Here is a 61,675-nt window from a genome sequence, read left to right as displayed (position 1 = left end):
TTCTCTCACATCGATGTTTCTATCTGTCGTTCCTTCTTCCACTCTCTCTGAAAATCAATGGAAAAATATCCTCGGGTGGAGGATTTAAAAAAAAACAATAGTGGAAAGGAGTTGGGTCTCTAAGAACGTGTCAGCCGCAAAGCCCCGTGGTCCGAGGTTTAGCGTCCAGGGGAACTCAGGAGGAGGTTTTCCCAGGGGCCCCAGGGAAGCTGTCTGGGGGCCCTGTCCCCAGTTGTCTGCAGCCCCCGGCAGGGCAGGGGCTCCGGGGTGAGGCTGTCGGTCATAGAGGGCTGGGGGCATGGGGACGGATGCCTACCACCCACGGTGCACCCTGACTGGACAGGGGCCGGCCTTGGCCTTGCTGTTCCTGGCAGCGGCCATGACCTCCAGGCGGGACTGTCCCGGAAGCTGAGGGTGGCGACAGGGGGAGGGTCCCCCAACGGTGGCTGCCCTTCCAGGTGCCATGGCCAGGTGCCCCACATCAAGGTCCAGAGCACAGGAGACTCTTCGGACCCGTGTGACTCTGGCCAAGCACTGCACCAGCCAGCATGGCGGGGAAACTGCTCTGCTAGCAGACGGGGCGGCACCACAGGGCGGCAGGACCCCTCGTCCAAGCAGAGCAGTGGCGTCTGTGTGTGTGCGCCTGTGCGTGTGAGTGTCCCAGGGCAGGGTCTGTGGGCACAGCCCAGGCGCCCTCCACCCCGCACGGCTGCAGCAAAACTGAAGGGCTGTCCGCCTGCCGCCTGCCCGCCTGCCCGCCTTCCCGCCCCAGGGTCCCAGGCACCCGACGCAGGGGCGAGTGTGCACAGGGCCCTGCAGCTGCCTCGCCCCTGCCCTTCTGGCTGGAGATGTGGGTGGGCAGGTTCTCCCAGCCTCGGTTTCCCCATCTGCACTGCGAGGCCTGAGGGTGCATCCCCGGGAAAGGGGGCGGGGCTGGGAGGGAGGCTGCCTTTCCTCTCCTTACTGAGGACCAGGCTGCCACCTGGTGGCCACCCCAGGCCCTGCAGGGCCTACCTGCCCAGCCTCCTGCAGACTCTGAGTAGGGGAGGGTCAGAGAGGGGCAGGATAGATGGTCTGGGTGGGCCTGTCTCTGTCTGTCTCTGTGCCCCCTCACCTGGCCAGGTGTGACCCCAAGTCTCACCTGTGCTCCCAACCCTGCCCCAGCTCAGGTGGTACCATGGGCACCTGTCTGGCAAGGATGCTGAGAAGCTGCTGATGGAAAAGAAATGCCGGGCCCTAGCTGGTGTGGCTCAGTGGATAGAGCGCCGGCCTGCACACTGAAGGGTCCCAGGTTCGATTCTAGTCAAGGGCACATGCCCAGGTTGTGGGCTCGGTCCCCAGTGTGGGGTGTGCAGGAGGCAGCCGATCAATGATTCTCTCTCATCACTGATGTTTCTATCTCTCCCTCTCCCTTCCTCTCTGAAATCAATAAAAATATATTAATATAATAATAATAATAAAATGCACAATTCCATTGTTTACAAAATAAAAAAAGGGGGATGTCGGGATACCTCCTGGTGCGGGAGAGTCAGAGCAAGCCGGGGTTTTGCTGTCCGCGCTCACACAGCCGCCGGACAAGGTGGACTGCGGCTACCTGTCACCCGCATTCTCATCTGCTCCCGGTAGGAGGCAGCGGCCAGGTGGGGTGTGACTCCTGGGAGGCGGTGGTGGCCCCACAGCCTCGGGAAGTAGGATGTTGGAGACGGGGAGGCGGATTGAGAGCCACAGAAGAATCCTATGGTGAAGTTGGGGGCACGGTGCCCCCCGCCATGAAGCATGGGATCCAGAGTGGGCTGCTTCCCTGGGGGCCCACAGCCCTGCCCAGGAGAAAGGGTGCAGGGCAGCGGGCAGAGGGGCAGCGGGCGGAGGGGCAGCGGGCGGAGGGGCAGCGGGCGGAGGGGCAGCGGGCAGAGGGGCAGCGGGCAGAGGGGCAGGGTGTGGGCCAGGCAGCTGTCCTTGGGAGGCGCTGGGGACCCTGCTAAGCTTGGACAGGGGTCTCTCCCTGCCAGCCCTCGAGGGGTCAGCTCAGGCCACGAGGGTCAGCTCAGCCAGCACTGACAGCGTGTGCGGGAGCTCAAGGCCACGCACGCCGGCGAGAGGGCTTCTGGGAGGAGTTTGGGGTGCGGGTGCAGGGAGGGGACAGTGAGGGTGTTGCAGGGTGCTGTGGTCTGTGGAAAGGGGTCAGGGTGGTGGTGGGGTTGCAGGCTCTGGGGAAGGGTCAGCTGTGGCTGAAGCCCCCGTCTTGTCCTGCCTGGTGCTGCGGGGGCAGGAGGGCAGGCTCCTGTGTCCGAGGAAGGAGAAGTGGCCAGAGAACAAGCCCAAGGTTTGACTCAGGAACACCCTTCCCCGTGAGGGACCTCGGTGGGCCGTTTCCCACCACAGGGTGAGGCTCCCTCTTGCACACTCAGGGCCCCTTCCTCACCTGGAGGCCTGAGTGGCATCTTCCCTCCCAGTCGATACCACCTGTGTCTCCTGCAGTGTGGATGACAGTGCACCCGGGTGTGCATGAGGCAGCTGTGCCTGGCCAGCTGCATGTCCTAGGAAGAGCCAGGGCCCAGGTTGCAGACCTTGGCAGAACCAGAGACATTGGGGGAGGGGTGTGGCAGTCCCCAAGGGGTCCTCAGAGAGAGCTGGACGAGACATTGTCCGGAGCCCCGCCCCAGGTCGAGGCGGAAGGGACCTGTGAGCCACCTGGGCTGCTGGGCGTGCATTTGCATAGACTTGCATGTGTCCTGTCACTGGAAACAGCAGGCAACTGACCCACACCCCCTTCCAGAGTGACCCAGAGGAGAAACCAGGCAGGTGTACACTGCCACCAGGCCATCTGCAGCCCACGGTGCCGCCTCTGGGCCAGGTGCAGCAGGAGACACCTGTCAGTCAGGGCCCGTGCCCATGTGCTCACCGGGCTTGGGCGGGCAGCTGGCCCAGCCTTGCTTCTTCGGGCTTCAGGAAGCTCTGGGAGTGGGGAGGCCTCGAGAGCCCTGAACCCCATCTGGTCCTCCCAACCCCTCCTGCTCAGCCTTGGCCCTGCTGACCACTCCTTCTGGCCTTGGCTTTCTCCTCCCGGTTTATCCCCTGAGCCCCTCCGCCCCCCCCCCCCCGCCCCGCCCCGGGTCACAGCCGCACCTGCTCTGACCCTGCGGCCTGCCCCGTCCTGCCCAGGAGGGGCCACCACGCACAGTGAACCACTACTAGGTGCACGGGCTAACAATGCGGATTTTTTTCAATAGATGGAGTTACACGTATGTTGACATCTATGCGATTTAATATATGTGCTATTTTGTTGTATTGACAAGCTTCAAAACTTCATGTCAAATTTTCTGAAGGTGTTAACATCATAGATATTTTTACGCTAAAAAATGTTGAATTTTGTGCCAAAAAAAAAGAGCATTTGCGGGAAGTTTTAATTCATTACTTTATTTTGAAGAAAAGTGCTGCTGAATACCTCGGGAAATTTATAATGAACATGCTCCATCTTGAGATACTTGTGAACGCTGGTTTAAACGCTTTAAAAGTGATGATTTCGATGTGAAAGACAAAGAACGTCCAGGTCAACCGAAAACGTTTGAAGACCAACAATGACAAGCATTATTGGATGAAGATGCCTGTCAAACTCAAAAACAACTTGCAGAAAGATTAGACGTTGCTCAGCCAACAATTTCCGGTCTTTTACAAGCAATGGGAAAGATTTTAAAGGAAGGAAAATGGGTGCCACATCAACTGAACGAAAGACAAATGGAAAACCGAAAAGTCATCAATAAAATGTTGCTTTAACGGCATGAAAGTCTTTTTTGCATCGAATTGTGACTAGCGATGAAAGTGGATTTATTTTGAGAATCCCAAACGCACAAAATCATGGATTGATCCAGGTCAACCATCAACATGGACTGCAAGGCCAAATTGTTTGGGAAAGAAGACAATGCTCTGTGTTTGGTGGCATCAGGAAGGTGTGGTGTATTATGAGCTAAAACCAGGTGAAACCGTTAATACTGATCACTACCAACAACAAATAATCAATCTGAACCACGCTTTGATCGTGAAACGACCTGAATGTTCCAGAAGACACGACAAGTAATTTTGCTTCATGATAACGCACCATCACACACTTCAAGACCAGTTAAAGACACGTTAAAAGATCTTGCCTGGGAAGTATGAACCCACCCGCCGTGTTCACCAGACCTTGCTCCTTCAGATCACCACTTGTTCCGATCGATGGCACACGCACTTTCTGAGCAGCACTTCAAAACGGACGAAGTGGAAAATTGGGTCTCTGAATGGTTTGCCTCAAAACAAGAAAAGTTCTATTGGGACAGTACTCACAAATTACCTGAAAGATGGGGAAATGTGTAGCTAGCGATGGACATCACTTTGAAGAAAGCACTTTTGATGTTTCTCTTGAAATTATCGTGTTTTCTTTGGTTACAAAATCCGCATTTTTAACCGGTTAAAAGTTAATCCGCACTATTAACCGGTTGATGGTTAATCTGCATTATTAACCAGTTGATCATTAATCTGCATTATTAACCGGTTGATATTAATCCACATTATTAACCTGTTAATAGTTAATCTGCATCATTAACCAGTTGGTGGTTAATCCACATTATTAACTGGTTAGTAGTTAATCTGCACTATTAACCGGTTGATGATTAATCCGCATTTTTAACCGGTTAATGATGTGGATTTTGTAATCAAAGAAAACACGACAATTTCAAGAGAAACATCAAAAATGCTTTATTCAAAGTAATGTCCATCACTAGCTACACATTTCCCCCACCTTTCAGGTAATTTGTGGATACCGTCCCAATAGAACTTTTCTTGTTTTGAGGCAAACCATTCAGAGACCCAATTTTCCACTTCTTCGTACGTTTTGAAGTGCGGGCAGCAGCACCTTCGCGGGCATCGCCATGGTGAGCCGCGCCCCACCTCCCAGGGCAAACCCTCAGAAGAGCCTGACTATGGTCCAAGCGCCCGAGGCATGAGTGGAAGTGCCAGGGAGCAGGCCCAAGTCTGGGTCCCGTGGGGGGCAGGGCGGTGTCCCCGCCAGGAGGCCACAGGCACAACTAGGGCATGAGCACAAAAACCCACAGAACCGGGTCCCCGCCCACAGGACCCCGGAGACCTCTGGCAGCGGGTACGAGGGCCCACATGCCCGTGCCCCGGGGAGCTGAAGCCCCGTGAGGAGGACTGTGTTTGCCCCGTGGGTGAGGCTCAGGTGGTTGGGCTCGTCCCCTGCACCAAACGGCTGCCGTTGGATTCCCACTCAGGGCACAGGCCTGTGTTGTGGCTCCGTCACCGAGGGGGCGAGCAGGAGGCAGCCGATGGATGTTGGCTGTTTCACTCGCACATCGACGTTTCTCTGTCTCTGCCTCTCTGTTTCTCTTTCTCTCTCTCTAAAAAAATAAAAAAGAAGGACTGTGTGAGGACAGCACCCTGGAGCTTGTCCAGGAGCCTGCCCGTCAGACCTGGACCCTGGAAACGGGGAGGGCAGTTGGGAGATCCCGGTGTCCTGGCCCTTATGGGACTCCCGGGTGAGGGTGGGGGGCAGGGTTTCAGGGCTGTGGCTTGTCTCTCAGGGTGAGAGGCCACCAGTGACCACCTGCACAGCAGGGAGTGACCATGTGTGACCCTGTGCTCCACATGCTTGAGTGTCAGCCTGCATGTGTGACACACGTGACCAGTGAGCTGGTGGCCAGTTGTGCTTGTGCCGGCTCCCCTGTACCTTCCATGCACACGACCCCGGCCTCCTGCACACGACCCCTGCCTCCTGCACACGACCTCTGCCTCCAGAGCCTCCCCTCAGCCCTGCCCGCAGTGGTCTGAGCCCAGGCCATTACATTGCAGTCACACGTGGATAAATGCTTGTTGAATGTGTGAGATGCTCATGTGACCACATGTGCAACCTCACATGCCTGGCCCTGCCCGTGATGAGGGCGAGGCTCCGTGTATGTGGCTGACTGGTGTGTGTGCGTGCTGACTGGGTGCAGTGTCACTGTCATGCGGTCCGTGGTCACGGGCACCACCCCATCCCCAACGGTCTGTGGCTCCGTGTGTTCCCAGTAAAACGCCTGTTCCCGTGCTGTGATTGCTGGGGCCAGGGAAAGGTGGTGTTCTGGCCCCCACGAGGCCCATCTTCTCTGGGGTCCCCACCCCCCAGAGGCTCAGCTGGGTGCAGCAGGAAGTCCAGGGCTTTGGGGTGAGGGGTGAGCAGGCTGAGCCAGAACCGGCCGGGCCTCTCTTGGCCATGCCAACCTGGTGGTGCAGGGTTCCGGGCCTCTCCCCTTTGCCCAGGGTGGGGGGGGGGGGGGGAGGATGGCAGGGCTTGGCCCCGTTACCAGCCAGGCCCGGGAGGGGGACTGTGGTATGTGGACTGTTGGACATACATCAGCAACTCTGCTTCTGTGCCCCCATGACCCTCGGTTCCTGGGGTTCAGGGGTTCTGCAGCACCCCAGTCAGGCTTCCCGCAGGATTGTAGGACCCTGACTTCTTGGGGTTCAATCCAGTATGACGACGGCTGAGGAGGAGGGGGCTCTGGACCAGGCCAGGCCTCCCCCGTCCCAGGTGCTCTGGGTCCTCCCACCTCCCTCTGGGAGCCTCAGGGTCCTGGGGGGCAGCCAAGTCCCAAACTGCCCCAGCCCCTCCTCAGCAGAGACAGGAGTTGCACCCGGAGGCTGGGACCCACCTGCCCTAGGGGCTGCTGGGAGTTGGACCCAGTGGGGCAGCCTCTGGATTGAGGCTCTCTGGGGAGGGGTGGACCGTGGGCTTTTCTGGAGGGGGGGGGTCAGTGGTACAGGGAGGAGGGCGCACAGGCAAGGACCCTTCCCAAATGTGCATACAAAATAATTTATTTAAAAACGTACAGTTCAGGAGGGTTGGATGGGCCCTGTTCAGGGAGCAGGGTCAGCACCCCGACCCCACGGAGGGGCCGGCCCTGCCTGGGGAAGGAGCCGGGTGTGAAGTGCGCCTCCCTTCTCACAGGGGCTGCCCCTGTGGGCGATGCACAGTGCGAACAGGGGGCCTGGCCAGGTGGTCTGCCGGGGCCTCGGTCTCCATGACTGGGAGTTAGGGGTGGTCTCTGGGGCTCATAGGACCCTATTATTCTTGGAGGCTTTGGGGAGCCATCAGGACCCAGCCCCGCAGAGTGGGGTCAGGTGAGCCAAATGGGGTCCCCAGAGATGTTAGGGCTCTTGTGGGGTCCTGGGACTGATTCCCAACAGCCGCCGCACCCCTCACTCCCGCTGTGGGCTGGGGACCCAGCATGGAGCATGGACCACCTAGTCGTCTGCCAGGGGCCCGAGAGGGAAGGTGGCTGGGTAGGTGGCTGGGTAGGTGACGGTAGTTGGCACGGCAATGGCAGGCGGCCGGGTCAGGCAGTGCAGGCTGCCGGTCCTGAGCGCACACTGCACAGGCCAGAGCACCACGCAGAAGAGCGCCAGCAGCAGGGCCGTGACGAGCGCCATGCGCTTCCAGTCCCCGCAGCGGGCCCAGCAGCGGGCCAGGCGGCCCCGGTGGTGGCCGGTGGGGCTGGGGCTGGGGGTGGGCACAGCGGGCTCGGGGGGCTTGCTCAGGCCCACGTCCACACACACAAAGCCGGGTGTCGCCAGGCCAGGCACAGAGGGGGGGAGACAGCAGCACAGCTTGGTGCCCTCTAGCCACACGGGCTCCTCCCGCCGCAGGTGCGCCGGCATCTTGGCCTGCAGCTGGCGGCTGGTGCGCAGTGCGGGGGCCCCGTCGGCGGGCACGGCGGTGGGCTGCCGGCAGAACGGGCAGGGCACAGCCTCACTGCCGGGCCGGCCAGTTGGTTGGGCAGCCGCCAGCCGTGCCAGGCACTCCAAGCAGAAGACATGGGTGCAGGACAGCTCCTTGGGCGTCTTGAAGATGTTGTCGTAGCCAGAGAAGCAGATGGAGCACTCCAGCGGGGAGGCCACCTTCTCCGAGCCGGGGGTTGCGGGGGACCTGGGGCCGCTGACCGAGCCGGGGGACCTGGGGCCGCTGACCGAGCCGGGGGACCTGGGGCCGCTGACCGATCCGGGGGACCTGGGGCTGCTGACCGAGCCGGGGGTTGCGGGGGACCTGGGGCCGCTGACCGAGCCGGGGGACCTGGGGCCGCTGACCGATCCGGGGGACCTGGGGCCGCTGACCGAGCCGGGGGACCTGGGGCCGCTGACCGAGCCGGGGGACCTGGGCACGGGGGCTGTGGGGCTGCTCAGGCCGGGGGGCGGCGTGGCTGTATGCCACACCTGCTGGCATGATGACATGGCTCTGAGCTGTGGGACAAACAGAGATGACTGTGAGTGACCCCAGGCTGCCCCTTCCTGCGAGGTCAGCCTGTCCCTCTCCCCTTTGCCCAGGAAGGACACTGACCACCTGTGGGTGCCACCTGCACCCTGTCCTACCCCCTCCTGCGCCTCACGCTGAGGCTGGGGCAGCGCAGCCCGGATGGGTCTGCGGACGGACGCCATGTGCACAGGGTGTCGTGCTGAGTGCCAGGGGGACGCCTCAGGCTGGCCCTGCCCTGGCTGTGCCCCCGGCAGAGGTGAAGTGACCATCAATGGCCCACGACAGTTACTATTCCCATCTGGGCTCGGCCGGGCTGGGCCAGGTCCTGGGACATCACAGCCATGAGCAGAAAAGGCAGCTTGGAGGGTGGGGGACTCAGCCAGGCCACCTGGCAGCGGGCCTGGGCTCTGGGTCAGGTGAAGTGGGTTTGAACACGGATCCCAGTGTAGGCACCTGGCTGGGTGCCAGGCCTGGCTGGGGAGGTCAGGACTGGGTCTAGGGCTGAGCCAAGCCGGTCTATGGGAGATGGAGAGGCCTGAGGAGGGCGGAGGCTGGTGGCCTGAGGAAGGTTTGTGTCCCAGCCGTGCCCCGAACCCAAAGGGCCAGCCTGTCTGCTAGTGGCAAGGTCCTGAGTCAGCCCTCGGCCCTTGAGGAGAGGGGGTACACGGGCCTCTGTCCTCGGCCCGGCACACAGCTGCCTCCTCCTGTCCCATCCCATTCCCCTGGGGACCCTGTCTCTGTCTCCCTGGCTGGGCTCAGATGGCCAGTCTGCTGACCAGGAGCCTGCCCAGCGCTGCCCCTGCCCCTCCACTGGGCCTAGGTCTCCACCACAGGCAGCCACCTGGTGGACAGAGGAGGCCAGGGCCTTGGGAAGACCCTGTCCCTGGCCCCGTGGAGCTCAGGAGGCCCCCAAGGCGGCCCGACCTGACTTGCTGGCCTGTCGGGGGATGACTCCAGGATGACACGCCACGAAGGCTCCCCATCGCTGCCCGTGACCAATAGCCTGAGTCGTGGTGCGTCACTGTGATGTCACCAGTGCCCGCATCCCAACACGGAGGTCGCCGTGCCCTGGGGACAGGGTGGCTGCGGGTCAGGCCGCAGCGTGGCCAGGTCTGGGGGACGGGCTGTCCCCCGCTCCAGCCGGCGTGCCCACATAACCGGTTCCTTGGCACGGAGGCCCCACCCCGAGGAGCGGCCCCACCCTGAGCCGGTCCAGGTGAGAGGTGAGAGCGGCTGCGTGGGCCTTACCTGGCGGCCGGGGGTCAGCGGGGCCGGGGCATGGTGCTCCTGGCCGGCCAGGGCCAGGCTCCGCGGCTCCTCGTCCTCCTGCTCAGGCAGCAGTGCTCTCCGGGCCAGGCCCAGCCTGGGCTCCACGGGCAGGTGTCCCTCCGCGGGCTGGTCGCCAGCTGTCTCGGCGGCCTGGCTGGCAGGTGCGCCTCTGCGTGTTCCTGGCAGGTGGAGGGCAGGGGTTGCGTGTCCCAGGTGTGCGTGCTGACAGGTGTGAGTCCTTGGGCTGGTCCCGGCAGGTGTATTTATGGACTCAGGTCATGCCGGCCGGGGGCGTGGCCTCGGCCTCGGGATTGGCTGGCCTCCCGTCCTCTCCCTGGCGAGCTGGGCGCAGAGGGTGGGGTGCAGCGGCGGTCATTGAGGCCTCCACAGCCTGGGCAGGTCTGGGGGTGGTGTCTGGAGCAACTCCTGAGGCCTCCCAGCCCCCCACTCTGCACCTCAGCCCAGGTCCTTACACCCTGTGATCTCACTGATGTCCCCTCCACAGCCCTCCTTCCTGCCCCCCCCACCTCATGTACACGACCCGCTGACATGTGTGTCCACACGTGTGTCACCCCAATGTTCACACGCATGGCTGTCCAGACCTGGGATTCTGCTGCCCCCGTTCCCGCCCCCACAGCCTTTGGGTCCAGGGACTGGGTGAGAGGTCAGGGCTGGGAGCACCCCCAAGGAGTGGGGTCAAAGGTAAGGGTGCCTCAGGGACCAGGAGGGTCACAGGACTCGTTTGGGGTGACTGCTGGGGGCACCCTGGGTTACACACGTGGGACCCTGGAGCCCAAGGAAGCCCCCGACCCCACCAGGGGGTCTGGAAGTCTTCCCGGGGGTGGGAGCGGTTTCAGCCGGTCGGCATGGGGCCCTGAAGACCTCGGGGCCGGCGGGGGCCTGGGGGCTGGGCTGAGGGGCCAGGGTTTACCCAGTGGCACAGACTGCACCCCTCACCCGACCCGTGCCCCCGACGCCCCCATACCTGACACCGCCCCCAGCCCCTGCGGTCATGGCAGGTTGCCCCTCGGCCGAGAACAGCACCTCTGAACAGTGCACGCCTGGGCTGGACTCAGGGCGTGGGCCCCCGCTGCTGACACGAGACCCCAACCTTGAGCCTGGTGGGGGGTGCTGAGCATGGTGAGGCTCGGAGTGGTGTCCATCCTGGCAGGATGGCCTGCCTTACACCCACTCAGCTGGTGGCCTGGGACCCCCCGAGACTGCCCAGCTCCAAGCACTAGAAGAGCTGAGACCACAGGGGTCAGAGGTCAGCATGAGGACCACCAGCCCAAGGCGGTAGGTGCATAGAGCAGGCTGCCTGGGCAGGGGACCCCAGAAGGGGCAGCCACAGGGAAGGGAGAGATGGGTGCCGAGGGTGAGGTAACTGTGGAGGGGGGGCAGCACCTGTCCCTGCAGAAGGGGGACCTGGCCTCAGGGGGGGGGGGGTCCCAGTGAGATGCCTGACGCGGAGGCGGGGCTCTGAGAGGAGTGTGGGGCCCCAAAAGGGGGTGGGAATTCCGCCAGAGGTGGGGGATCCCTCCTGTAGGGAGCCTGGGAGGGCCCGGCCTGGCCCGTGCCTGTGAGGCCCGGGTTCCCATGGGGACGGACTCGGTATCACAAGGCGCCTCCAGGAAGTGTCCTGGTCCCTCTGCTCCGAGAACCTGAGGCTCCTGGGAACATCCCAGCTCTGAGGTCACCGGGCTCCTCAGGGGACAGTCAGGGGCCAGAGACGAGGGGAGAGGAAGGCCCGAGGAATGTGCCGTGGGCGTGGCAGGAGGCAGGGCCAGACCTGGGGCTGGGGCACCTGCTCCCTCGCCAGCCGGTGAAGCAGCCGTGGCTGTAGGTGTGTAAGTGTGAGGCCCGCACGTGTCCTGTGTGGGGACGGGTGGGTGGGCATGCACACCCCAGCACGTTAGCCTGGCTGAGTGACAACGCGTTTCTGCGTGGGCAGGTGCGTGGACCTTTGTGAGGGGAGCATGGCTGCCGATGGGGGAGCCCTCGTGACCCCTATCTTGCTGTGGCGGGCTCCTTCTGGGCCCCTGGCTGGGCCCTCTGCTTTCACACCTCCTCCTCAGGCCCCACCGGGTCATGCCTTGAGCCCCGCCTCCAACCCTGCTGTAGGTTGGCCCTCCTGCTGACCTCTGACCTCTGTTGGCTCTCAGGGAGTCTCCTAGTTCTGGGTGAATGAATGAATGAGATGCAGCTGTGACTCCAGGGCGCACCCCCAACCATCTCACCTCCTGGGGCATCGGGGGAAGGGGGGGACACAGCCCCCCATGACGTGGGCATGGTGCCCAACCGCCTGCTTTGGCCTGAACTGTGACCCAGAAATCGCCCTCATTGTGGCCCATGTGAGGGCCTGGAGTCCAGGTGAGGGCTGGTGAGGGGCTCAGGATGGAGACGGGAGGGGCTGTGCAGGCCCCACTCAGACCACCTGCCCTGCCAGTGCCCCCACCCTCCCCTCTGGTGCCCAACCCCTGCTGTCTGGCCTGGGGCTCAGGGTCATGGGCTGGCAAGTCCAGCAATCCCACCCCTGCTAACTGGGGGCCAGGGGTGCCCATCCCCCCCCCCCGCCCCCCGGGCTCACAGGTCAGGGGAAAGGCGTCCCAGTGTGGGGCTGGGGCTGGAGGCAAATTCTGAGAGCTTTGAGGTGGGCTGGGGAGGGTGTGGAGAGGGCCGAGGTGACCCTGCGTTTCTGGGCGGGAAGAGATGGAGGGTGGGGGGCACTCAGGGATGCAGCGGCTGGGGAGGGCCTCCCTCTTCCTGGCCTCCAGGGCCTGACCGGCCAGACCTGCTGTCCTGGTCGAACATGGTGGTTTCCTGTTTTGTCCCCGTTACCAGCCTGGCCTGGTGCCAACATGGGAGCAGAGGGCATGTGCTGTCCTGGTGTGTCCCCCCCACCCCACCCCCAGCTGGCGGGCTCCTCCTCCTTCCCTATGGTCCCTGAGCTGCTGGGAACCCTGACCTGGTCTCCCCACCCCTCTCCCTGCCCTAGCCCGTGAAGTGGAGAAGTTGTCGGTGCTGCTGTGGGCAAAGGGGGTGACCAACACCTCCACGTGGCACCCCAGGACCCCCACACGGCACCCCGGGGTCACGGCTATGCCCGCCTTCCCTTCTCCACCAGGACTGGTACTGGGCCCCACCCGCCACTGGTTCAGTCTGGCCAGGCTCCCTCCCTCCTGGCAGCGGGCAGACCGCAGCTCAAGGACGGGGTGGCCCCTCCCTGCCAGGGCCTGGCTCTGGGGAGGCTGTTGGCCACGGGCGGGGCAGGCAGTTCCCGGGCACCGTCCCCAGAACAAAGGACAGAGCCCTGGGAGCCTCCCTGCATTCGCTGGCTGTGCACACCCCTCGCCCTCCCCAGCCCAGCAGACGTCCCCCCAAGAGCCATAAACCTCCGACGGGGTGTCCCGGGCACAGGTGAGCAGGTGTCCGCCAGCTCTGGGGTGAAGCCCTGACCCTCCGTGGCTAGCCACCTGCTACACACCGTCAATGTCCCCTGCTCACCAGCCCCTCCAGCTGGCACTGCCTCTTGGGCCCATGGGTGTCCTGTGCAGGGGCCCCTGGTCACCCCTGGTTTCCACGTTGCCCACCAGCTGCTCCTGCTACAGAAAAGCCCTCTAAGCAGCAGCCTCACGCGTGCCCATCGCAGCCGACGGGGGCACTGGGCGTCCTGCCTGCCTGCGGAGCTGGGAGCAGGCCCCTTCGCCCAGGAGGAACGCCCCGATGGTGGGGCTGTGCGGGAACTCGTCCGCCGGCCAGGGTGCAGGCTTTTGGGCAGGGGCCCTGGTCCTTGTGGAGGGCTCTCCCCTCCCCCTCCACCCCCGCGAGGGGCAGCAGCTGGACGGGCCTCAGCCTGTGCAGGACAGAGGGGCCTGCGGTGAGGACAGGACGTTTATTGGGCCAGGTCTACGCTGGCTCCCTGCTCTCGGCTGCTGGGCGGGAAGACAAGCTCGAATCTAGACGCTGGACGGGCATCGCCATACCGAGGGCTCGGGAGGCCGACCACGCAGGCCCTCCTCCGGCCCCTCAGAGTGGCACAGACACTGAAGAAGAAACTGGGGGCTGCGGCCGGCGCCGAGCCCAGCGTGGGAAGTGGCCACGACACTCCTTTCTCCACAGCAGCCGCTTTCCTCCGCCGGTCACGAGACCAGATGCCCACGCAGCATCCAGGCGAAGGGGGCCTTGGAGGACACATCCCTGGGGCCGGGCCCTGAGTCCAGCACTGCGGGCACGTGTGTCCTGGGGATGGAGCCCGAAGGCGTGGGCCCTGGGTGGGGAGCAGACTTTCCTACAAATGAGTTTCTGCTTAAAAAGAGACCGAAGTTGGCAGGAAACCAGGAAACACCTGCAGTTCCTGGAACCCAGGGGTCGTGGGCTGGGGGTCGGCCCAGGACAGGCCTGTAGGTGCTGCGGCCTCGGGACCGGTCCACGTCCCTGTCCCCACCCCATCCGACACCGGCTGGAACACCCAATGGCCCCGGCCTCACTGCCTTCGAAGGTGCTGACCACTGGGCTCCGAGGGCAGAGCGTCTGGCCGGCACTGCAGCAGGGAGCAGCCTGGCGGTCCCTCCGTCTCTCCTGAGGCCCAGACCTTCCCATCCCGGCTCCCAGCCAGTCTCGGGGACGCCTGCTGTGGTCAGTGACGCTGAGCGGCCATGGGCAGGACACAGCAGCGCAGGAAGCTGGCTGGAGGCCATGCCGCGCCTGCCGCTGGGGCTGAGAGCTGAGCCGGGCGAGTCCAGGCCTGTCGAGGCCCCACGGGCACAGCCTGACCTGGGGCGGCCCCTCCGTGGCGGTCGGGGTGCAGAGTGAAGTGAGCCTGTCAGACGTTGCTGACCCGGGCCTCCACCAAGGAGATGGCAGTGGGGCCCGCGTCCCTGTCCGAGGGCCGCTCCCGCCTGACGTAGCGCGGCTTCCGCACTGAAATGTGGAGACAGGTGGTCAGCGTGGGGCCTGGGGCGGGTGGGGTGTGGAGCAGACCCCACTGGCACCCCTGGGGCCGGCAGAGGCAGGACACGCCTGACCCAGCAGTGAAAGCCCCAGGCCTCAGGGGCAGAGCAGGGACTTGGCGAAGGGCCAACCCAGGGAGGCGGGGTGACCCCAGGCCCCATGCGGGGTTCCTCCTCCTCCCCTTCTCCTCCCCCCCTCCCCTCCCCACTTCTCCCCCTTCCCCGCCTTCCTCCTCCCCAACAGACTCCACGTCTCAGAAACCAAAGGGAAAGGGCACGGAAGCCCTGGCTGATAAGGGAGACCTGGCCGTCTGGAGCTGCCAGGGGTGGAGGCTGTGGGGCCTGAGGCCAATGAGTCAAGTCCCCCAGCCTCCCTGCTGTGGCCCTCAGGCAGCTGATCCACAGCGAGAGCTGACGTACCTGAGGACTGTGGCGGGGGGATCATCGCGGCCTTGAAAGGAGAGGACAGTGAGACTGGGGGTGCCGCACTGAGGGACAGACACGGGACAGACACGGGACAGACACAGGCACACACGGGAGGGCACTCGGCCCACCCAGGTGACTTACGGCTTCGCTGGGCTGCAGGGCGGGGGCTGTGGGAAGAGCACAGGTATCACCTGGGGGCCACGCAGCCACCTCAGCCTGGGGGGTCCCTCAGCCTGTGCCCCCTCCCCCAGGGGCTGTGGACCCTGCAGAGGTTCCCCCACATCTGTCAGCCGTGCCCTCATCTGGCGTTAAGGCCACATTTCCCACCTGCACTTGGGGGTGGTGGCCCCAGGCGAGCCCCACCTTCCCACCTTCAGCAGCCACACGCGCTCTATCCTGCATAGAGCGGGGTGATGGGGGGGGGTGTGGGGGGCCAGGGGTGTGGGGGGGGGGATACGAGGATGTACCTCTGTTCCTCCCGTAGCAGAGCCGGGGCAGTTTACTGCTGCGCTTGAGGTAGAAGAAACCGGCCACAGCGAGGATGAGGCCCGAGCTGACGAGGAAGGTCCCCAGGAAGAGAGAGGCTGCCACTCGAGGGCCCCCTGCAGGCAAGGCCCCCCTCAGCCCTTCCTTCCACACCTGGGCCTGGGGGGCGCCACAGGCAGGGCCTGGGGGAGGGGCCACAGGGAGGCCTGGGGGAGGGGGCACCTAAGTGGGCTGCCCGGGCCGCCAGCCTCGAGGCCAGGGCAGCGCACACCACTTCCTTCTGGTCCTGAGACGCTCAGGGAAGCCTCGCCCTCAGTCCAGGGCCCATGGCCCTCCTGTCCCTGCCTGACTGCAGTGGCCCAGCGGGCATCAGGTAAGAGGGGGGTCCTGTGCCCGCCCCGGGGCCCCGGAGCTGAGGGGCCCTTGTCTGGGTGCAGTGTCTGCACCCTCCGAGCCCCACGTCTTAGCAGAGCCAGGGGACAGCGCGGGACCTGGGTGTCCTCCGACCTCCAAGAACACACACGGACAAGGGACCTGGCGGGCTGGGCGTGAGGCAGAGGGTGGACGCGTGGCTCTCAGGGCTCCCCCTGCTGGGACCGTCAGGGTGCACGGGAGGCCCTGGCCGTGCCCGCAGCCCCAGTGGGGCTGCTCTCCATGCACAGAGCCCAGGGTGGTCTGGCCCTGGCCCTGACGTGGACACGGCCCTGCTTGGCCAGCACCATGGTCGGGTCGGCACTGGGACTGGGTCTGACGATGCCCCCTCCCCACGCCCTGTGGGGAGGCCCTGCTCGAGCCTGGGAGCCAGCACACTCACCGGGACTGGGCCGCCCAGGCGTCCCTGTGCTCCTGTTGGCGGGGGACTGCGTGCCCTGGCCAGCCACTGTGGGAGCACACCTGTCAGCGCGGGCCCCGCGGGGGGACCCGGGAGGACCCCCTGGAGCCAGGCACAGCCCACAGGGGTCGCGGGTGTGACCGGGGAGGCAGACAGCTCTCAGGCCACAGCTGTCGGGTGGGAGGGATGGGGAGAGGGGTCCGGGTGAGCTGAGGCCTCAGGGAGAGCGGGCCAGGTGGGCGTGGGGGAGGGGGCGGGGACGGGCGACCTACGGCCTCTGCACTCGGAGCTGCTGTGGGTCCCGTTCCTGCACCGCACGCAGCTGGCGCTCCCGTCCGCATTCCAGCGCCTGAAGCAGCCTGTGCGACAGAGGCAGTGAGGACGGCCCGGCCGGGCGAAACCATGGCAGCTCGCGCCTGCTGGCGTCTGCCAGTCGTTACCCGTCTGGACGTCGGGGTGGCAGCACAGGCCGGGACGGGTCTAAAGCAGGTAGTGCTGTGTGGCCTCCCTCTGGACGGGCCTCTGCCAGCACAGCCCTGACCGCCAGGCTCAGGCCACCCCACCAGGGCCTGGACGGCTGCACTCCTCTCGGCCAGGTGTGGCCTCCGCTGCCCCTGCCCCTCCGTCGGGTCCCACATAGTCCAGCGGCCAGCTCTGCCCAGCCAGTGGCCGGTGGACAGCCCGTCTTGCCAGCTGCACCCTTAAGGGCAGGGATTGTGTCCTTCACCCTGATTATTTCTTCACATCCTCAGCGCTTAGCACGGAGGCTGAGCAAACACATGCTCCACCGCCCCCGAGTGCAGTGCTGGCCACGGCCGAACCGGGATAAGCCATCGGCTAGGCCCCTCTCAATGACCTTCCCAGACGTCTCATCTACAGACGGGTCAGTGAGAGGGAGGCCTTGCTGCTCTGGCTCCCAGCGAGGGCAGGGCCCCAACAGGGACGTGGACGTGGGTGCAGCCGTGACCAGCGCCAGCTCCCACGCACCGTGCCGGGCCAGGTTCTTGTGAAAATGGTGAGCTCTGTTCCTTCCCCTGGCATTTCGGGGGAAGGGCCGTGGGGAGGCCACGGTATTCACTCTAGGGTCGGCTGCAGGAGGCTCGGGAGGGGTCTGGCGCCACCACGACGCTCCCAAGAGGCCCCGCTGTGCGATGGGTGCAGGGACAGCCCCGAGGGAGCCAGGACCGCGACCACACACTGAAGGAGCGAGGCCGACTCAGGAGCCAACAGGCCCTCTGAACACCACCTGGCCCTGCCTCGCTGGGTGGGAGGGGTGGCCAGTCCCATAGGGTCAGGCCCCTCCAGAGACCGGGACCTGCGGACAGAGGATTCACCCAGATCTACAGACACCGCCGGCGCAGTCGATGGCGAGTCCTTGGCTTTAAAAGTCCAACGGAGATGCTCTGTGAAAAGGTCCCGCCACACAGACTAACTAGAAGGCGCTCCCGTGGCATCGCAACTCTCGCTGAGCGCACGTGAGCAGCCAGCCGGCGAGCGAGTGGCGAGCGAGCCTGGTTCCCTCTGGAGCAGGGGCGATGCAGAAAGTGGTGCCTCAGGAGGAGCTGGCGCATGTGGCTGCGGCTCCGCCTGCTCATGGCTGAGGTGTGTGTGCCTGGAACTGGACTCATCGGATTCTCCTCGTCCACCCGTACCTGCCTACAGCCTCCACGCGGACGTTTCCAACTCTCTCCCACCTGACGAGGGATCACTAAGAACTACAACTGCCCTGGCGGGAGCCCCGGGAACGGAGCCGGACGCCCTGAAGTCCTGGACGGTCACGCGTGGACAGCCTTCCCGCCTGCTGCCGGGCGAGCCGCTCAGAAAGGCCACAGCCCCCAGCGCCCTCAGACATCCAGGCAGCTGCCAGGAGGCTCATCGATGGCGGCTCCGACCCCTCCATCCAAGGGGCTGGGAGCGCAGCCTCTGGGCCTTCTCTCAGCTGCCTGCTCTCTGGACACGAAGCTGGGCTTGCATTGGCTCCAACCATCGGCCTCCTTGTTCTGTCTCCACAGCAGTGCCTCCCCACCCCCCCGCTGCCCCCCTGCAGAGCCTCACTGGGGGGAGCCCACCCTCCACACTGCCCCCGATCCGGAGACCCTGTGCGCTGACTGAGGCGGCTCCTGCGCGTAGGACAGGGCGCGGGGAGCCGGGTCGGCTGCTGTCTGCTCGTGTCTACAGCTACCAACTCGGTGTGAGTATGCGAACGCCTGAAGGTACAACGTCCAATGGACGGAAGAAAGCCAGACTGCGTCAGCTTGGACATAAGTTACTTTTCGCTCAAGACGTAAAAACACAGCAGGGGCCCCTCCACTTCCTCGCAAGGCTCCGTGCCGAGCCCACAAGCACGCGGGCGTCGGGTGCCTCTCCGTTGGCCTCCCTCACTCAACCGCTCTCAGGCCCAGCCAGGCCCCCCTGAGAGCAGAGCCGGCCTCTCGCCACCCCACACCTCCCGCTGCTCAGCACCAGTCTCCCCATGGGCCCTGCCCACCAGCCAGGAGGAGGTGGCCAGGCCAGGAAGGAGGTTTGCATGGGGCCACCCCTCCCATCCCGTGCCCTCCGACCTCCCCGAGGCCTGCGCACCCGCTGCCCTCACAGCCGTGGTGAGAGCCGCAGAGGCTCAGGCCAGATGCTCACCTGGGCCACAAAGGCTTGCGCCGGGGCAGGTGGTGTTGGCGTCCACCACGTCCACACAGCACTTGGACTGCTGGCCCTGGAGGGGATGGCCGGTCAGTTCCCAGACCCCGAGGCCGAGGGCGCGTGCAGGGCCTCGAGGCGGAAGGGCCAGAGCCCCCGGGGGAAGGGCTCGCCTCCAGGAGGGGCTGGGCCGCAGGCTCCAACCTCACTTCCTGGCACCAGGCCACAGGGCAGGGCACTCACCGCGCTGTCCGAGGACTTGCTGGCAACTTCCACCAGGAGGCCGGCCAGGAGGATGGCGCGCTGGAGCGCCATGTCCCAGAGCGCAGGGTCCGCAGCAGAGAGGGGCGCTGGGCTGCCGGGCGGGGGCGGGGGACCTGGCCTGGCCCCGTAGAACGCGAGCTGCAGACATCCAGCTCCTTGCAGCCTGGCACTCTGCGGTCAGGTTTGCTGAGCGGCCAGGAGGCTCACGGCCAGGTCTGAGGCCTGCAAATCAAGGTGCCGGGTGAGGCCCACGGCCGGTCACGGGTCACGGCACAGCCAAACCAGGCCGGGTCCTCGGCCTCCGGTGCTCCGGGTCCCCCTGGACTGGGCTCAGACGGCTCCCTCCCCCACAGCTTCCCGAGGGAGGAGGGCCGGGCAGAAAGGGTGATGAGCCGTCCCTGCACATGAGCTCAGGCAGGGCTTGGCCGTCCATCACCTCGTTGGTCCTGGTAAAACCCGAATCCCTGTCTTGAGCCTCTCCACCCGACGCGAACCTGCTGGGTGGGAGGGTGCCTCTGGGGCAGACACAGGCTGGTCAGGGACCCTTGGTCAGGACCCAGGCCCAGGCTCCAGCAAAGCTCCCCACACTCACACCGACCTCACTGTGGGGGGACTCAGAGCCGAGCTGTGGTGTCCCTCATGCAGCCAGGCCCACACGACCCGGCGTGAGGCAGACAAGCTTTAGCAAACTCCCGCCAACTTCCAGGGGGACCCCAACAGCCATCTGCCTGGCACACGGCAGGCGAGTGTTTTCTCGCAGGAAAGTCGCCTCTAGGAACACCGTGCACTCGGCAGAAGCAGCGACGGAGGTGCTCAGGGCGTGAGCACAGGAAGTGCAAGTAACCCGCTCGCTGCCCTCATGTCCGCACAGGGGAACGGGGCGTGTGACAGGGGAACGGAGCGTGTGACAGGGGAACGGGGCGCGTGACAGGGGAACGGGGCGCGTGACAGGGGAACGGGGCGCGTGACAGGGGAACGGAGCAGGAACCTGAGCCGACAGAGGGCAGCGCAATCGGCTCCGTTAAAACGTGGTTTCTCACAGGCAAACTAAGGTGGCTGCCGAAACCGGTCCGGGTCAGGGTGGGTGCTCAGACAGGGATTCGCCCTGAGGTTCCCGTCAGCTCCGGCCAGTCAGCCACACCAGCTGATTCTCACCGTCGGGCAGGAGGCCCAGGGCCAGCGCCTGGAGAGGAGGCTGTGGGGCCCCTTCCTGACCCACAGGCGGGTCCCCGCGCTGTGTGCCTGCGCCTCTCCTGGGTGGGTGAGCCAGGACTGGGGTCTCCCCTCGACCAGCGCCTGGATCCGGCAGGCACACCCTCCAGTCTCCCTAACCGCCTCCCGAAGGCCCCGCCTCCCCCCTCCCCCAGGGCCAGGGCTTCGCCTTAGGGACTCCGGGGCACTAACGTTCAGCCACACAGGAGACCCCGGGGCCACGGGATGTTTCCTGGCACCATCAGCGAACAGTTCCACAGCCGGACGCATTGGTCACCACTGGTCCAACTGGCCTGTGCCGGCCACTGCATGGGAACCACACCTCCAAACCACTGAGTAAGTGCAAGTCATTTTCTATTTTGGACCCAAAAGCCAAATAACTTGGTAAAAGGATGTCTACAAGGTCAAGAGAAACTTGGTGAGAATTTAAATTGAACTATTCTTTCAAATTCCCATTTTCCTTAGGAAAACCGGTTTCGATACAGAACCGTCTTCGGGTCATGGCGATTCTGAACGCGTCAGGAAGAGTCACCGAGTGGGATGGTTTGGCCAGTCGGTCAGGGGCTGGGTCCTGGCAGGACGACCGTGCGCACAGGCTCCCGAACAGGAAGGCTTTGCTGGGCGTCCACCCGGAGCAGGGGGACCCCACCTGCGCCCCCCGCCTTCCGGAAGCTGCGGCTGAAGGGGGCGTGGCGGAGCGTGCTCCAGCGCCTGTTTCAGGTGCGCTGACCTGCCTCTCTCCCACTGCTGGACGTCACCCGTCCATGTGGGTTCGGCTGGACGGCTAGGCCAGCAAAGGGGGCCAGTGTGAAGAGCCACTCGCAAAGCAACACTAACGCGTGCTTCTCCATCTAAAACCCCGTGACTTGCTGAGAGAGAACACAGTGCTGTCAAACGCGTGACTGGACGAAAGGGAAAAGGTTCGGGGCCTGGCCGGGGAGCTCAGTTGGTCAGAGCGTCGTCCCATACACCAATGTTGCGGGTTCGATCCCAGGTCAGGGAACATACAAGAGGCAACCAATGAATACTTAAGTAAGTGGAGCAAATGGATGTTTCTCTTTCCTTTCCTTTCTCTCTCTCTAAAACCAATCAGTAAGTGTTTTTAAAACATACTTTTTATTGATTTCAGGGAGGAAGAGAGAGATCGATCCCCAGTAGGGGTGGTGCAGGAGGCAGCAGGTGCCCGACTGAAAATCGAACCCGGACCTTTCAGTCCGCAGGCTGAGGCTCTGTCTATCCGCTGAGCCAAACCGGCCAGGGCAGTACATTGTTCTTTGAAGTTTTGGTCTGTGACAGGCAGAGCCTGCGCTGCCCAGCGCTCTGGTGTCCACCCGCCAGGGCTCTGCGCGCGGAACAACCATCAAAGGCATCCGAGCCGCGGTGACCACGTGTCCTTAAATGGCCCCGAACAAGGGGTTGTCGGGAGCGGCGGGCCCTAGGGATGCGGCTGTGGACCAGCCACTCGGGACCACCTGCCGAGACAGCCCTTCGCTCTGCTTTCGGGAGGGACTGGGGGGCGGGGGTGGAAAGGGGGGGGACGGAGGGGGTGTGCGCCCGCCAGGAAAAGGGCTTTCTGCGCAATCCCGGCTCTGTCTCCTCCTACGGCTTCTGAACACAGCGAGGCCGGGGGGACCCCGCTGGACCCGCGCCGACGCGGTGACACCCCAAGGACAGGCCAAGGCTGCCGTCTCCGGCGGCGGCGACACCGAGAACCACGCGGAACAAAAGCGAATTCGAGGGGACAAGGCGGCTATAAGTTCGGTCACAAACGGCTTCGGGCAGAAATTGCATTTACCAGACGCTGTTGCCTGAAATGTTGTGAAAATCGTACCCGAACCACCTGGTCTCCATCACGTCGGAGCTAAAACATCTACTCCGTTCTCAGGCGACGACGCTCAGCTGCGACCGACGGCGAAACCTACGTTTCGGCCAAGCCCGGGCTGTGGGGTGATGAACGCGGAAACCCTGGGGAAGAGGCCGCAGATCCCGGACGGTCCGGCGCAGCGGGCGCCGAGAGAGGCCCGGGGGGCTCGGGACGGGGTCCCAAGTCTGGCTACGGGGGCTCCCTCGGGCCCTTTGTCCGGTTCCCGATCCCCGCCCCGCCCCGAGACTGCCCCGCCCGCGCGGCTGCGCCTCCAGACCGCCCGGGCCCCCGCCCCCGGCCTGCCCCACGGCCCCGCCGCCCGCCCACCCCCAGCCCTTCACTCACCCCGGCGCCCCTTGGGTTCCTCTTTCGTACCCCCCGCCCTCCAGGTGGTCGCGCCGAGCACCTTGGGACATGTAGTCTCTCCGCTGCCACAGCCCGGGTGCCAGGGCGCGAGACTACCAGCCCCAAACTACACTTCCCGGCGGTCTTCGCAAGAGCCCACTCTCGCCAGGTGGGTTCCGGTACAGGATTCTCGCGAGGCCTTGTGAGGCGCGCGCGGAGCGACCTGGGAAGTGTAGTCTAGGGCGCAGCGGTCCTGGCCTCCAAGCCCTGTACTGGGCTAGGGAGGAAGGAGGTGGAGAGGAGAACTACACTGCCCAGGATTCCTCGCGTGCGGGCGGTCTTTGGCGTTGCTAGGAGACCGGGAAGCCCGGCGGCAGGACAGCAGCGGGCTGCGAAGTGCAGACAGCAGATATGACCCAGTTTTGGGCGCGGATAGAAGGCTCCCTCCTGCGGTCGAAGCGACGCTGGCGCCGGCCGCCCCTCGGCTCCACTAGAGAAAGTGACAGCAGGTGTGGCTCGCTGAGCACAGTGCCATGTGGCCGATGTGCGGAGGCCGTTGTCTGAGTGGCTGGGAAAGCACGCGGACTAACCCATTTCGCTGCTGAGCGCCTTGGTGACGCTGTCTCCGAGTGGCGCCTGCAAAAACCGAGGCTTCCCAGCCCAGACCTTTCGGACGCTGGGCTGCGAGGCCCCGCGGGTCCCGGCCAAGCTGGGCAGGGACGTTTACTCCACGTGGGGCTCGTGATGTGAAGCCCAAGTCGGAATCTTTGTCCTCGGGCTCTGGTGCAGCGCTGCCACTCTGGGGGTGATGTGGAGCCTCTCTGGGGTCAGGATTAAACAGGATATCACGGTGCCTGGTCAAACCTCCCTTGGGCATGCAGAGCGCCCCGGGAGGAAGGGGGGTGCCAAGGAGCTTCTGGGAGAAAAGACAGTGAGACTGACCACTGCCCTTTTCGTGTCCAGCCTGGTTATACCTTCCCTGGCGGTGGGGTTGGCCCCCAGAGCAAGCAGGCAGGCAGGGTCACTGGGTGTGCCCCGGGATGTCATCCTAAGAGATGCGCTGCTCACTGCGTCCCTGGGCGGAGCCAGTTTTCCTCAAGGGCCACTTGGAGAGCAGTGTCTGGGCCGGTGACTGAACAGACCTGTGGCTTGGCCACCACCGGGCACGACTGTTCCACAGGCTCTGCAGGTCTCTCCGCAGCCCACAGGACTATGAGCAGACGGTGACCTGGGTTCCTCTGAGCTAGCGAAGCTGGTTGGACTGGTTCCTCTTCAGCCCAAGCTCCACCCCATGGACTCCTGGTAGGGAGGGGGCTGGGAGTGCGCCCCAATCAGGCCCAAGACCATGGGTCGAGGTGACAGGGGTATTGGGACCCCCCACAGCCCTAGGCTGGCTTTGTCCCAACAGGACACCAAAGTGGGTGGAATTTCCACGTGTGTGGTCTCAGGCTCTGCCTCTGAGCCACCCTCGACAAAAAGCAGCACACCACCACTGAGCATGTCTTGCAGAGTGACAGCCTCTCAGTGAGTCACATGTGCTCATGAAAGGGATGCCCCTCAGGCCTCTGGCAGGCCTCGATGTGTCTCCTGCTCCGGCCTTAGAATGACACCCTGTTTCCATCAGCATCCCTGAGGTCGTCTGGGTGAGAGGTGGGTGCCGGTCAGCGCCAGGAGCGGCAGGTGTGCTAGGCCATGGGGCACAGGACAGCTGGCACCTGCCCATGCCCACATCCCCCGCCCCGGGCTCCTTGGCTCTGGGATGCCCATCTGGCCGAGTCCTGGGGGTTCTCTTCCCCTCTTGATGCCGTCTCAGGACATTGTCCCCAGCTGGAATGTCCAGAGTTTTCAGCAGCCACAGAGCACCAGTGTTCCCCACGCAAAGGGATCGGGTCAGGAGGGACAGTGGGTGTGACTTCTCAGCTGGAGTTCAGCGTCTGCTGGGTTTCTCTCCTTGGAAGCAGGAGGTTAGGTTCCAGGATGCCCCTCAGGCCTCTGGCAGGATCCGTCTCCAGGTCTGGCCTCGGAATGACACCATGCTTCCGTCCACCAGGAACTTGGGCGTGGCCGACCGGGATGAGCTGGTCACTGATGGCAGCAGGTTTTCAGGATGATGTGGCTGACGGTGACGATAAAAACGCTTGAGAACGAAGTCACGCCTGGGAATGTGAAGCTCACGTGAGCAGGAGGAACCTGGGCCCCGACCTGGGACCCATCCCGTCTGCGTTCCGGCTCTCGCTCTGCTGTCTGCTTAGGCGCTTCCTGCGCCTGCCAAGCATCGCAGAATGACTTTCTGGGTCTCGGGGCGGAGCCGTGTCCACCTCCTGGGCTGCTTCCGAAGACCCGTGGACGCAGTGGTCCGGCCTCTGAGGCTGTGCTTCAGCCTGAACCTCCCAGCGTCCTCTGTCCATTCACCACAAATCGTTTACCATCGGAGGGCGACGCTTTCACTCAGGGCTTCTCAGCAATGTCGAGCGGGGCTCCCTGAGACGCCACCAGAGAAGCCGGGGGGCAAGAGGCTGCCGAGTGCTCGCGGACTGAGTCTGCAGAGGCTGAGCCGGGCCAGGTTGTGGTGTTCAGTGAGGGGCAGGCTAGGTTAGGACTGGGCACGGGTCCCGGTGATGGTTTAGGGTTGGTGGACACAGGAAAGCAAAGGTTCTGAGGGGTCTTTGTGGGATCTGTTGAAAGCCTGGTGTTTAAGGTTTTTTTCCCCCATAAAGTTCCTAAAATGAACAATGCAGTTCTTTTATCTTTCTGTGCAGCAGTTTCTTTTTGTTTGTTTTTTGTTAATCCTCACCCAAGGATATTTTTTCCATTGATTTTAGAGAGAGTGGAAGGGAGGGAGGGGAGAGAAAGAGAGAGAGGGAGAAACGTTGATCTGAGAGAGACACATAGGTTGGTTGCCTCCTTCCCCTCCCAAAGGGGCTGGAGATCAAACTTGCAACCCAGTACATGCCTTTGACCAGGAATCAAACCCGGGACCTGGGACGCTTCAGGGCAAGGACGATGCTCTAACCACTGATCACACCAGCCAGGGCTGTGCGGGAGGTTCTTGAAGCCCCGCCCATGCCTCTGTCTGAGGCCACAGGGGATCCTCACCTTCCTCAGCTGAGGAGGGTCCCTCCCCTCCTACGTGGCTGAGAGGGCTTTTGTGTGTTTTGTTTTTAATCAGGAACAGATGTTGACGCTCAAATACTTTTTAAAAACATCCATTGAGGGCTCTAGCTGGTTTGCTCAGTGGATAGAGCCTCAGCCTGAGGACTAAAGGGCCCGGGTTTGATTCCGGTCAAGGGCACGTGCCTGGGTTGTGGGCTTGACCCCCAGTAGGGGGCGTGCAGGAAGCAGAAGATCAATGATTCTCTCTCACCACTGATGTTTCTTTCATTCCCTCTCCCTTCCTCTTTGAAATCAATAAAAAGATTTTTAAAAGTCTGTTGAGGTGATCATATGGTTTCTCCTTTTTAGTTCGCTCATGTGTTGAATTACATTGATTTTCTAATGGTAAGCCAACCTTCCGTTCCTGGGGGGAACCCCATCTGGTCATGATACGCTATCCTGTTCCTGTGTTGCTGTATACAGTTTGCTAACACCGTCCAAGTTAAGGATTAATTAGCTCCGAACTTCCTGTCTGTTGTGAGGGACACGGGCCGGGTTCTCTCGTAGCCACTGGCCCTGGGTGCCCTCGCCGCAGAGCTGGCTGCAGTTTACCGTGGAGCCGGACTTTTCCGTGAAAAGATTCTTAACCGTATACTCAGTTTCTTCTCTTTTAGAAAAAACCCTATTTTTGTTATTTATTTACTTTTAAATAATGTTTCTTGATCTCAGCGAGGGTCTTTGGTTTCTGTGCTGTCTCCTGAGACCCCGGACGTCCCTGGTGCTCGGCTCGTTCCTGTAACAGGGCTGTTGGAGCGAAGGGATTGCAGCCCTGGGTCACCCACAGCTTCAGAAAGAGGGGAGGCCACCGCCGCTCACGGCAGAGCCGGGACCAGCTGCACCCACAGGGCCAGGAGGGGCCCAGAGGAGCCTGAGCCTCGGAAAAACAGCGCCCCCCCCCCGCCCCCCGGGGCTCCATTGCATCACCTGAGGAAGGCGGGGGCGGGGGGGGGGGGGGAGCGTGCCTGGGCTAGGGCTCCAGGCTTCCTGCTCCTCAGTTACCTGTGCTGTTCCCAGCCTCCTCGCCCCCTGGTTCGTTGCTAGAAGGGTGCTTCGCTGTCCACAGCTCTTCCCACAGTCCGACCTGTGGGACGTGGCACCTGTGGGACGTGGCGTGAGCAGGCTCAGGACCCTGGATCCCCTCTGGGTGCAGAGAGCTGGGCTCTGTAACCCAACCCCGGAGCCCCCCTCCCCCCCACCTGCAGGGACTCAGCCCAGGGAGCAGCAGGTGAAGGTCGTTAGTGCTTCCCACTGGCAGATGCTGGGGGAGGCTCAATTATCAGCGAGTTCATTGCCAGATTAGAGGGCGGCCCTAATTGCTGTGTTTCCCCCACTCCCCACCCGTTCTCCCCACCAGGCCCCTTTCCAGGGCAGCATGGCCAGCTCAGGCCTCAGGAGGGAAAGCAGATCGGCTGGAGAAGCTGCTGGGTGCCCCCAGCTGTCCCCCCATCTTTGCCTCTAGAGTGGGGGGGGTTGGGGTACTCACCCTGGGGACCTGCATACTCACCCGTGGCCGCCAGCAGGACCCCAGTGCACAGCAGTGTGCTCGGGTCTGCAGGGTGTGGCTGGGGCAACCTGAGCCCCAAGAAGCCGAGGGTCACCTGGTGAACTGGGAGGAGAGGCCTCTAGGCAGCCGCAGGGCTGGTGGGACAGGACCTGGGGTGCCTGCCAGGCCGGGCTCCTGGGCCCCAAGTGCACATCGGCCTGGCCAGAACCTCCCAGAACCTCCCAGAACCCAGCCTTTCCGGGAAGCCAGTCTCCTGTCTGTGGTCGCCAGACAGCGCTGCCTCGTGGTGGGCTGAGTGGCCAGGTCATGGCTGGGTCTGGGGCTCGGCCAGTGCCTGACTGGGGCCTGGTGACCTCGACCCTCAGTCTGCCGGGCTGGTGTCAGGGACAGAGAGCGGACATGGGAGTCCACTGTCCCCACAGTGCCAGAGGGATTGGGACCCCCGCCCTCCCCACAGTTCTGGGGGGATGGGGACCCCCACAGTGCCAGGGGAATTGGAACCCCCGCCCTCCCCACAGTGCCAGAGGGATTGGGACCCCCCACAGCGCTGGGGGGATTGGGAGGAGCAGTCCCTTGTAATTCTCCAGCCAGCCTGCAGGTGGCGCCAGCGGGCAGCTGGGGAGGAAGCGTGGGCCTGGACCCTTCCTCGGGGAGGCGCTGAAATGGGGGCCCCTCCGCGTAGAGGAGTGTGGGGTGCTCCTGGGGTTGGCGCAGAGGCAGCCCCTTCCCTGGGAGGAAAAGGGACCCCGCCTTCGACCTGTGCCTCTGCGTTCCAGGCACCTAAAAGCCCCAATCACAGCGCCCTGGGGTCCCCCAAAACCTCACCAGCACCTCAGAAGGGACATCAACCAGGTCATCCCACCTCCCGGCCAGGCAAGCAGCTGGGCCCTCCTGTTCTGGTATCAGCATCCTCCTGTCTCGGGCGCCCCCACCCCCAGGACCGTCCCGTCTCTGGTGGACTTCTGGGTGCACGAGAGTGACCAGCTCCTCTGACCCTGGGCAGCCGGGTGGAGGGATGCCCGACCCCCACCCCATGGCCACGGACTCGCCACAGCCCCTCTGCTCCACTAGGAGGCGCCAGACGCACCCCGTCATTCGCTCAAAACCGCAGTCAGGGTTCCCCAAAGACACAGGGCAGATGGGCGCAAAGATTCATTGTCAGGGTGCTCCCTGGGATGGGGCTGAGCCGTCCTGAGGTCTGCGGCCAGCAGGCGGGCGACCCCGGAGGGCCAGTGGGGTCCTTCCTGTCTGAGTCCTAGGACAATCAATGACAAGCGCCCCAGTTTGAGGGCCACCCCACAGGAGGGACCCTGCAGAAGGGATGGGGCCCACCCCAGGGGAGGGGGACCTGCTTAACTCAATCCACCAATTTAAGTGTTCATCTCATCCGAACACCTTCCAGGAACATCGGAATGACGTTTGACCACGTAGCGGGCGCCTGAGGCCCAGCCAACGGGCACAAAATCAGCCCAGACTCTCGCTGCGGGGACCCGGGGACGTGGGGCCGGGGCTGAGGGGCTGGAGGAGTGAGTTCATGACATAGACATAAGCGGACAGAATGAGCACAAACAGGGAGCTCTTCCCACGAAAAGCCCCACATTCCTGTAGGACATGCGGCCTGGCGAGAGGCCGGCCTGTGGGAGGCGCTGTGGGCCATCGGCTTTGGCTTCAGGGCCCTGCCTGGTCTCACCCGTTAAGCAGTTAAAAACAGAATGTGCAGCCCTGGCCAGTTTGGCTCAGTGGACAGGGCATCGGCCTGTGGACTGAAGGGTCCCGCGTTTGATTCCGGTCACGGGCACGTACCTCGGTGGCAGGCCCGAACACACCCTGGTCAAGGTGTGAGGGAAGGCAACCAATCGATGCATCTCTCTCCCTCCACTCTCTAAAAAAACATAGAAAAACACCCTCAGGTGAGGATGAACCACAAAAACGTGTACCTTTTCCACTTCATGCTCTTAACCAACCACGCGCCGCTCCATCAGCAGAAACGAACTAATCCATAAACCAGGTGAGTGGCTTCCAAAAACCAAACCACACCGAGGGGCACTGGCCTGACCCAGCCGGTGTAACCCAGGCACCAGGAGGGTCCTCGCTCCCAGGACCCTGGGCGCCCCCCCCCCCCCGGGCCCCAAGGGATGCACGTGACAAAAGTGATGGGATGGCAATTGCTTTTAAAAAAATGTTATGTTTTTGTTGATTTGAGAGAAACATTGAGGTGAGAGAAACCTGCACCCACCCGCAGGGATCGAGCCCACAACCTGGGTGTCTGCCCTGACCAGGGGTTGAACCCGAGGCCTTCGGTGTCCCGGGCGTGCTCCCACCACCTGAGCCACTCGGGCCGGGGTGGGAAGGCACTGCTAAGGTTGGTTATAAAAGGGTCACGGCTGATTTGAGGTTGAACATGTATGTTGTGATATTGTAGATGTTTCACCCACCTCCCTGCTCTGGAGTTCAACTTGACTGAAAGGGAAGATAAACCTTCAGCTGCAGCGTCTGCTACCCTGGATATAGCAACCTTCTCACTCAGCAGGAGCAGCTGGAGCAGCTGCCAGGCCTTCCCTCCGGAGGAACCCCCGGGAGAGACGAGGCCTGGACGTGTTACCATGGGCTGACACGGAGCAGACGAGTTAACCTGTTCAATGCGTGTGTGCATATGGGGCAAAGCTAGATTTTTTACTTAGTTTCTTGACGCTTACAGATGTCTTAGGTGGCGAGTGTTTTCTAACTAGACATTAAAATAGTAAACGGTAGATTTTATATTAAAAAAAATAAATAAATGCAAGGGTCACAGCGTGTCTCGCCCTGGGGGAAGCAGGCTCAGCCACAGGAACTGAGACCCGCCCGCTGCCCTCAGGCTCGACCCCGGGGTCATTTCTCACTCAGCAGCGGCAACGGATACAGCATGGGGAGGGCTGGGCGTCCTGTGCTGGCCTCCGCCCATGCCAGCGTGCCCGAGGGTCAGCCCGGCACGCAGTGGGACCCCAGGTCCAGCGCCCCCCACGCCCCACGGCTGCCCGAGCCCCTGCAGGGCTGCCAAGGGATCCTCTGACTTTAGGCCCATTTAATACTGAATCCTGGGCACCACGCCCTGCCCTGGGCAAATATGTATTTAGTCACTGAGGGCTCACCGGGACGAAGGCCACGCAAAGCTCGTCCCAGCCCAGGGGTCGACAAGCGCCCCACGGGGCCGGCTGGCCAGGCAGGGGGGCGGCGTGGGGCGAGGAGGGGGCGCCGGGGGACTTCAGGTTTCCGGGGGACTCACAGCACAGACGGCCCCCCTGGCAGGAGCCGGCGGTGAGGGTCCTGCGGGCACCTGCCCTGTGCAGAGGGCGTGGCGAGCCCGAGCGGCGCTGGGCCAGAGGCCAGGATGTGTCCTGCGCGGTCTCTGTGTGCTGATGGTGCGATAGGAGGGAGGCGGCTGCAGGGAGAGGCCTGGGCGCCCCCACCTTATGGGGCTGCGGTCTGGAAAGACGCCGGGGGCAGCCAGACAGGTGGGCGGCCTCGGCCAGGCGGGCAGACCTCCCAGCCCGCCAAGGCCTCGGGCGCCGTGTGGGCGCCTGCCCCAGAGCAGTGCAGGGAGGGGGTGGGCTGTGTCCCCCTGGGGACCCTGCAGGCCTCTCCTGGTGGCACCTGGGAGGGGCCGTGGGGACTGAGAAATGTCCTGTGGGGACCCCAGCCACAGGGCTGCCTGGGCCTCAGCAACAGGGGCTGCTGGCTGAGCTGGGAGGGGCCCGGAGGTGGCCAGGTGGTCAGTGTGTATCCAGGACTCGTGCCCCAGGTGAGGACACCTCCTGCCCTGCCCTCTGGGCATCTCCTGGGCGGGTGCAGATCCTGAGGGCCGGGGCTGCCCACCCGGTCAAGACTGAATTCCCTCTGCCCTTCAGGGGCTGGGCCTGTGGGCAGGGTGCTGGGCGGGCGACCTGGAGCCCGGCCCACACTCCTCCGAAGGACTGGCCCTCCAGGGAGCCACAAGCCCGGTCCCAGCACGGGCACTCGCCTGCCTCACGTTCCCAGCACAAACATAACGCGCACCGCCCCGTCGAGTCAGCAGAAGCCCTCACGGCCCCTGGAGCTCTCCCAGGCCCAGGAGGCTCCGCCAGGTGTGGTCGGTTTGTGAGAAGGAGGCAGGTGGGGGGCGGGGGGCAGCGCCCAGGAGGGACCAAGGGAGCCGCAGCTCTGAGCAGGGTCCCCTCGCCACCTGGGGCAGCCCCAAGGGGGCCAGGGCTGGTGTGTAATGAGCTGCAGCCTCCCTGGGCCCCGCCGTGACCTCCGTGGAGGCAGGGAACACAGGTGTGCTGGTCACCTGCCTGGGCGCTGGCTCTCCGACCTCGTCCCTGGAATTCTAATCAGAACCAGGACAGGAGACGAGGTGGTCACCTGACACCCGTGGACAGATACTGTCCCGACTGCGGCCACAGGGCCAGTCGGTATCGCGACACGCAGCGGCCGGCTGGTCCCAGAGAAGTAATGACAACGACGGGAAAGTACAACCTTGTCTCGAATGGAAAGAGCCTCGTTGGTTTTTAACCTCCATTTACTTCTGTTACATTTACTGTAGTGACGGCAGCGAAGGCTTTGTAAAGAAACACACTAGCATGTCAGCTGTGGTGCGTGAGAGCTGGGTCAGGGCTGGGTCATCCTTCTCACCCACCCTACAGTGGGTGACCTGTGGGTGACCAGTGGTGACCTGTGGGTGACCCGTGGGTGACCAGTGGTGACCTGTGGGTGACCTGTGGGTGACCCCTGGGTGACCTGTGGGTGACCAGTGGTGACCAGTGGTCTGCCTCCCACCACCGGGCTCATGGCCCAGTGGCCCTTCCCAGAGCTGTGCCTCCCTGGCTGCCCAGGTGGCAGCTCTGAGCGCCCACACTGGGCATTCGTGCTGCTTGTCGTGTCTGGAGGCGGCCAAGGGCGGGGGCAGCGTGTTCCCTTCCCGCTCCCACCAGCTGCCCCCAGCCGGGCTGCCAGCCCAGGCCCTTCCTGTTGTCAGACGGGTGGGATGGTCACAGGTCCCCCCCTCCCCGCGGGCTCCCTGCAGCCACACTGCATTTCAGAAGGAAAAGCCTCTCTGTGGGCTCCTGGCTGACCCGACCTGCACGGGGTGCCCTCCCCTCTGGGGAGAAAGGACGCGGTCGCCGTGAGTGCAGCTTCCGGGGCTAACGGCGCTCAGGCCCTGAGTGTGTGGTGGGAAGACCCTCTCACCTCCAGAGCCACTCTGGGGGGACCACCTGGCCCCCATGCCTGGGCCCCGGGACTTCAGGGGGCTGGCGCCTGGTGAAGGGCACCGCCTGGCTGGTGTGGGCCCTGTGGCTCCCGGGCTCCTGAACGGTGACGGCCTGGGACCTGCGTGGGCTTCTCCAGGCACCGCCTTCACGGCCACGGGCCACTGTGTCGCAGCAGCCAGGGGCTCCGGGCTGGACCTGGTCCCCAGTCACCTCCCTGGTTGTGTGTATGTGGACGATGCTCATACACAAGCATGCTCACAGGTGCACACACTCACACACAGGCATGCACACACGTGCACACCCACACACATGCACACACGCACGCACATGCTCACATGCACACACAGGTGCACACACACAAGCATGCACACAGATGCACATGCTCACACACAAGCGTGCACATGTATGTGTGCACACACATGCATGCGTGCACATGCACATGTGCACACACACAAGCATGCACACACGTGCACACTCGTGTGCCCCCCACCACACCTGCCCCTCTGCACTCACCCTGCTCTCACCCCTGTCCACTCTGCCCACTCCCCCCTGGCTGTTGACCTTGCTGGGGACACTTCCCTAGGACCCCACCTTGTTTTCCTTGTCCACGTGTTGCCCCAGACTAAACCCCCGTCTCCCACACCCTGGACTGCCCTTGGCTGTGGAGCCTCAGTGCCCGGTACCAGCGGCTCCTGGTCGGGGCTCACGAACCCGACCCCTGGGATGGGGGTGTCTCTGCTTCCCTCCCTTGGGCGGTGGCGGCCGCGTCCCCTGAAAAGGCCGTGGTTAGTGAGGGCGGGAAGCCTGCACCCTGGGCTGCACCCGTTTGGTCTGTGCGGCTCCCTGTTTCTAACAGTGGGCGCGGGCACCCAGAGCCGGGCGAGCATCTGGATAGACGGCCTCGTTCTGCTCCGGCTCGTGTGTCTCTGCTTCTGGTGTCAGACACGTTCCCGGCCGCGGGGCCTCCCGTGTGACAAGTTTTCGAGAACCTGGGAGTCGACCACGTGGGGCAATAGTTCTTTCCCACCACGTGTTCCCACTCCCTTTTCTTTCTGTTTGCATAGGTTCCTTCTTTTTAAATATCTCTTTATTGCTTTCAGAGAGGAAGGGAGAGGGAGAGAGATAGAAACATCAATGATGAGAGAGAATCATGGATCGGCTGCCTCCTGCACCCCCCCCCATCCTCCCACTGGGGATGGAGCCCGCAAACCAGGTGTGTGCCCTGACCGGGAATCGGAATCGAACCGTGACCTCCTGGTTCAGAGGTCGATGCTCAACCACTGAGCCACGCGGGCGGGCGGGCAGTCTCTCCCACCATGTGTCCCGCTCCCTTTTCTGCATCGCTGCCTGTGTTCCCTCCGGTGTGAGCATTTAGGACGGGTCAGAACCGACATCTCACAGCTGACACCTGCAGGCACCTTGGGACACGCCCCCCCCCCATGGTCCCACGGGGACCCGGTGCCCCGGGTTCGGGAAGGGCTGTGTCCAGTGCGTGGTGCCCCCCTTCTGAGGGCGAGGACGGGAGCAAAGGCTGTGAACGGAACATCCGAGAGGGAGGCCTGGGCCTTGGGGGGACGCATCCAAGCCCGTTAGCCGTCACAGGGAGGGCCTCTCGTGTCAGAGCCCTGGCGTGAGGGGGCGTGGGACCCGTGTGGCCGGGCCGGGGTGGCCGGGGGTGGGCCCCTACAGAGCTGTGCGTGGAGCTGCAGGGGCCCGGCACCTCCACAGACACCCCTCGACCCTCAGGGCTCCCTGTGGCCATTTCCTCTTTTCTGTGACACCATGCGGGACGCCAGCCCCGAGTGGACCCCTGCGCCCACGTATGTCCCCAGGTTTGTTCCTGGGGTCCTGGATGAGAGCCTCCCGGGCTCAGCTTCTCCAGCCCACAGGCTCCCTCCACGGGCTCCCTCCACGGGCTCCCTCCACGGCGCTGAGGCCACGTGCACAGAGAGCCGGCGGGAGCTGCGTGGCTGCCTGGACCCGTCCTCTGTGGTGGGTTGACGCCACGTCCCCTGGAGGCCCAGTGCCCTCCGACGTGGGATATGTGGGTCTCCCCGGGGGCACCATGAGGGGGGTCAGGCCGTCCTACCGCTGGAGAAACTCCAGGTCTTTGCAAAGGAAAACTGGTCTCGGGCTCTGCCTCTCCCAGCACCGTGTGCCGGTCCCCCCCGTCGGGGCCACAGGGCCCACAGGAGCTCCGCGTGGCCTCTGCCACGTCCAGCCGCGGGGTCACGGCCGGAGCCCAGGATGAGGACAGGACTGGGGGTGGGAGTGTGGGGACGGGCGCACAGGCTGCGGGGGCCGGGGTGGGGGAGCCGGTGCCCCACCCTCGGTGCTGCTGGCTCCCTCCAGGGAAGGAGGGGAGCCCGGCCTCGCCCCTCTGACCACTTTCCTTTTCTGTTTTTTTCTCCTCTTTTCTCTCTTTTCCCCACGCAGCCTCTCTGTTGTTCCTGACGTATTTACTTTGAACGGAAAGCCCTTGGCATTCCTGTGCAGACAGACACGATACACAAACCTGGTTTTCCCTCGAGCAGAAGTTAAAGATTATTCAACGCGGAATTCCTGGGCTGTGCTGCGGAGGCCGCTGTACCAGGCAAAGGTTTCCACCGCCTTCCCTGGCCGGCCAGGCCGATAACGCCGCCCGGAGCCTCGTGGCCGCGGCCGACCCATCCTCCCGGACCAGGTAGGACTGAGGCTGACAGGGAGCCTCGGGGTGCAGTGTGTCTTGTGGGGTCTGCGGTCACCCCCACCCCCGATTCTGAAACATTCCTGTCTGAGCCGCCGTCCGGCCGTGGTCGTCTCGGGCATCCTGGAGCTGCCGGGGGCATCAGGGCCTCGGGCGGTCCCAGCGGGGAGCTCGGGGCTGGGGCCTGGGCAGCCCCGGGCCTCCGGAGGGTCTCACAGAAAGAGCGTGTCTGCTCTTCGTTGGGGGCGGGGCGACCGTGCCTCGGCACACACTGGGGGCGTCTGAAACGGCTGGGAAAGCTGAGGCTGGCCAAGGGGCCGTGCAGGCGGCTGCCACCCGAGGCCCCGAGGCCCCTGGAAAGTCGGCTCATGTGTCTGCACGAAAGGCCACGAGGGGCTCACAGCTCCCGGGGGAAGTTGGGGTTCAGCCCTCTGTGCCATTTGTGGGTGTTATTGAGCTGCCAATAGCAGCAGAGGATTGCCAGGGCCCCAACTGCCCATGGGATCCAATTATGACCCGGCCGCTCGAGGACAAGGCACCCTGGGCCCAGCAGGAAGGAGAGGCCGGGGTCCTCCGTTCACGTTTCCCGGACGGGGCAAGGTCAGGAGCTCTGGCCAGGAAACCGAATTCATTCCTTGAAACAAGACCCGTGTGCCGTGAACACCTGGGGGAGGGATTCCTCGCCGGCGGAGGACCAGCCCCCTTCCCGAAGCTGGAGTCAGTCCCGCCCAGGCTCTGAGCCCAGGGGCAGGGCCCACGGGGGCACCAACGAAGCAAGATGGGGCCTAAGACACGGACGGCTCCACGGGGTAGCTGGTCACGTGGCACAATGGGAGCGTTGTCATGGAGACCTGCCTGACCAGGAAGGGGGACATGGGTGGGGTGTGGTCGCATGATGGGAAATCCCAGAGAAATGGGTGTTGTCCGAGCAGGGAAGGGCGGTGGAGACCGTGCGGGGTCAGGCACTGCAGACGAGTCAGGGGAGACCTCTCCTTGAGACAATAACCAACTCACAGCCGATTTACCGATAACCGGTGAGTCCCAGGCCTTGGACGGTGGAGATGGCATCAGCTGAATTTTTATTTATCTAAAATTTTTAAATTTTTTTTAACATTTATTATTATTGATTTCAGAGAGGAAGGGAGAGGGAGAAAGAGAGAGAGAGAGAAACATCAATGATGAGAGAATCATTGATCAGCTGCCTCCTGCACACCCACTACTGGGGATGGAGCCAAAACCCAGGCATGTGCCCTGACAGGGAATAGAACCGGGGACCTCTCCATGCACAGGACAAGGTCCAACCCACTGAGCCACACGGGCCAGGGCTGCACCAACCGAAATTTTAATTTCATGTTGAGTCAGTTGTCCCTGCACGTAGTTTCAGTCAGATATTTGTAGGCAGCTGGACAGACAGCCTCCCACCCACACAGCCCTGCCCGCCCGGGGCCCACGTCCGCCCTGCAGACAGCTCTGCTGTTTGCCAAGTTCGTGGGGCCACGGGGAGGAGCAGCTTCCCAGAGCTCCCGTGTGAGGTGTTATGTCGCGTTCACCCGAAGGCAGCTGCTGGCATTCCCTTCCACACGCTCCCCGCCGTCCACACCGGGGTCCCGTGTTTCCACCGAGTCACGGTTAACTGTAGCTGCCCTGCACGCGTGCACGCGTGCGGCTCCCGTGGCACCGCCCAGCCGGCACACAGGGGTTTCCCTGGTGGACGATCGCCTCTCCGTCCCTGTGCTCGCCGAGTCTTCTCCTGGCTCGTGACAGAGACATCCTCAGACTCTCCCGGGGGCTCAGAGTGGAACACAGGGGTGTCTGCGGGCCCTGCGGGCGCCCGAGCTCTGCCCTCGCCCTGGGAGGACCCCCGTGTGCGCAGGCTGGACCCAGGCCGCCCTGGCCTTCGTCCTGAGGACTCCCTCCGCCTCTCTCCTGGGTGGACTTCCCCGGACCCGTCTTGTTTTTGTGGGGGCTTCCTCGTTTTTGTGGGGGGCGAGCTCCCTGGCTTCCTAAGAAAGGGCCGTGGCAGACACATGGTGTTAAAATGCCTCCCTCCCCCTCCCTCAGGGGACAGTGTGGGGGTGCAGGCATCAGCACAGCCACCAGGCTCCCTGAATCGTGCATCTCCCAGAGCCCAATGCTGCGGGTAAATGGGGTGTCCCTGACCCCTGACCTCTGGCATGCTCGAATACCATCACCTTCGGAGGCACCGGGTCAGGGCTGCTCTTATGATTCCTGGGGACCCAGTTTAGCCATAACAGGGTGTCAGGTGCAGCCCCCCATGGAGGGAAGGGGTCCAGGTGACTCAAGGAGACCAGACGTAGGGGAGAGGTGACGAGTTCACCTGACAACTCTTGCAAAACCACCAGTGAAAACCACGGTTGAGCGGCAGGTCCACGTCTCCACGCGTTTTCTTTCATAAATACAGCCGCCCGAACACCCGCAGGTGTCACATCTGGGTGCGACCCGCCGCGCACCCAGCGTAGTATTTGGGGCCTGCAGCTGGGACTCCGGCTTGGGAATGCTAAGATACTGACTTTTATCCTCAGTTGGTTGAATCTCGCAGGGGGCTGCCCTGGTGCCTGGGGACTCAGACGCAGGGACGCAGGGATGCAGCTCAGGGAGGGAGAGAGCACGGCTGCGCGGGGTGGCCACGCCGTGTGCCATTCGGAATGACCCCTTGGAGGAAAGCACAGGAGAGGCCCATGGTCACCCAGGGTGACCGAGGTGGGGCCCTGCCTGTCCCGGTGGCCCTGGTGGGCAGCCTGGTCTGCTGTCTTCAGGCTCCAGTGTGTCCTTCCCCGAGGGCACGGGCGATGCTGGTCTGGGGACGGTGTGTCCGCTCCTGCCCGGAGCCTGCGGGGGAGGCTGGGAGTCGGGCACACGAGGCTTCCCCACCTGCCAGGCCAGGGCCGCCCCAGACCCCAGGGCCAGGCGGGCCCCTCCCGGGGAGGAGGCTCCTGTCTGTTCCCAGGCGGGGTGGGCGGCGGCCAGCGGGACAACGTCCTGGTTTAATGTTTCACTTCCTCCTCGTATGATTAACCCTGACAGCCCTCCCTCCGGTGCCTGGGGACAGAGGGTGACCTTTCCCTCTCGCCCGCTCAGTCTGTGTCGGGTCAGGGACTTGGGGGACACCCACGGTGTCTGTCTGTCTGTCCACTGGCTCAGGTCAGATCTGGGGTCCCAGGTCCTGCTTGGACATGCGCAGAGCGTCCTGGAGCTTCACCCGGTGGCTGTGGGGGGGGGGGGGGGGGGGAGGGGGGAGGGGAAGTGTCCTGGAATGTGGGTCCTGAGTTTTGCTTTCCTGAAAACAAAACAAGGATTTGATTCATGGGCACGTTCCTGCTGAGCATGCGAGGTCAGTGGTCAGGGAGTCGGGGAGGTCTCCCTTTCTGCTAACTAACAGGCCGCGTGAACAGCACAGTGGACGTCACCTCCCTGCGAAACCCCAGGGCCACCACCCATCTTCCAGGACCCCAGGCCTTTCCTGCCACCGGGGTCCCCCAGGAATCCCAGGCCTTCCACCCCACACACAGGACCCCAGGCCTTTTGGCCCCCATCCCACTGCAGACACACCAGAACAGGGTGGCGCCTTCTCCCCGGGAAACCATCCCGCACATTCTGTCAACACCAGTGCCTCCAGGCGAGGTGACCCCACAGGGTGGTGCCCAGGTGAGGAGCCCAGAGCTCCCCAGGTCCTGTGTGGGCCCTGCACCATCGTCGGAGGCAGGTGTGTCTCTGCTCAGAAAGTGGGGGTCTTGGGCACATGCATGTCGCTGTGGCCAGTGGCCCAGGGGTGAGGATGCACCCCCAAGCCTGGGTGAGGTGCTGCCGTGCCCCCCTGAGCGTGGGCAGAATTGGGTGGGAGCCACGGGGGGAGAAGGGAGGGTTGCACACCTCAGCCTCGTGTCCACACCACCTCCCCTGCCACCGGGGTGCCCTGGGGAGGCGAAGCAGGGGTGGGGGCAGCTGAGGGGCAGGCAGAGCTCTGAGAAACACGGGGTGAGGGCTGGGAATGGTGGAGGTGGCCCTGAGGGCTCTCGGCTGAGCAGAGGCCTGGCAAAACACGAGAATTTGGGGGCTAAGAGTGGAGACTGGGGGGGCCCTGGCCCTGGGGAGGAGGGTCTGGGGTCCACCCCAGGTGGGTGGGCTGGGCCGGCAGGTGGAGGGCACCTGTGGCCACTTGCAGGGGAATGAGTGAGGTCAGCGGTGACCCTGCAGGAAGCAGCCTGGGAGGGGGCTGCCCGCTGGGGCTGGGCTGGCATGGGCAGCCGCTGGGGGGCGGGGGCACAGAGCAGAGGCCAGAGGCTGGGTGCTCCCTGGGCAAACACCCTAAAACCTGCCTCAGGCAGAATCCAGATACAGGACTTTAGCTCCGCTGCTGGGAGCACACTGCCTTTTGCTGCAGGTTGGGGTGGGAGGGGGTGGGGGGGACCTGGTCCCTGGGGGGCCCTGAGGTACTGAGCCCCTAGGGCAGGCAGGAGGGCGGGCCTTCCCGGTGGGACCCAGCAACCCGCCTGCATAGCCGGGTTAATTGGGGTGCAGGTGCAGATATGCAAACAAAGGTGGGGCGCCAGCGGCTTAACCCTTTCTGTGCTGGAGCCCAGGAGCGGGGCGGGCCCGCGGGGGCAGGAGGCTGGAGACTGGGCCAGCGGTCAGTTTGCCCCGGGCGCTTGGCCGCAGGCCTTGGTGGGGCAGGCGGACAGCAGCCCTGCGGGTCGGGACGGCTGGGTGGGGCCGGGGCCGGGAACCGAGGGACGAGGCAGCCCCTGCCCGCTCCTTCCGCGCTCACACCTGGGCCCGGAGCCCGCGCACCTGCCCGCGCCCCCAGCCGCACCCCTTCCTGGTCTCCAGCTAACAATGCGGGCGGGGCTTTGCGGCGGCCTTCCCGGGGGAGGGGGCGCCTCAGCAGGGCCGGGGAGGGGTGCGGTGGGTGGGGGCCCAGCTTTGCTTAAGGAAACCCGAGCCCCGCCAGGTGCGCGGGAGACAAAGGCGCCGGCGCGGCTTGGAGGGCGGGGCCTCCGCCCGGCGTGGGCGGGGGTAGGGGGAGGGGAGGGGAGCCAGCGGGGGTGGCGGGGTCCCGTTCCGCCTGCCCCCCCCACCCCTGCCGCCCCTCCCTGGCACCTGGGACCGCCCTTTAGTCCTGTGACCAAATCACCCCTTGGAGAGGGTTTCCCTGGAAAGGCGGAGGCTTCCATGAGGGGCTTGGCCGGCCCCTCCCCCCCTCCTTCCCCCTCCCCCCAGGCCCCCTCCACAGGCCTGGCCCAGCTCTGGGCTCCCCAGCCCTCCCCAGTGTCCGGGTGCACATGGGCACCCCTGGGGCGGCTGGGGGTGCGCAGAGGGCGGGGCTCCCTGCAGAGAGAACCCCTCCACCCTCACCTGGCCCACCTCCCGGGTGTGGCACAGCCTCTGGGCCTGGGTTCCCTGCCCTGTGACCCCGGGGCCAGGGGCAGGGACCCCCCCCCCCCCCCCCCCGCCCCACACTCCCTGCCCTGGGGCCCTCCGCCAGCCCCTCCCTGTGGCTCTTCCTCCTCGCACTCGGCAGGCACACACCCTCGTTCACACACATGGTCCCACATGCCCCCACGCACAGCCACGTGCTCACACTGGGGGGGTGGTGCCCTGAGCTGGCAGCCAGGTGACAGCCGGCAGAGCTCTGCCCACCCTGGGTCCCACTCCAGCTGCTGCCCCCTCCCAGCTGTGGGCGCGCTGGCCTCCCTGCCTCCGGGGGTCCGGGGCCCTGGGAACGGGAGGCAGCCGACCTCCTTCCCTGGGTCTCCTCCGGGCTGGGGCTGTCGTGACCTGCCTGCCGTCCACCTCAGCTCCCTTGGCTGCGAGCCCAGCTCCCTCCCGCCTCCACCTTCTCCAGGAACGGGCGTGGCCGCGCTCTCCCCACCGGCGACTCCTGCAGGAAGCCCTCCCTGACTGCTTCCCCAGCTTGCCTCACACTCTGGACTCACAGGCAGGGAGCAGTGAGGAGGGAGGAAAGGGAGGGGAGTGGAGGGGGCTGGGGCCCCCGCAGGTTTGCAGGCGCCACGGCCACAGGTGTGTGCATGGAGGCCCCTCTCCAGAGACAGCTCCCTCCCCACCTGTGGGCCGGCCCAGAGCGTCCTGGTCTGTGGAATGATGTGAATTTCTCAGAAAGCTGGGTTTGGACTTGTACGGTTTAAAGGAAGCATCCTTCCCGGGGGCTTGGTCCCCCTCAGGACCGGAGCTGAGCCTCTGCTTTGTGAGTGACGGCTGGTGCGTGGCGTTTGTGGACGCCCTTTTCTGTGAGATAAACACGTGCTCGTCCCCAAGTCTACGTCGGGGGGCTGCGTCTGCGTGGTGTTTTAAAATATATTTTTATTGATTTCAGAGAGGAAGGGAGAGGGAGAGAGAGATAGAAACATCAATGATGAGAATCACGGATCGGCTGCCTCCTGCACGCCCCACATTGGGGATGGAGCCCGCAACCCGGGCCTGTGCCCTGACCGGGAATCGAACCATGACCTCCTGGTTCATAGGTCGACGCTCAGCCCCTGAGCCCGCCGGCTGGGCTGCGTCTGCGTTCTGAAGGGACGAGGAGAACAGGGGCCCAAAGCAGGGCTCCTGGGCCTCTGGACGCCTGGGGGTCGAGGGCCGGCCCTGCGGGTGGGAAGCCCACCACCGGCCCCTGGCCTCACCCGGGTCTCTGGCCTCCAGTCAGTGCTGCCGGAATGTGAGTGGCCATCGGGGAGGGAGGCCGTGGCGAGGTGCCGGACGCTCAGGAGCGGGCTCTGCCGTCCCAGCTCCAGGCCCTGGGCATGCGTGGAGGAGGCCGTGGGGCTGAGCCGCAGGAGCTGCGTCAGGGCCAGAGCTCTGTGGTTAGAGAGGGGCCCTCGTCTGCCCACCAGACCGAGCAGCCACGCTCAGGGGCGCTCCGAAGTGTGTGCATGCCCCCGCCCCCCGCCCCCCTGCTCCCTTGGTACAGAAAAGACAAACGGCAGAGGAGGGGGCAGGAGTGGGGGCCAGGTTGGTACAGATGGGGAAGCTGAGGCTCAGCGAGGAGGGTCAGGCTGAGGAGGTGGCCTCAGCACTCGGGGTCCTGCGTGTAAACTGCTGCCCTCTGCCCGGTCCCGGGAGCCTGTAGGGTGGAATCTGAGGACAAAGCCCTGCACCCCCGCCGTGTCCAGTGCGACCTGTGCACCCCACCGGCTCACCTCTCAGGCCCGCAGGTCGGCTGGGGCAGGGACCCCCCGTAAGGCAGGTGTGGCCCAACCAGCATGGCTCAGGGGTTGAGCGCCGACCTATGAACCAGGAGGTCACGGTTCGATTCCCGGTCAGGGCACAGGCCTGGGTTGCAGGTTCAGTCCCCAGGGTGGGGGCGTGAAGGAGGCAGCCGGTCAATGCTTCTCTCTCATCAGTGATGTTTCTGTCTCTCTCTCCCTTCCTCTCTGAAATCAATAAAAAGAATATTTTAAAAAAGAACGGGGTGCTGCCCAGGACCCCACCCTGGGCAGAGAGTGATCTGCGTCCCCCTGCTCCCCAGGGGGGCTGGTTTAGGGGAGCTTCCAGGGAGGCTGGGTTTGGGGGAGCTTCCAGGGGGGCTGGTTTGGGGGAGTTTCCAGGGGGGCTGGTTTGGGGGAGCTTCCATGGGGGCTGGTTTGGGGGAGCTTCCATGGGGGCTGGTTTGGGGGAGTTTCCAGGGGGGCTGGTTTGGGGGAGCTTCCATGGGGGCTGGTTTGGGGGAGCTTCCAGGAGGGCTGGTTTGGGGGAGCTTCCAGTGAGGCCACCAGGAGAGCTTGTGGATGTTGAAGCGAACACGGGTGGGCCCCGTGAGTCAGGTCCAGAGCCACCTTCGTGGGGCAGGTCTGCTCCTCAGCCAGAGGCTCAAGCAGGGGCAGCAAAGGGCCGGCATGCCCACGGGGTGCCCCCGACACACGTCCCTGCCTCTCACAGCGGCTCAGGGTTCAGACCGGAATGAGCGCCGAGACCTGGTGGGCATTTGGGTGCATGCCCTCCCCCCCCCCCCCGCCCCAGCACCTCTGTGCTGCCCACCCACCAGGTGCGCCCAGGGCCGGGCCGGGTCCCGCAGGCGCCTCTGGCCTCCCTGGCGGCGTGGCCGGGACCAGGCGTGGACAGTCCCCTCAGACGTTTCCCCTGAAAGACCCGGAGCCCAGACGGGACCCTCAGCTGAACACCGAGTGCGGGCGGTTTCCGATGGTTCTCCTTGACGATGGGGTGAGAGGCACGCGTCCGTGGGAACCACACTTTGAACTTCGACCTTTCCCAGGCTGGTGACGTGCGAGGACTCTCTGGCTCCCGTCAGTCACGCGCGCCCAAGGGCCCACATCGACGGGCCGCGTGGCTGCGCCCAGCGTTTGGGGTCCCCTGGTTTGTGTTTCTGCAGCTCTTTGCTCCTGCAAAGCGCCCGCCGGTGTCTCCTGCGTCTGTGAGGAGAGGAGGCAGGACGGGGTGAGACAGGGGTCACCCCTGGCCGGCCGACCGCAGTGCTCCCAGCACAGGGAGGGGGGCTGGCTCCGAGGTGCCTCCTGGTTGAGGTGCATTAAATGCGTTTTCGATTTAACCGTGTTTTCAACTCTGATGGGTTTAGGAGGACGTACGGCGAGAGGGTCCCCCCGTGTGATGTCGCCGGGCCAACGGTGGGCGACTGGGCCCATGGTGGCCTCTGTACTCTGTGTCACCGTTTAAACGACTTATATTCTGTTACTTGCCCACAAGCAGCTGCAGGTGACCCCGCCCCGCCCTGGCTGACCCCTCCTAACTCAGGTCTACACCCAGGGTCACAGCTCTGGGCTGTCACTCTTTTAAAAAAAAATTTTTTTTCAGAGAGGAAGGGAGAGGGAGAGGGAGAGAGAAACATCCATGATGAGAAAGAATCATCGATCGGCTGCCTCCTGCCCACCCCCTCTACCGGGGACCAAGCCCACAAGCCAGGCATGTGCCCTGACCGGAATCCAACCAGGACCCTTCAGTCTGCAGCTGACGCTCTATCCACGGAGCCACGCTGGCCGGGCTGGGTGGTCACTCTCGCGCAGCATTGCCTGGCCAGCAGGAAGACAGCCCTGTGCTCTGTGGGGGAGTTCCCGAGGCTGGCGGCCCCGGCCCCTCACCGCCAGCACAGGCCCCGCCCTGCTTTGTTCCCTGCAGCTCCAGGCCCCTGAGGACGGCCTCCACCCCCAGGCAGGAGCCCCCGCCGGCTCAGCCTCAGCGGTGGCCCTGCAGCCGATGCCCCTTGATGGTGCCAGTACAGGATCGAATGGGGGGAGATCTTCCAGCGGCTCCCTCGTCCCTGGGGCCCTGGCCCCGCCCAACTCTGGGGGCCCTGGGGGCGCTGGGGGTGCTGGCAGAATTGGGGAGGGGCCACAGAGGACGTAAGAAGCCTCTAGTTTGGGGCGTGAAGGCTCCTGCCCCCAATGGGATGCAGGGGCCCCGAGGTGCGGCCTGGGGTCACCTTCTGGGTCAGTCAGCACTGAGGCCCACCTGGAAGGGGAGGACAGCAGTCCCACCCATGGCACTGGGTGGGCGCCAGCACGGCGGGGTGGGGGGGCACCTGCTCCCTCTGGCTGGAGAGGACCTGCACCCCCACGGTCACCCCAGCAGCCCTGGGACTCTCCCTCCGACCGCCCCCACGCCCCCTCCCTGAAGGCCCCAGGGGTTCCAGACTTCACTGGTTCCCTCAAAGGGACCTGCCCCCTCCCAGGGCCCACGAACGCCCCCCTCCCTGACCCCCACCGCCCGCCTCCACCCCCCATCCTCAAAATCCTGCTTCCCAAACAGCTCTCCCAGCCCCCGGCCCTGGGCCCTCCCACGCCCTCTCACCCTCACGGCACCCACAGGGCCGCTCCACAGTCCCGCCCCATGAGCACCCCCGGCCTCCTGGGCTGCAGCCTGCAGCCCCCCAGGGTCGGTCTGTGCAGGCCCCTGGCTGCCCCGTGTCGGGGTTGTCCCTGGTCCCCAGGGTGCCCGCTCTCCTCCACCTCCTCAGCTCCCACTCGTGGCTGCAGGAATTGCCCAGCCGGGCACCTCCTCCCAAACTGTGGTCAGGCCCGCGCCATCCCTGGGCGATGCCATGCTCCTGGCAGAGGGGCCTCCTGGGGGCCTCAGAGTCCCACAGGCCCCTAGCCCCGCAGTACCCGGGCCACCCCATCTCTGAACAAAACCCTCCCTGACCCCACGACCCTCAGCCACTGCCTTTCTCTGCCTCCCGCCCCCTCTAGAACCACAGGCTGGCTCCTCCCTGCTCTGCTTGCTGGTCAAGGTCACAGTGACCTCCATGTTCCCTCCTGGCCACCTACTGGCTGGTTTCTGTGTTCACCTCCCCCTTCCTGCTCCCCACTCCCCTCCGCCCAGGCCTCTCTGCGTCTCCGATGTTGCAGGACCTGGCCTGCCTTCCCCAGGGCTCTCCCTGCACAGCTACTGCCGCCGGCGTGCCAGGTCCTGGGTGGACTCCTGCAGCCTGGAGCCGGCAGGTGCCTGGTCAGCACCGATCCAGACCTGCCTGGTCACAGGCCCTGCGCCCCATCCGCGCCCCCTGGCTCTCCAGTCGTCCCTCCGCCCCAGCCTCAGTTGTAACAAAGTCTCGTCCCCCAGGGAAGGAGGGTCCGCACAGCACACTCTCAGCCTCTTTTCACCAATATCGGCCGGACGATGGTCTCCAACTCTTGTCCCAGCGTTTTGGGGACCCGCTTTGGTGCCCAGCGAGGCTGACCGGGCACACGGGTCGAGGGGCTCAGGCTCTCTCTAATCAGCTCTGATTTGGTGGCTCTCATGGTGCTGGTCCTCCGGTCAGTCAGTCAGCCTGGAGGCCTTGCTGAGCCACGGGCCCCTTCCCCCAAGCTCCTGCCCCCCAGGCCCCTGCTCCCCAGGCCCCTGCCCCCCAGGCTCCTGCCCCCCAGGCCCCTGCCCCCCAGGCCCCTGCCCCCCAGACTCTTGCCCCCCAGACTCCTGTCCCCCAGACTCCTGCCCCCCAAGCTCCTGCCCCCCAGGCCCCTGCCCCCCAGACTCTTGCCCCCCAGACTCCTGCCCCCCAGGCTCCTGCCCCCCAGGCCCCTGCCCCCCAGACTCTTGCCCCCCAGACTCCTGCCCCCCAGACTCCTGCCCCCCAGACTCCTGCCCCCCAGGCCCCTGCCCCCAGGCTCCTGCCCCCCAAGCTCCTGCCCCCCAGATTCCTGCCCCCCAGACTCCTGCCCCCCAGGCTCCTGCCCCCCAGGCTCCTGCCCCCCAAGCTCCTGCCCCCCAGGCTCCTGCCCCCCAGACTCCTGTCCCCCAAGCTCCTGCTCCTATCCCAGCCCTGGCTGAAATGTCTGGCCAGATCACACATTTTTGCCCAAAGCTTCGGCCTCAGGTTTTCGTCACAAACCCACCCATCTCCGTTCCTCCGCACCCACCCGCCCACTCCGCTGGCCCGCGGTGTCATTCCCTCCCAAGCACCCCAGCCCCTGACACGGCCACGAGGGAAATGGCCCCTCACTCTCCGGCCCCCGCAGCCCCGACCTCTGCCCTCACTGGCCTCTCACTCCCTTCCCCTCGCTCAGCCCTCTGCTGCCCACGTGAGCCAGTCTTCTGACCCAGAAGGTGGGCTGGTCAGCAGCATGGGAGTGGGGGAGCCGGGGGTCTACGGACAGGGCATGTCTGGGGAGACAGAGGCAGGTGGGTGGTGTCTGGGCCGGGGTGGGGGCCTGGGGGTCCCTTGGGTGGAGAGGAAGGGGTGTGTGGAGCCAGCCGCAGGTGACGGCTGCACAGACTGTGAACATACTGGATGCCCCTGAATTGTTCCCTTTAAACGGCTAACTTTGTGTTATATAAATTTCACCTCAATTAAAAAAACTCTCTGCAAAATAAGCTCCTACACTCCTCCCAATCCGCCCGGGATCCAGGTGCCATGGTCCCCTCCCTGCGTCCCTCCTCCCTCCTCCCTCCTCCCTCCTTCCTCCTCCCTCCTCCCTTGTGTGGGTCTGAAAAATAAGCACTCAGGGCAGGTGGGGGCCCCACAGCACAATTACGCTCCAGGAGTGGAAAAAGGGGGTGGTGATTTCTCAGCCCCGTCCCTGGCGGCCCCAGGCACCTCAGTGACGCCCCCTCCCTGCCTTTGAGACCAATTACCCAGGCGGTGGGGACACGCGGGCCCAGCAGCCTCATTAACGCGCTGCCTGCTGCCTGCTGCCTCCAGGGGAGACGGCTCTGGGAGGGCGGAGGGCGCTGGTCCGGGGCGGCGGCTCAGCCACCTGAGGGCCTGGAGGAGCGGCAGGAGCCCGGCCAGCCCAGGGCCCAGGTGGTGCAGGGCCCTCCCCGGCGAGGCTGCCCAGCACAGGGGGCCGCGGTTCCCTCCCTGCCGTGGCGACAGGTGCCTGGGTTGCATCAGACCAGCGGCCCCAGGGGGTTCCTGCAGCACCTGAGGCCCAGGTGTGCCCGCCCCACACCCGGCTCCCAGCACCAGGCCCAGCCGCCTCCCGCAGGTCCCCACAGCGGCCCCTCCTCCTCTGCCCCATAAAGGTGGGTTTCTGGAAGGTTCCACCTCCATCCCCTGTCAGTGTGCTCGGACTGGATGGGGGAGGAGGCCAGACTAGAGGCTGCTGGTTGAACGATTAAAAAATATATATTTTTTTTATTGATTTCAGAGAGAGGAAGGGAGGAGAGAGAGATAGAAACATCAATGATGAGAGAATCATTGGTGAGCCGCCTTCTGCACGCCCACACTGGGATCCGGGCAGGTGCCCTGACGGGGAATTGAACCGATACCTCCTGGTTCATAGGTGGATGCTCAGCCACTGAGCCACGCCGGCCGGGCCAGTTGTAAAACAGTTTCTTAAGTGGAGCACTCACCCCTCGCGGCCTCTCCAGGTTCCCTGGCAGGAGCCAGGGTCGTGGCCCTTCCCGCCCCCGTGCCCGCCCTCTGGAAGCAGGGAGCCCAGAGCCTCTGCCCTCGCTCCCCTGACCCCGGGTCCCAAAGGCTCAGGAGCTGCCTCTGTCCCCGTCCAGGCAGGAAAGTCACGGCCATGGTGTCCTGCTCCCCCCAGGACACAGGCCCCTCCCCACTCACAGCAGCTGCTCCCCAAAGGGCCCCCAGAAAGCTAGGAAGGGCCTTGCCCCAGCACCCCTCAGCTCCCCTAGCTCCATCCCTCCCTCCTCCTGGAGGTCACCACGCGACCTGCACCCTTCCTCGACGTGCCTGGACCGCCCACAGTCACACTGGAACCCAGCTCCGTCCGGTCTCTCCCCCAGAAAAAGAGGCTACATACAGAAACAGCCCCGGGGACACCCAGGACCCCGAGGGGGTGTCCCCAGGTGGGACCCAGAGGGACCTCCTCTCTGACCCCATCGACCTCCTCCGTCTCCCCCTCCAGCGAGGCTTCCTGACCCTCACTTCTGCCATCATGGAGGACACCGGGGGCTCCTGGGCCGGTAGTCTGATGGGGGGGGGGGGGGCACGAGGTCAGGGGTTAACCAGGGAGGGACCTCCCAGAGGGCGCAGTGTGTCCACCTGCCGGGGAAGCCCCAGGTGTGGCTGGGACAGGGCTAAGCCAGGGGTCAGGTCAGGTGGAGCCAGACAGTAGCCAGTGTGACCTTTGCCCTCTGCCACCAGCCCTGGGAGCACCCAGGATGTAGGGCACAGGTGGGGCCAGGTGGGGCCAGGTGGGGCCTGTTGGGCTTATGGAGGTGAGAGCACCCGGGCCAGAGTCGCCGCTGGGGCGCAGATGGTGGGTCCCCCCACTCATAACTGTGGCTGTGGCTGTGGCTATGGCTGGAGAGGGTGGGTCAGAGGTCAGAGGGGAGAGTCCACAAGGTAGTGAGGCTGCTGCAGCTGAGCTGGACGTGGAGGAGGGTGCAGGGCTGGGAGGGCGGAGGCGGCGGGGCCTCGGGCTCAGCTGAGAGCCCCACCTGCCCTGGGATCCCTGCCAGCACCTGCCCCACCTGGGGGCTCCAGCTTCCACTCAGAGCAGGGAGGGGGGCGGGAGGGAGGCAGTACGTCCCAGGAGCCACCCCTACCCCCACCCAGGGGCTGTCTGGGGGCTGGGGAACAGTTCCTTCCCTGGAAGCCCATCCTACCCCCTCACCTACCCCCATCCTACCCCCCTAATCTGAGACTTTCCACTCAAATAGGATGCTAATGCGCTGCAGGCTGATTTGGGAAGCAAATCTGAGCGGCCTGCTGGGCTGCTGGGCGTCAAGGTGGGGCCTGCGGGCTCAGGTTTCCCGGGAGCCAGAGTCACCCAGTGGGCGGTGCCCCTAGAGGGAGGCGCTGGGAGGCCTCCCCGTGTGCAGACCATTCGCCCATGCAGGGGGCGGGGGAATGCAGAGCCAGGCAGCCCCCCACAGGAGAGGGTGGCTTGAGGCCGCACTATAAAGTCACCTCGGACGTTTTGCCGTCATCTCACCTCCACATGGGCAGACGGCAAGGCGGCCTCGTGGCACCGGCGCTCATGCTGTGGGTCCCAAACCCGCTGACCCTTGTCCCCGACCCTGGAGCTGCAGCCCTGGGAGGGGCCGTGCTGCTGGGAGAGGGGCTGGAGGGTGAGGCGGGGTGGGGGGGGGGGGTGGGGAAGGGGGACAGGAGGCCGTTCCGCAGCCTCAAGTGGCCGTGACCCAGGCCCAGCGAGATGCACCGAGGGGCCTGAGACACGACGGGAAGGTGGGAAGGAGGCGTTTCACCAGCCGAGCCTCTCCTGTGGCCGGAATCCACCAGGAGCAGAGAAGCCAGGCCCTGGTCCTGGCTGCTGCGGTCTGACGGCCTAGAGTGTAGGACCCTGTTTAAGAAAAATAGAACAAAACAAGAAATGCAAAGTTGGGAAGAAGTGTGATTTTTGTTTAGTATCTGAAAAGAACTAAAAACAAATGGCTAATTTTTGAAAGCTGACAAATACCGCAGACATCCTAAAATCCAGACAAAAAACAACCCATCTTCTTTATTAACTAAAAGCGTGTCCTGACGCCCTAGCTGGTTTGGCTCAGTGGACAGAGGGTTGGCCTGAAGACTGAAGGGTCCTAGGTTCGATTCCCGGTCAAGTTCACAGGCTCGGGTTGCAGGCTCGATCCCCAGTAGGGGGCGTGCAGGAGGCAGCCGATCCATGATCCTCTCTCATCATTAATGTTTCTCTCTCCCTCTCCCTTCCTCTCTGAAATCAATAAAAATATATTAAAAAATAAATAAAATAAAAGCACGTCCTGACAGGTTGCCCCATGCCAGGGACAGGCAGGGACAGTGCCCACAGGCACAAGGCAGGGATGGGAGTGCCCGTGGGGCAGGTGAGGAACCCGTTATCTCCAGGGAGAGACGTGGTGGTGCAGGCGTGGAGCTCCGCCCCCCAGTGACACCCCGGGACAAGCACACCCAGCACCCAGACAGTGGCTTCTAAATCCACCCGCCACTGAAGGAGGCAGGGCCGCGTGGAGAAAGGGCGTTAGGGAGCCTGCAGGATGCGCCGGGGCATCTGTGTCCAGAAAGTGTGGTGAGCCCCCGGCTGCACCCGCTGTGAGGTGCAGGGAGATGCCCAGGCTGCCGTCCCAGCATCTGCCGAAGGCCACCCTGCTGTCTCCCACCCGCCCCACCCCCGGCTTCTTGTTTCTTCCCGAGTCACTGGGACTGGCCCCACCTGAGAGGGCCAGACCCTAGGCCAGGCTGGCAGGTGTGAGCCCTGCAGGGCAGGAGGGGATCAGACTCCCAGCAGGTAAAGCCTGGAGGCCTGGCGTCAACCTGGAGCTGCTCAGCAGTGGCCAACAGGGCTCAGGGCTGGGACTCAGGGCCTGACTCGTCCCCAGGACCTGGGGAGCCCAGTTTCCCGCAACTGCCCACTGCACCGCACCCACCTCACCCCAGTGAGCCCCCCAGCTGGGCGCTGAATTCCCATCTGTCCAGCTGAGCCAGTGGGCAGTTAAAAACAAAGTCCGAACGCCGAGCAAGCCTGGGAAAGGCTGGTGGTCAAGGGGCCAGGCTCACCAGGGCGCAGAGCAACTCAGCTGAGGCAGAGTGTGGGCAGGGCTCGGTGGGCTCCCCACCCAGGGGGTCAGAGCCCACCTGCCGGGCCTCTCACGCTGAGGTTTGCCCACCTGTGCGGCGTTTTTCATTGCCTTGTATTTTCATTTCAAATGTTTTTGAACTCCACAGCTCTGGTTGTTATTACGCTGGTGTGTGAAGTCAGAATTAATTTAGTCACCACCTCTGCATCTTGACCCTTTGCCTGTGACGCTGTGTCCTGTGGTTTCCTTCACTGAAAGTAGGCTCAGGTAGATCCTCCCAGTTCCCTCCTGCTTTTGCTTCTTTTGTCTATTTTTAAAGCGGCGGGGGGGGGGGGGGGGGGGGGGGCGCCTTGCCCTGGCTGGTGTGGCTCAGTGGATAGAGTTGGCCTGCAGACTGAAGGGTCCTGGTTCGATTCCCAGTCAGGGCACATGCCCAGGTTGTGGGCTAGATCCCCAGTGTGGGGCATGCGGGAGGCAGCCGATCAGTGATTCTCTCTCATCATTGATGTTTCTATCTCTCTCTCCCTCCCTTTTCCTCTCTGAAATCAATAAAAAATATATATTTTTAAAAAATACATTTACAATGTGGAAAAATAAAGATGACAAGTTTAATATCTTCAGGGAACTGGATTTTTAAAAAATTGATATAGTAGATTTTTAAAAAGAAGCCAAAGGAACATTTAAAAATGAACACACACACACACACACACACACACACACACACACACACAAATGAAAACATATAATAACCACCATTTAAAACTCAATGGATAGGCATAATGTCAGATTAAAAGTAGGTGAAAAGAAAATTGGGGAATTGGAATATAGGTGAGAAGAATGTATCCAGAATAAAGGCTAGAGATGAAAAAAAAGAAGAGACATGGAAATACAGAAGGGAGGATAAGATACATGTGTTACATATACTATATCTCTATATATAAAAGGCTAATATGCTAAGTGTCTGACCACCTGACCGGTTGCTATGATGCGCACTGACCACCAGGGGGCAGATGCTGAACACAGGAGCTGCCGTGACACACACTGGCCATTTACAGAGAAATGGCACCGCGGATCTGGTGCCCACAAAGCAACACTCAGCTTCCCCCAAGTGGGACACAGGCCCCGCCACCACCCGGAGCGACAGCCCACCAAATCGCAGCCAATGCTGCCGAGACCCAAAATGCGGCCCACTAGCCCAGCCCAGCCCGGAAACGGTCACTGTAGGCACCAGGTAATGACATCACATAGCAACGCCTGGCTTCCTCTCCCTAGCGACTAGCCTCCTTGCAGTTTCTTCAGCCCAGGAACACAACTTGCTTTATAGCCAGGTGGAAACATTTTACACTTTAACCAAATGTCTGTGAAGCGTTTCCTGTGCCTCATCTCATTTGATCCTCACAGAAGTCCTGGAGTAGGTAGATAGGAGACTTGGTGGAACCCCATTTTCTTTTCATTAGCCAGAAAACGGAGATTTAGAAAGCTTAGAAACTTGACCCGACTGAAAAGAAGTAAGAAATGGTGAACCTTGAAAATGACTTCAGGTTTTCTCACTGCAGAATATAGTCAAATACTGCTGCAGGTAAATAGTTTACTCTTTGTTCTCCCTGCGTGATCTACAATAATAATCTGCTTCGTGTTGGTATTTACTGCTGTGTTGCGGACAATTACCTGAAAGAGAAGTTGGGGTGCTTCACTGGGCTGGAAAAGTTTAGCTAAATCAGAAAGCAGGTCTAACTAAGCAAGTTTGTCCTATATCTATAAAAGGCTAAGTAGACTCGTGTATGCGAGATACATATAAAGCTCTCACTGGCGCCAATCACACGCGTGTGTTTCCATCTGTCATTGTCGATCGTGAATTTGGTTGACACTTCTATTATAGAGAAAGGGCGAATAGCGATATTGAAACATTTCTTCTAATTAATTTCCTTTCAATGTGTACGAATCTGTGCACCAGGCCACTAGTCCTATATAATCTGTTAGGGATTGGAAGAGGAGAGAAGAGGAGAAATTAATTCTTGAAACAATACTGTGTGAGGATTTTCAGAACAGTCGAACGACATCAAAATACACATTCAAGAATGGGGCCACCTGGACTTGAGGTTCCGTGGAAGAGCGAGATGGCTGGGGCTCAGGCGGGAAAGCCTGCAGGGGACGTGGGGTCACTTTCTCTTGGTCCTCACTGTGGGTGGGCCCCTGGGGCCCCTGGCTTTCTGTGGGGAGGAGGTCTGGTTAGACACACACCCTCACTTAGGAGGACCCCGAGCTTCCACTCACGTGCCAGCTCCTCAGAACAAGGTCCACGTCTCACCCGTGGGACAGTAGCTTTTGTGCTCACTCGCTCTCGAGACCATGGTTTCCCTTTGGCTTTAGCCTGATTGGTCCTCGCCAGTTCCTTGTCTCCACGTGGCATCTGCGTTGTCCTGGTGAGCAGGCTGGCCCACCACGGCTGCAGAGGCCAGCCCAGTGTGGGCACCTCCTCCCCAAGCACTCTCTCCTTTCGGCTCGCCTGTCTTCACGGGGAATCCACCGCCCGCTGGCCACCCAGGAATCCTGGGACCTCCCCCCCCCCCCCCCAGCACTGTAGACCCTGACTGTACTCCGTTCCCACCATCAGCAGGAGTCACCAGATGTGTGCCCCTTCCAGGGTGTCTGCTTGAGAAACTCCCAAACGCCACAGGGGGTCTGAGCTGAGAACGCTGGACGCTGGAGGGGAATGTTCTGGGTCTTCCCCAACCTCTAGATGTCGGGGTCCCCAGGGGTCTGTCTACACCTGCCCCCTCCAGCCCAGGATGGACCCAGGGTGCCTTGGGCTCTGGTGGACACAGTGACCAGCTGCAGACAGACCAGGCCAGGCCTGAGGGCCCCCTGGAGGCAGCTGGAGACCTCAGTGGGTAGCTGGGGGGAGGGGGGTGCGGGTCTGGTGAGCTCTCAGGAAGAAATAAATGGACAGTCTGAGGGCCAGGAACCCAGACGCCTGGCAGACGACCTTGTCCAAGAATGACGTGTGCAGGTTTCAGGCGTCCGGCTCAGCTTTTTCTGGGTTCAGGTACCAGGTGTGGCCCCCAGGGAGACAGCCCGGGGAGAAACAGGTGCTTCCGGGTCTCAGGGAGAAGGGGTCAAGGCCAAGGCCAAGGCCAAGGCCAGCTGCAGGAGCATGTGAGGGGCTGGGAGGATCTCGGACATCACTGATGGGACACTGGGGCCTGAAAGTGTGGTCCAGGCCAGGAGGGTGGGGAAGGGGGGCTGGCATTTGTCCAGAAGGCCTGGCGAGGGGCCCCCAGTGCTGGTCTAATCTAAGCCTGCCTAGCCCGGGCCAGTTTGGCTCAGTGGATAGAGCGTCAGCCCGTGGACTGAAGGGTCCCGGGTTTGATTTGTAACTCTGTTGCAAGCTTGATTCCCGCCCCAGTGTGGTTACATGCAGGAGGCAACCAATCGACGCGTCTCTCTCTCTCTCTCTCTCTCCCTTTCCCTTCCACTCTCTCTAAAAATCAATGGAAAGATATCCTCGGGTGAGGATTAACAAAACACACACACACACACACACACACACACACACACACACACACACGATAATCTCACCCCTGTCTGTGGGCCCGTCCAAGGCCTCATGGGATGGCCAGGCCTCCAGGCCAGCTCGGTGGGCTTGGGGTGGGAATGTGGGTGAGAACCCTCCTGCCCTGAGCCTGGAGCAACCAACAGTCCCTGGGCCCTCAGGTCAGTTGGAGGAGCAGGGCCGGAAGGGGTGGGAAGACAGATCAAAGGTGGTTTCAGCTGAGCCCCTCGGTGCAGCCAGCCTTTCATTACAGCAGGGCCCCCTCCTGCGCCAGGTCGCTCACCTGTCAGCACAGCGGGAGGGTGCAGCCCGGGCAGGGAAGCACCTGGCCCTGTGGATCAAGGGCAGGAGGTGAGGCTGGCAGGCGTGCCGGCCCCACCCCCACCCCAGCGCCCCAGCACAGCCTCCCTGCAGGGCGGGCAGGGGTCTCGGCCGCCTCCTGCGACTCGGAGGGGACGTGGGTGCAGGGGCCCAGACAGACACCCCTGGGAGGCCCCAAGCAGGCAGAGCTGGTGCCCCCTGGGGGAGCCCCTGTCCACAGTGGAACCTCCAAGTCTGAACCCCAAACACTAGGGTCTGGCTCGTTGGGCCTGTGACCAGATCTCCCTCCCGGTTTTGCTGAGTGAAGCATGTGTTCTAGGGAAGTGCTGATTGGCCGGCGGCAAACTTAGTGGGACAGGGAGTCACAGGCCCCTTCCTGACCCGGGTCAACAGCCCCGACTTGGAGGAGGGCCCCGGAGGGTGAGTGACAGCGTTTGCCACACCCCAAGAGCTGCCCCCAGGGACAGCTGCCCCAGTGAGTCCACATGGGGCTGGCGGGTGGCCCCAGCATCCACCCACACCTGCCCCAGGTGTTTGCTCTGCTGAGGCCAGCAGGTGAGTCAGAGGAGCCCGGGGCTACAGGAAGACACCTACTAGAAGCAGAGAAACCGGGCAGGCGGGCGTCTCTGCGCCAGGTCCCCCCAGAGCGAGGGCTGGTTGGAGGGCTAGGAGAGGACCCAGCCCTGAGCCCGAGCCCCAAAGGCTCCAGGGCTGCCCCCCCCCTGCCCCCAAACTGTCCTAGCGGAAGGCGAATGCCCCCTCGGCCTGGCCTCCGGGCCAGGGCTGGGCCCAGAGGGTGTGGGCCCTGTGGCGGGTCGTGGCTGCCCGCCATGCAGGAAGCAGCCTCAGCCCAGCACAATGGCCCTTTGTCCCGCCTGCCCCGCCCCGGGAGGCTCAGCCCAGCCAGGCCAGCTCTTCCACCAGCCACTGTGTCCCCAAGTGTGGAGGTGGCTTCTGTCACCCCCCCCCCCCCCCCGTCGGCCTCCTCCTCCCCCCGCCCCCCCCCCCCAGCCTATTTGCTTGCTGCACCCCCTCCTGCTGTCATGGAAACAGCCATGCCCACCAGATAGCCCGCCAGAACCTTTGTCTGGCACTGGTTTCTCCCGCAATCCGGCACCCGGTCCAGCTGCCAGGCCAGGTGACGTGGGCCTGGCGTGCTGTGGGGTGGCCCATGCTGACCGTTCAGGACCTGGGTGCTCATCATGGCTCTGCTGCACCCCCCTGTCCGCACACCCTTGAGGGGAGGCAGTGCTGCCCCCAGACCTGTGCCGGCAGGGGTCCAGGCCCCCTCCAGTGCCTGCTGCTGGTGACAGCCCTGGGCCTCGCGGTCAGGAGTGACTGCACCTAGGCAGGGCCTGGGAGCTGGCCCTCAGCCAAGCGCAGGCACCCGAGGGTGCAGGCCAGCTGGGCTGCCTGAGAGGACCAGGGGCAAAGGGAATGGTCTCAACCGGCCACTGGTTGAAGCCAGTGATGAGTCCTGCCCGCAGCACCGGCCCCTCCTCGACCATCTCACCCACAAGGGGGCAGACATCAGGCTCTACAGGTGACTTTGGGTCATTTTTACTTTACTTGGACTCAGACAAAACAGAGCAAGAACTGTGCCGGGGTCACTGCAAGGTCAGGGAGCAGGTGGCCAGCCAGGCCAGAATCTTCCTCTTCAAAGTGACCACCCAGGGCATTCACACCCGGACCACCCAGCCATGCAGGGCAGAGCCTCGACCCCTCCCACAGTATCTCAACCCCTCACCTGCACCACCTCGACCCCACCTTCACCACCTTGACCGCACCTGCACCACCTCAACCCCACCTGCACCACCTCGACCCCACCTGCAACACCTCGACCTCCACCTGCACCACCTGCACCACCTCAACCCCACCTACACCACCTCGACCCCACCTGCACCACCTCGACCCCACCTGCACCACCTCGACCCCGCCTGCACCACCTCGACCCCGCCTGCACCACCTCGACCTCCACCTGCACCACCTCGACCCCACCTGCAGCACCTCGACCCCACCTGCACCACCTCGACCCCACCTGCACCACCTCGACCTCACCTGCAGCACCTCGACCCCACCTGCAGCACCTCGACCCCACCTGCACCACCTCGACCCCACCTGCACCACCTCGTCCTCCACCTGCAGCACCTCGACCTCCACCTGCAGCACCCCGACCTCCCACCAGCAGCTCAGGTTGAGGGGCTGGCCTCCACTCAGCCAAAGCTCAGGTGCTTCTTGGCCTTCTCGTGCCTGGGCTACGAACATGCCTCCAAGATCCAGCTTTGGCCAGCGTGGCCGCCTCTCATGGGACAGCAAGTTCGAAAGAAACGCCCAGAGTGGGCGAGGAGCATGTGGTGGGTCTCCCGCGCCCCAGGGCCCGTCAGAGCACCTCTTGGCAGCTCCCTGTGCGGCCGCTTTATTAAACCTCAGACGACGGCCTGGCCTTTCATCTGAGTCAGACTGACTCGGACCAGGGTCTGAGTTTGTGGGCGGAGCCTAGAAGGGGGGGTGTCCTGACCAGGCCAGCAATAGGACCAGTAGTCAGACCCAGCCAGGTGCTGCCATGGTAACGAGACAGCCACAGGAACCCCCGCCTGGTCCCCACACGCGCGGGGACTGACTGCCGGCTCTTCCTCCTCGTGGGTCAGGGTGGAGGGCACCGCTTTCCACATGACCGTCCCCCATCAGTCCCCACCACGTCCCAGCACTCAGGGGCTCCGTGGACATGGGCTGTGGCTCCCTCTGGCCACCCTGGGAGCTTCTGAAGTGGCAAGGCCATGCCCATCAGCCCCAGCCCCACCCACGTGGCTGAGCCAGGAGGTCCTGACCCGCCACACCCGGCGCTGGGTGACCGAGTGAACGAGTGAACGCGACGGGGCGGAGGTCGGGGCAGGAGCCTGCGAAGGGCCAGTGGCCAGCAGCCCTCCTCCCGCTCCCATCCAGCGCGAATGCCTCCCGGCTGGGTTAGTGAGCAAAGCCTCGGCGTCCCCAAGCACGGAGCCCATCAGCCAGAGCTGTGCCTGCCTCACCCCACGCAAACACAGACACAAGAGCGGGTGTCGGGCGAGTGGGTGTTGACAAAGGTGTGTGTGCCCTCCACAGCGCTAGGGTCTGGAGGGAGGTCAGAGGGTTGGAGGGTCAGAGGCCACTGATGCTTCCCGAAGCTCTTCCCTGGGGCCGGGGGCACCGACCGACCGGCTCCTGGGCACCCGCCCTCTCTGGCCGGGAGGCGCTGCGGCTGTGGCACTCCTTGGGGCCTGAGGCCAGGCTGAGCTCAGTGGGGAGTGGACCAGCCTGGGGACGTCTGGGGGGCAGTGGACTCAGGACCCTGCTCTGAGGGGGCAGAGGGAGGTTTCGTGTCCCCCCAGGGGCCCCGCGATCCAGGCCCGTGGGAGCTGTGGAGGGGCTGTGCCATCCTCTGGATCCCCCTGGAGTAGGTACTATGGGAGGGGGGGCAGCCCCCGGAGCTGTGTGGCCCTCAGGAGCCTTTGTGCTGGTGACTCCCCACTCTGGCCAGGTCTGTCCCAGGACAGAGACAAGGCCCCACGAAGCCCTGATCCAGGGGTGAGCAAACCAGAGAGCCAGCCGGGGCAGGGGGCGGGGGGGGGCGCAGATTCGTTATGGAAAGTGGCCGGCTGCTAGGGGGGGGCGGGGAGGGGATTCGTTATGGAAAGTGGCCGGCCGCTGGAGAGGGGGGGCTGCTCTGTGCTGGGGCTAATTACTGGCTGCTTGTTGTTTCAATACGGCACTGCTGCCAGGTCAGGAGGCCCCTCCCCACCTGGATGGGGCCCTGGCCGCCCCGTCCTGCGGCCACAGACTCCCAGTCCTCCTCCTGGGGTCCTAAATGGGGGCGTTTCCCAGCCTGCCACAGCCTCAGCCACAGGCTGGGCCCCAGCATGGGGACCTGTGCGAGACACCCCTAGAAGGGGGTCCCAGGATCCCCGCAGAGCAGGACCCACACTGTGGCCGGGCCTGGGCGAGGGGCAGGCACAGCTCTGCGCTTCGGTCCCTGGGGGGCGGAGGGCCTTTGTGGGCTGTGACCCCTCTCTGCCCCCTTCCTTGTCCAGCAGGGCTGTGCTCAGGGCCTGGCCAGGGGCGCCCCGCCCCCCCCCCCCCACACACACCCCTGCTCGCACGCCCCACTGCAGCGCCTGCAGCAGCTCCCTGCCCTGGTTTTTGTTCAACCTGGGCCGGGCGGGCGGGCGGGCGGGCGGGGGCAGGAATGTGCGGGGCCTGCGGCCCGCCCTGCCGCCCGCGTCACGTAGCTGCCTCCCGCTGGCCTATGGGAGCCGGGGGGACACACCTGTCGGCGGCCAGCCGCGGAGATTGGTCGGCGGGGAGCAGGCACCTGCATGGGGCGGGGTGAGGCCCTACATGTAAGGCGAGCCTGGGGCCACGCCGTCTCTTCCCGGCCGGCCCTGCCCCTCGCTGCAGAGGGACGGCCAGCACCTCCATTGTTCCCGGCCCCTCACCACCCCCGGCCCGGAGCGCCCACCTGCCCCCCTGCCCCCCGCGGGTGGACTCCCGCTTCTCCTCCCCGCGGAGCCGCAGCCCAGGAGGCAGGGAGCTGGTCTTCCGGCTGCTGCCCTCCTGGTCCCCCTGCCACGAGGCTGGTGGGGCAGCTTGGGCCGAAGCCAAGCCTGTGTCCTGGGCCGACAGGTATTTGGGGTTACGGGAGCCAAAGCTTCTCCAGTGTCCACCCCGAGGCCTGCTGGGTCCGGGCATGAGGACGGCGCTGGACACGCAGCCTCGCCGCCAGGCTGGGGGCAGGGAGTGGCCGCCGCCTCCTCCAGGTGCAGAGCCTGTCGGGGCAGGTAGGCAGCAGGCGGAGGAGCGGGGAGGCCGCGCGGGAGGGGAGCCTCCGGTGGACACTGGCCCTGCTCGGCCGACCCGGCCGGGACGCAGCCACTGTGGCGAGGTGCCCATTCGGCTCGCAGTCAGGACCGAGGGAGGTGGTCCCTCTTCTCGGAGGGGAAGGCGAGCCCCCCGGGTGGGGCCCGCGGGGTGCTGGGTGTGGAGCCATCTTGGGCCCAGCCGTTTGGGGTGCCTGGGCCGAGTCTGCGGGGCCCGGCGAGCGTGGGCGCCGGGTGGTAGGCGTCCTCCCCACCCAGAGGGCCGCCTGGGTCGAGGGCCCCGAGGGTGCAGCCTTCTGCCTGACACAGCACTTTCTGGAAAGCTCTTTCCCCAACGAGCCCCTGCTGAGCCGGCCCCAGGCCCCATGTTCCCTGGGAGTGGGTCGGGGAGGACGCGGCGCCCGGCCCGGGTGCTGGGCTTGCAGTTGGCTCGTGGGACAGGCTTGGCTCTGCCCGCGGCCACACGGCGACGGTTGGAGCTCGGGGCAGAGCCGGTCTGGCCCGGATCGGGGCCCTTTCTCACCCGCCCGAGGCGTAGGCGCCCACAAAGCCGGAACCGACTGGGAGAAGGAGTGGGCTGGCCCTCGGCCGACATGGTTACTCAGGGTCAGGACCAAAGTCTGGTCTACAGATTCTTGACTGAAATGCAAAATGGCCCTGCAGCCCCACGGGCATCGTCCTGGCAAGGCCTGCGGCTCGGAGGCAGGTATGACGTGTAGGAGGGTCGTATCCATGGGCCGAGCTGGTTCTCTCTGCGGAATCAGCCAGAGTTCATTGTTCTTGCACAAAACTTGTAGGGCTACGTATGTGATGTTTTAATTAACCCACTGGGAGCAGTTCAGCCCTTTTTAGGCTGAGCCTCTGGAGAAATAGGTTGGTTTTGTTTTGCTTTTGTCTAGTAACCCAGGTGAAATGCTTAAAAGTGAAAGTGATTGGGGGGGGGGGGGATTCGCCGAATGCGTTTTGCATTTATGGAAAGGCGAAGTGCAGCCTGCTGTCCATTTCAGACACGTTGGCGATTTGCAAATCCCTTATTTGCAAAATCAGTTTGTGGGACTGTTGTTTGGGGTGGATGTAAGAGATCCAGGGAGCCAGCCGCCCGAGGAGCCGTCGGCTGGCCGGCGTGGGGGCCAGGGGCGCCCCCAGAAGGGCCGAGAAGCGCCGGGAGGGGAAATGGCGGCTCCTCGCAGACGCACAGGCCGGCAGGACGCCCCCGCCTCTCCCGCACGCACGGCGCGGGGTTGGGTTTCAGCGCTTTGTTCTCCGCGGCCCTCACCATTGATTAAGGCCGTCCGTCCGGGCAGGGCAGCCAGCAGAGAGGGAGCTTTCGCACGGATCGGGTTCGCCTGCCCAGGGCCCCGCAGGCCACAGGCCGGTGCCCCGAGGGGTGTTTGCTCGGCCAGGACTCCTTCCTCGAGTCTCCCACGCTGAGCCCGGTCGCCATGGCGATGATTAACCAGACCCGCACACAGCGCACAGACGCTGGCTTCGCTCCCTGCCAGCCACGGGCCGGGGCAGGCGGCCCGGCGTCCGGGCACTGGGACACGGGCAGCTTCCTCTTCACTTTGCATTTCTGCCAGTCAGCCTCCCGCGTCCGCGGTGCCCGCAGGCTGAGCCGGCGTTCGGCGTCGGTCTTGGCTGTGCGTTCACAGGAGCCGAGCTCAGGAAGAGAGAGGGGCTGGTCCTAGAAGTGGCAGGAAGCTTCCCTCTGTCTGTCTGTCCTGCACCCACCGCCGCCTGAGTGGGAACGCGATGGCCGAGGAGCTGCTGAAGGCAGGCAGCGGGCGCCGTCCATCTGGCTGGCAGGGCCGCCCGTGCTCCCCGAGGAGCTGGCCCGAGTGGCCAAAGGCTCTGGGGACACAGGTGGAGGCCGGCCTGAGCGTGAAGG

The 61,675-nt window shown here is 63.9% G+C and overlaps 3 protein-coding genes across 8 annotated transcripts in view; 1 reads left to right on the top strand and 2 right to left on the bottom strand.

The window, feature by feature from the left end:
- Positions 1-6,838: 6,838 nt before the first annotated feature.
- Positions 6,839-9,657, bottom strand: RNF223 (ring finger protein 223). The gene is made up of 2 exons (XM_079776157.1): positions 9,527-9,657; positions 6,839-8,265 (listed from the first exon to the last, which is right to left on the bottom strand). The coding sequence occupies exon 2, from the start codon at positions 8,254-8,256 to the stop codon at positions 7,273-7,275; it is 984 nt and encodes a 327-aa protein (XP_079632283.1). The 5' UTR covers positions 8,257-8,265; positions 9,527-9,657; the 3' UTR covers positions 6,839-7,272.
- A 2,480-nt stretch (positions 9,658-12,137) lies between these two features.
- Positions 12,138-22,458, bottom strand: LOC307103364 (uncharacterized protein C1orf159). 2 transcript variants are annotated; one of them, XM_079777658.1, is made up of 9 exons: positions 22,182-22,458; positions 19,118-19,360; positions 18,875-18,950; positions 16,513-16,599; positions 16,223-16,288; positions 15,390-15,614; positions 15,064-15,089; positions 14,917-14,947; positions 12,138-14,467 (listed from the first exon to the last, which is right to left on the bottom strand). In XM_079777658.1, exons 2-9 carry the CDS (start codon positions 19,187-19,189, stop codon positions 14,370-14,372), a joined length of 681 nt encoding a protein of 226 aa, XP_079633784.1. In that variant the 5' UTR covers positions 19,190-19,360; positions 22,182-22,458; the 3' UTR covers positions 12,138-14,369. The 2 variants fall into 2 exon arrangements, with proteins under 2 accessions (XP_079633784.1, XP_079633785.1); XM_079777659.1 differs by having other exon boundaries at positions 15,390-15,524.
- Positions 22,459-58,605: 36,147 nt separating this feature from the next.
- Positions 58,606-61,675, top strand: part of TTLL10 (tubulin tyrosine ligase like 10) — a 21,390-nt gene continuing 18,320 nt past the window's right edge. For 3 of the 5 annotated variants that reach the window (XM_079776797.1, XM_079776798.1, XM_079776795.1), the window contains exon 1: positions 58,606-59,593. In XM_079776797.1, coding sequence (XP_079632923.1) covers positions 59,287-59,593 — 307 coding nt within the window. In that variant the 5' untranslated portion in view covers positions 58,606-59,286. The other 2 variants (XM_079776799.1, XM_079776800.1) reach the window with 2 other exon arrangements.

Source organism: Cnephaeus nilssonii (genome assembly GCF_951640355.1).
Source record: "Cnephaeus nilssonii genome assembly, chromosome: 7".
Taxonomy (NCBI): Eukaryota; Metazoa; Chordata; class Mammalia; order Chiroptera; family Vespertilionidae; genus Cnephaeus; species Cnephaeus nilssonii.
This window is presented reverse-complemented; position numbering and strand designations above follow the sequence as displayed.

Bases quoted from the DNA above. Each gene is read 5' to 3' on its own strand.
- RNF223 (XM_079776157.1), bottom strand. From the start codon at position 8,256: ATGTCATCATGCCAGCAGGTGTGGCATACAGCCACGCCGCCCCCCGGC.
- LOC307103364 (XM_079777658.1), bottom strand. From the start codon at position 19,189: ATGGCGCTCCAGCGCGCCATCCTCCTGGCCGGCCTCCTGGTGGAAGTT. The intron at 16,600-18,874 runs GTGAGCATCTGG...TCTGTCGCACAG, and splicing joins CGCAAGCCTTTGTGGCCCAG to GCTGCTTCAGGCGCTGGAAT. The intron at 15,615-16,222 runs GTGAGTGTGCTG...CCCCTCCCCCAG, and splicing joins GCCTGGGCGGCCCAGTCCCG to GCCTCCCTGTGGCCCCTCCC.